The sequence below is a fragment of the Coregonus lavaretus genome, assembly GCF_964263955.1.
Source record: "Coregonus lavaretus genome assembly, chromosome: 5".
Lineage (NCBI taxonomy): Eukaryota > Metazoa > Chordata > Actinopteri > Salmoniformes > Salmonidae > Coregonus > Coregonus lavaretus.
Window position 1 is genome coordinate 70408285 of NC_139992.1, and position 72089 is coordinate 70480373.

General features: G+C 42.6%; 2 protein-coding genes and 1 pseudogene across 4 annotated transcripts in view; all 3 read left to right on the top strand.

Annotated features, from left to right (window-relative positions):
* Positions 1-2426: 2426 nt before the first annotated feature.
* On the top strand, positions 2427-32331 carry LOC311129809 (interferon alpha/beta receptor 1a-like). Its single transcript, XM_084162263.1, has 7 exons — positions 2427-2658; positions 20758-20884; positions 21242-21426; positions 21711-21871; positions 29177-29330; positions 29520-29665; positions 30627-32331. The coding sequence occupies exons 1-7, from the start codon at positions 2607-2609 to the stop codon at positions 30969-30971; spliced, it is 1170 nt and encodes a 389-aa protein (XP_084018389.1). The 5' UTR covers positions 2427-2606; the 3' UTR covers positions 30972-32331.
* A 12965-nt stretch (positions 32332-45296) lies between these two features.
* Positions 45297-50044, top strand: LOC311129810 (interferon alpha/beta receptor 1a-like). 2 transcript variants are annotated; one of them, XM_084162265.1, is made up of 6 exons: positions 45297-45517; positions 46085-46211; positions 46366-46547; positions 46951-47111; positions 47916-48060; positions 48178-50038. In XM_084162265.1, the coding sequence occupies exons 1-6, from the start codon at positions 45469-45471 to the stop codon at positions 48615-48617; spliced, it is 1104 nt and encodes a 367-aa protein (XP_084018391.1). In that variant the 5' UTR covers positions 45297-45468; the 3' UTR covers positions 48618-50038. The 2 variants fall into 2 exon arrangements, with proteins under 2 accessions (XP_084018391.1, XP_084018390.1); XM_084162264.1 differs by having other exon boundaries at positions 45309-45517; positions 47916-48066; positions 48178-50044.
* A 21386-nt stretch (positions 50045-71430) lies between these two features.
* Positions 71431-72089, top strand: part of LOC311129331 — a 2000-nt pseudogene continuing 1341 nt past the window's right edge. The window contains exons 1-3 of the transcript in view: positions 71431-71501; positions 71732-71824; positions 71971-72089. The exon at positions 71971-72089 is cut by the window's right edge and continues 36 nt beyond it. The product of the transcript in view is annotated as an uncharacterized misc_RNA (transcript). The remainder of the gene's footprint in view (positions 71502-71731; positions 71825-71970) is intronic.

Below are 72089 nucleotides of genomic sequence, written 5' to 3' on the forward strand. Positions count from 1 at the left end.
GTCAATCCAGCATGACTTCTGCCGCGTTCAAAACAACTGGAAACTCAGAACTCGGAAATCTCAGACTTCAGTGAGTTCAACACAACTGGGAACTTGAAAAAAAACTAGCTCCGTATTGGAAAATATATTTTGAACGGGTCAACCAACTCGGAAACTCGGGCCTCTTTCTAGAGCTCTGACATCATGATTCAACCTTGTTTTTTTTCTAAGTTCCCAGTTGTCTTGAAAGCACCATAAATCCAGAGAATGCCAGACTTTTTACATTTAGGTCATTTAGCAGACGCTCTTATCCAGAGCGACTTACAGTTAGCATACTTTTTTTTCTCATACTGGCACCCCGTGGGAATCGAACCCACAACCCTGGCGTTGCAAGCGCCATGCTCTACCAACTGAGCTACACAGGGCCTTTGACAAAGTTTGATGACAAAATTTGCCCATGAAGGACCACCGTGCCACCTTCCTGTTCAAGTGAGCACAGCACAACAAGGTGAGTCCAAAAATGTATTGTATGCTGCTGCATAAATGATGTAATATGCCAGGGAGATAATGTATACTGTAGCTAAGAAAGTAATACTAAGTGTATGTTGTGTAGTTAGCTCTTGGTGGTGCACATGTAGCCTATAGCCTGTTTTAGAGAAATGTCATCATCGAATATTGTAAGAGCTTTCATTGTCTGCTTACATGCCCCCTTTAATTATCCTACGGTTCTGACTTGGTGTACAGGGAGAATACTGTAAGAACGGCCCATGTTCTGAATTCTGTCGCTGTACATTTCAAAAGTGCTGAGCAAATTGTTATATTGACTATGTCTGTCCTAATCGAAATTGTCTTAATCTAAATGATGTCTTAATCGAAACTACAGATTGCCTCTTATCCACTCTTCGTCCCCTTATGCCATAGTTTGCACATCTCATTTGTAAGTAGAAACCACATTTGTTTAAGCAAGTCGGCCATATCAGCTATGTTTTTAAAAAAGGCAGTAAATGAGGCTAAATTAACGGTTTCTCTGCCAGACAAGGCTCCGCTGATAGCCAGATGTAGCAGTGGTAAGGTTTCACTCTGTGGTGAAAAGAAAGCTCTGCTGTTGGGACAGATTTATGTAGGCCCTAAAAGTTGGTGGGCACCGTTTGTCACTGTTATACTGCTATTAATGTATTGTTTAGTGTTGTGTTGTGTTGTGTACTGGGTCAACCTACAAGGACATGGGGTGTCTCATCCTGCGAAAGGGATTTTACAGGCATGCTGGGAACATGAGCGAAGACCGAACACGAGCTTTGGGTGGGTGGGTAATACCCAGGCGAAGGAGATGGGACTGTATGGAAGGGAGTTTAGTCCAACGGTAGTTATTCCTGTAAATCCACCATGGCTACTCCCGTTTCCAGTAGTTGATCTAGAAGTATTGGAGAGACTACAGAAAGATAGGGAGGGTGTTGATCCAGCTGATTTCTTGAAGAGACGTCTGGAAACTGTGTATCAGGATTTTGTGGCCATTTACACAGATGGTTCAAAAGATCCAAGGACAGGACGTACTGGGTCAGCATTTGTAGTGCAGGAATGTGGGGTGGAAGCCAGGAAACGTATTACAGATTATCTGGCTGTATAAACGGCGGAGCAGATGGCCATACTGTTGGCCTTGCAGTGGGTGGAGGAAGTTAAGCCAGACAGAGTAGTTATTTGCTCTGATTCATATGCAGTGTTAATGAGTCTCCAGTCCTTTAGCTCACGTAGCAGACAAGACCTGCTTTACGAGGTGCTACAAACCCATGGCAGGATTAAACAGATGGGTATTCAGATAAGATTTACTTGGGTTCCAGCCCATGTGGGGGTGGAGGGGAACGAGGCGGTAGATGAACAGGCTAAACAAGCACTTAATAGTCGGGATGTTGAAGTGTCAATGAGCAAGGCAGAGGCAAAAATAATGATATATACAGTGATGGTGCAGAGATGGCAGGGTCAGTGGAATATAAATAATAAGGGAAGGCATTTATTTCAAGTACAGAGGAAAGTCGGGGAGGGGTGGACGGCAGGAAGGGACAGAAGAGAGGAGGCTATTTTTACAAAATTAAGGGTGGGACATAGCCAGTTGAATAAGACATTAAACGTGATAGGAGAGCATCCATCAGGAAAGTGTGATTATTGTCAGGAAATAAAGACTGTGGAGCATGTATTGCTACAGTGTGGGCAGTATCAGAGGGAAAGAGAGAGGATTAGATTTAGTATGAGGGAGAAGGGGATACAGGAAATTAGTTTAAAGAGTATATTGAGTAGAGCGTCATTAGATGTAGTCTCAAATATTTTGTTATCTTTTTTAAGAGAAACGGGGTTGGCAGGTAGGATTTAGTTTATCCCTGTCTCTGGCCCACACTCCAGTACGGTAGGTGGCGGTAATGCACCATAACGTTGGATGCCAACCGCCGATAAACCCCACAGAAGAAGATGAAGAAGAAGAAGAAGAAGAAGAACGGTAATGTAGCTCTAGACTAGAGCCTCTAGCTCGCAATCACAACAACTGGCAGCAGCAACTGGTGAAATGGAAATGAACGATTTGTGAAGGCAGCTTGAGCAAACGTACGGTTGGATTCCTTGCTAAATAATAAATATTCATCATGACCGTGGGCTTTGCTCTCGTTCTCCTTTGGTCTCTCCCAATAACCAATGGTAAGTAGCTAGCTAACGCTTGCTCTATATTGTCGTGTCTTGCTTTGTAATAGGTAACGTTAACTTAACGTTAGCTAGCTAGCAAAACATATTCCATTTTGGTGATGGCATGTACTATTATATAGTGGAAACCAAGACCGTTCATAGGGCAGTCATGGACAATTTTAGCAAATCCTTTAACTAACCTTAACCTAATTCTCTTAACATTCCACGTTCATTCTCTTAACCTGCTACGAAAAGTAACTTCTGCTAGTCAAAACCGATTGACCTGCCCTGAGAGCAGTGGAAGTATCCACTAATGTGATACAGCACTAGCTAGGCTCATAATGGTTGTGTTCCCCTGCTCAGACGTTGCATGCATCAACCAATGGTTGCGTGCCTTGTCATCAACTGTGTCGTCGACTGACAGACTGCTATAACATATACAAATAAAAAAATATGCCATTTAGCAGACGCTTTTATCCAAAGCGACTTACAGTCATGCGTGCATACATTTTTTGTGTATGGGTGGTCCCGGGGATCGAACCCACTACCTTGGCGTTACAAGCGCCGTGATCTACCAGCTGAGCTACAGAGGACCACACAGATGTGGTTAGCTGATACATAAAATATCTATCCAGGCGTTGTAAGATCTGGCATGAGTCAACAACACCTGGGCAGAGGAATGCCCTCATTGTTTATTGATCGGAGTAGCTAGCCTCATAAGCTGCCTGATCCCGCAAGCTTACGTGATATTCGTTCGGCGAACATTCATGTAAGTTCGTGGGATCAGGCCGCTTGCGAGGCTTTGGAGTTGCAAACCAATTTAGTGATGGAGGTCACGTTCCCCTGCTCAGACGTTGCATGCATTAACCAATGGTTGCGTGCCACGTCATCGACTGTGTCATCGACTGACAGATCTCCTATATGATATGAGGTTAGCTGATAGGTAAAATACTTAACCAGGTGTTGTAACATCTGGCAGGCATCAGTTGCCTGGGAAGTGGAACGCGCCCATTATAACTGACGAGTGCATCATACATCTTTCAAGGCTCCAAGTTTTACAGTTGATTATCACGAACATTAATCCAGGGCTAGTTGACCACTACAAACATTTTACATTCCTACCCCAGTCTTAATGCAAAAAAATCACATAACGTTACTAGATTAGACTAAAATCCACATGTTGGGCTGATTTTTGTTGACACATCAACCAGGATCTAGGGGCAGGGCAATTTGTGTTGGAGTGGGGAGTGGTTTCACCTCTCCTAGGCAATTAGCCATTAGTACAGGTAGGTGTGCTCTCCACCTCTGCTAGGCAATTAGTGTTTGTTCTTCAGTCTCCCCTGGTTTCTCAGCGGCAGTTGTAAGCAGCGGTCGTGACAGTGGCGGTTTTGTCGCAAATCTAAGACCGTCGCCGAAACAAAGACGGTTCTGCCTAGTTGTTCTGCAGAGTTATTTGAGGAAGGAAAGAGAGGAGGGCTTCACACCACTCTCTGACTTGAGGATCTTACCTAGTTATTTACAGATTATCATTTTGCTCTTTTGTAGCTTTGTCAACTGTGTGTGTGTGTTTTCTATACCTGTTCGCACCTCTCCCTGTATGCTTTACAGACGCTCCCCACCCCTTGGCTGCAACCTGTCTAATTTAGTGTACCCTGCGCGCACAACCCATGTGGAATTCTGGGTCTCTGGCAGCGTTTGGAACTGCCAATCTGCGGTCAAGAACGCAGAGTTCATCTCAGCCTATGCTGCCCTTCAGTCCCTTGACTTTTTGGCCCTGACTGAGACCTGGATCACCCCAGAGAACACTGCTACTCCAGCTGATCTTTCCTCATCTGACTATGTTTTCTCTCATAGTCCGAGAGCATCTGGTCGTCGCAGTGGTGGCACAGGTCTACTCATTTCTCCTAAGTGGAGATTTTCTACCTCTCTCACCTGTCCATCTCCTCATTTAAATTCCATACGGTCACTTGTCCACTCATTTACATTTACGTCATTTAGCAGACGCTCTTATCCAGAGCGACTTACAAATTGGTGCATTCACCTTATAGCCAACTCAAGCTTAACATTATTGCCATCTATCACCCACCAGGTGCCCTTGGATGAGCTTGACACCTCCCTCCTCTCTACCTTCCCTTGTATCCGCTGCTGAAGCCACTTTCTACCACTCTAAATTTCAAGCTTCTGCCTCTAACCCAAAAACTATTTTCCACCTTCTCCTTAATCATCCACCTCCTCCATCTCTGCGGACGATTTTGTCAACCACTTTGAAAAAAAGGTTGACGAGATCGCTACTCATTCACTCAGCCTATTGAGTCCACTGGTCTCACTCACATAGAAGTACCATACGCCTTGACCTCTTTCTCCCCTCTCGCTCCAGATGACATTCTGCGACTAGTGAGGTCTGGCCGCCCAACAACCTACCCGCTCGACCCCATTCCCTCCTCCCTTCTCCAGACCATCTCTGGAGACCTTCTCCCATTCCTCACTTCCCTCATCAACCCATCCCTGACCACTGGCTGCGTCCCCTCTGACTTCAAAATGGCCCGAGTTGCTCCCCTCCTCAAGAAACCAACACTAGACTCATCTGATGTCAAAAACTATAGACCTGTATCCCTTTTTTGTTTTCTTTCTCGGTTGAGCGTGCTGTCTCTGGTCAACTCTCTGAGAATGATCTTATTGACTTTAACGATTCAGTCTTCAAGACGGGTCACTCAACCGAGACTGCTCTTCTCTGTGTGACAGAGGCTCTCCGCACTGCCAAAGTTGACTCTCTCTCCTCTGTTCTCATCCTCCTAGATCTATCCACTGCCTTCGACACTGTGAACCATCAGATCCTCCTTTCCACCCTCTCAGGGCTTGGCGTCTCAGGCTATGCACACTCTTGGATTGCATCCTACCTGGCATGCCGCTCCTACCAGGTGATGTGAAGAGGATCTGTGTCTGCACCACATACTCTCATTACTGATGTCCCCCAGTACTCGGTTCCAGGCCCTCTCCTCTTCTCTCGATACGCCAATCCGTCATATCCTCACATGGTCTCTCCTATCATTGCTATGCAGAGAACACTCAACTACTTTTCTTCCCCCCCCTTCTGACACCCAGGTGGCGACACATCTCTGCGTGCCTGGCAGATATTTCAACTTGGATGTCGGCCCACCACCTCAAGCTCAACCTCGACAAGACGGAACTGCTCTTCCTCCTGAGGAAGGCCTGCCCGATCAAAGACCTCTCCATCATGGTTGACAACTCGACAGTGTTGCCCTCCCAGAGTGCAAAAAAACTTGGCGTGACTCTGGACAACACCCTGTCGTTCTCTGCGAACATCAAAGCAGTGACCTGCTCTACAACACCCGTAGAGTATGACCCTACCTCACACAGGAAGCGGCGCAGGTCCTAATCCAGGCACTTGTCCTCTCTCGTCTGGACTACTGCAACTCGCTGTTGGTTGGGCTCCCCGCTTGTGCCATCAAACCCCTGCAACTTGTCCAGAATGCAGCAGCCCGCCTGGTTTTCAACCTTCCCAGGTTCTGTCATGTCTCCCCGCTCCTCCGCACACTCCACTGGCTTCCAGTCGATGCTCGCATCCACTACAAGACCATGGTGCTTACCTACAGAACAGCAAGAGGAACTGCCCCTCCCTACCTTCAGGCTATGCTCAAACCCTACACCCCAACCCGAGCACTCTGTTCTGTCACCTCATGGCCATCCCACCCCTTCGGGAGGGCAGCTTCCGCTCAGCCCAGTCCAAGCTCTTCTCTGTCCTGGCACCCCAATGGTGGAACCAGTTTTCCCCTGAAGCTAGGACAGCAGAGTCCTTCATCCTATGTAATGTATTCTCAGGGAATTTTTGTATTTATTTTTTTTCGTTAAGAGAAATTAGTAATTGATGTTGTTAGGTTTATGTCCCATCCTACATCCTGATATTACCAGGTTCTTACCACTAGATGGTGCTGTTCCTGCTATTAGTGTTTTTTTAATTACCCTCCTCCATGAAGTAATCCAACAATGTGTAAGCCGGTATCTTGTCTAGTTCAAATCTTATCATTGATCGAGACAGGTGAGTGTCATGCCATACAGCACTTTTAGCTGGACTCCCACCTGTCTCAATCAATGAGAGAAGATGTGAAATAGACACATTGTTGGATTAATTCATGGAGCCCAAAAATGTATTTAATAATGGAGTATTTTCTAAATTCAAACGAATCCCCAGCAACTAGACATGAACGTTTAGAAAACATGTTGTTTTCCAAGTCGGGAATTGAGGAAGTATCGGCAAGTAAAGGTTGGTCAAATTCTGTGCTGTGCTTTACACTAGGCCTACATACTGTGTGTAAAGGCTGTATGGAAGCATTCCCATATTACTGTCATTTCAAAGTAAGTATACACTGCCTTCGGAAAGTATTCAAACCCCTTGACTTTTTCTACATTTTGTTACATTACAGCCTTATTCTAAAATTGATTTAAATAAAAAAAAAGTTCCTCAGCAATCTACACACAATACCCCATAATGACAAAGCGAAAACAGGTTTTTAGACATATTAGCAAATGTATAAAAAAACAGATACCTTATTTATGTAAGTATTCAGACCCTTTGCTATGAGACTCAATTGAGCTCAGGTGCATCCTGTTTCCATTGATCAACCTTGAGATGTTTTTACAACTTGATTGTAGTCCACCTGTGGTAAATTCAATTGATTGGACATGATTTGGAAAGATACACACATGTCTATATAAGGTCCCACAGTTGACGTCAGATCAAAAACCAAGCCATGAGGTCGAAGGAATTGTCCGTAGAGCTCTGAGACAGGATTGTGTCGAGGCACAGATCTGGGGAAGGGTACCAAAACATTTCTGCAGCATTGAAGGTCCCCAAGAACACAGTGGCCTCCATCATTCTTAAATGGAAGAAGTTTGGAACCACCAAGACTCTTCCTAGAGCTGGCTGCCCGGCCAAACTGAGCAATCGGGAGAAGGGCCCGATGGTCACTCTAACAGAGCTCTAGAGGTCCTCTGTGGAGATGAGAGAACCTTCCAGAAGGACAACTATCTCTGCAGCACTCCACCAATCAGGCCTTTATGGTAGAGTGGTCAGACGGAAGCCACTCCTCAGTAAAAGGTACATGACAGCCCGCTTGGAGTTTGCCAAAAGGCACCTAAAGACTCTCAGACCATGAGAAACAAGATTCTCTGGTCTGATGAAACCAAGATTGAACCCTCTGGCCTGAATGCCAAGCATCACGTCTGGAGGAAACCTGGCACCATCCCTACGGTGAAGCATGGTGGTGGAGGCAGCATCATGCTGTAGGGATGTTTTTCAGCGGCAGGAACTGAGAGATTAGTCATGGTCGAGGGAAACATGAACGGAGCAAAGTACAGAGAGATCTTTGATGAAAACCTGCTCCAGAGCGCTCAGGACCTCAGACTGGGGCGAAGGTTCACCTTCCAACAGGACAACGACTCTAAGCACACAGCCAAGACAACGCAGGAGTGGCTTCAGGACAAGTTTCTGAATGTCCTTGAGTGGCCCAACCAGAGCTCAGACTTGAACCCAATCGAACATCTCTGGAGAGACCTGAAAATAGCTGTGCACCAACGCTCCCCATCCAACCTGACAGAGCTTGAGAGGATCTGTAGAGAAGAATACAGTTGTGCCAAGCTTGTACCTTCATACCCAAGAAGACTCGAGGCTGTAATCGCTACCAAAGGTGCTTCAACAAAGTACTACATGTTGGTTAAGGGCTTGTAAGTAAGCATTTCACTGTAAGGTCTACACCTGTTGTATTCTGCGCATGTGACAAATAAGATTTGAGTAAAGGGTCTGAATACTTATGTAAATGTAATATTTCAGTTTTTATTTTTAATAAATTAGCTAAGAATTCTAAACCCGTTTTTGCTTTGTCATTATGGGGTATTGTGTGTGTGGGGGGGGGGACTAACCTAACAATGTGGAAAAAGTCAAGGGGTTTGAATACTTTCCTAGGGCACTTTATTTGATGTGGTTGAAATACTTTCAGCTTTATGACACTTATGATTAATACAGCACCTCTACAGATGCTATCTGAGCATTGCATTCTCTCAAGTTGCAGAAAGCGATAAATACAATTTCTCCACTCCTCCCAAGTCCAAATTTTTCCTTCATTTGGTGTATCATTTTATTGCAAGAAATGCATAATTCTGCAGGAGTTATTATTAAGGCTATGGCCCAATTCGCACGGGACTAGTATTACTAGAGAACGTTGGTTATGTATTTATTCGGACAGGATCCGTTTTTTTTCCAAACTGCCCCCTGTAATTATTTTTTTCTTTCTATAAATTGACAATTGTGACGGAAGCCTAGAGTTTTTCTTTTTCTAGGCGTGAAGATATTTCAACAAGTCCAGGCGATAACAGGATACACAAAGTCGAGCTTGGGTCCCAAGTTTTGAAACCATGCCTAACCATCTTTGGTATAGTGTTGCCATAATATTTAAATTGAGGAAGTGTGATCATAATCATTCGGATATTTTAGCGATCTGTAGTAGAATAGGTCCTAACTTGCACTTGATATGTGTTTTTAGGCTATGGATGAGAAAGTGAACTTGTTACAAACATTTAGCTCAGTTGTATGCTGTTTTGCAATCTATTAACAGCAAGGGTTGCCTTAAATAGGCGCAATATTTTTTTATGATTAATTTGGTGATGTTCAATTCATTCACACAAAACGTATAAACAAAAACATTCACTGTGAAAGTCGATACATGTAGACCCTTCATATATAGGCTATGCGTAGCACTTTGTTCAATTTATCGAATCAGTTACTGTTTTCCTGCTCAAACTGCGAGCAACACTTGTCAAACTCAGACATTTCTCTCAAAACACAGGGATGTCGATTCGCACGGGAGTAGTATTATCAGAGAACTTTGGAGTTTGACTAACCAGAATAACCTTCTGTTTTTTGACAATGTCCAGATTTCAGATTCCATTTAACCCATCTAAACAGTAGGCTACAGTTCCCTTGACATTGGTGCACTGAAGCTTAGCAGGGACACACACACACACACACACACACACACACAGCTGTAAAGGGAACCATTCCCTACTCTAAATTAGACATTTTGTTTCCCAATCTGATAGTTCCTGTTGTGGTATTGCGAGTTCTGAGTCACGCGGCAGGCTGAAACCCCTTTCATCTAGGATTAGTTCTACAGGGTTTTACCTATTCAAAATGGCTGTGTACAATTGGTATAAAAGCGCTGGCTAGCTAGTGAGGTCAGTGTCATCGTGGCTAGCCTATTCTTTCTTTCTCACCACAGTTGTGTTTGCTTCTTTGGTCTTTAGAGATATTTATATTGTAATTTAAAAAAAATTCTGTAGAATGTTTCATATTGTTCATAGGAGATGTGAATTTGTGGTTGGCTGTGAAGTAGCAATGAAATATGTAGCCTAATTTATGGAAATATATAGGCTACTTTAACTTCAATGGATTGCTGCCTAACCTGTTGATTATCCAACTCATGTCTGAGCAAGGGCAATTCCACATAATGAAGTTACGCTGAGACTCAGATTTTTCACTTTAAAATGAATTCAAAACAAAAACCATGGATTTCAAAGTTTAACTAACCATACAACTCTGGACTACTTTGAACAATTTACACACATTTCACAAAAACACATTTATTGGAAGAACTGTGCAGATGCAAAGTTTGGTAACAGAGTTATAGTAATCTGTTTTTTATGCGACCATGTTTTGTAAAAACTCTGAAATATCTGCTCCGAATTACGATTCAAAGATGCCTGCAGAAGGAATGGAGTGTCAGCTATGACATGACACCTTGAGTTTGAAAAAATACATTTTCGTAATTGAACTACAGTAAGTGAAGTGGATTTATACCCGATAACATAACAGAATTACTTAATGGGTCCCTGATCTGTACTAAACAGAAATGCATTAATTATGGATATGAATGTCATTCTCTTCATTGTGCTGTATCCTGAATAGATACAAGGTAGAAATATGCAATATCATCATTTGCATACAGTGCATTTGGAAAGTATTCAGACCCCTTGACCTTTTCCACATTTTGTTACGTTACAGCCTTATTCTAAAATTAATAAAATAATTTTTCCCTAAATCTACACACAATACCCCATAATGACAAAGCAAAAACAGTTTTTTTAGAATTGTTTGCAAATTCATTAAAAAAGAAATATTAAAAAAAGAAAAATATCACATTTACATAAGTATTCAGACCCTTTACTCAGTACTTTGTTGAAGCACATTTGGCTGCGATTACAGCCTCGAGTCTTCCTGGGTATGATGCTACAAGCTTGGCACACCTGTATTTGGGGAGTTTCTCCCGTCCTTCTCTGCAGATCCTCTCAAGCGCTGTCAGGTTGAATGGGGAGCGTTGCTGCACAGCTATTTTCAGGTCTCTACAGAGATGTTCGATTGGGTTCAAGTCCGGGCTCTGGCTGGGCCACTCAAGGACATTCAGAGACTTGTCCAGAAGCCACACCTGCGTTGTATTGGCTGTGTGCTTAGGGTGTTTGTCCTGTTGGAAGGTGAACCTTCTCCCCAGTCTGAGGTCCTGAGCGCTCTGGAGCAGGTTTTCATCAAGGATCTCTCTGTTCTTTGCTCCGGTCATCTTTCCCTCGATCTTGACAGGTCTCCCAGTCCCTGCCGCTGAAAAACATCCCCACAGCACGATGCTGCCACCACCATGCTTCACCATGGTACCAGGTTTCCTCCAGACGTGACGCTTGGCATTCAGGCCAAAGAGTTCAATCTTGGTTTCATCAGACCAGATAATCTTGTTTCTCATGGTCTGAGAGTCCTTTGCCAAAAGGCACCCAAACTCCAAGCGGGCTGTCATGTGCCTTTTATTGAGGAGTGGCTTCTGTCTGGCCACTCTACCATAAAGGCCTGATTGGTGGAGTGCTGCAGAGATGGTTGTCCTTCTGGAAGGTTCTCCAATCCCCACAGAGGAACTCTACAGCTCTGTCAGTGACCATCAGGTTCTTGGTCACCTCCCTGACCAAGGCCCTTCTCCCCCGATTGCTCAGTTTGGCCGGGCAGCCAGCTCTAGGTAGAGTCTTAGTGGTTCCAAACTTCTTCCATTTAAGAATGATGGAGGCCACTGTATTCTTGGGGACCTTCAATGCTGCAGACATTCTTTGGTGCCCTTCCCCAGATCTGTGTCTCGACACAATCCTGTCTTAGAGCTCTACAGACAATTCCTTCGACCATGGCTTGGTTTTTGCTCTGACATGCACTGTCAACTGTGGGACCTCATATAGACAGGTGTGTGCCTTTCCCAAATCATGTCCAATCAATTTAATTGACCACAGGTGGACTCCAAGTTGTAGAAACATCTCAAGGATGATCAATGGAAACAGGCTGCACCTGAGCTCAATTTAGAGTCTCATAGCAAAGGGCCTGAATACTTATGTAAACAGGGTATTTCTGTTTTATTTTTTTTAAATGTTCTAACATTTCTGAACTCGTTTTTGCTTTGTCATGATGGGGTTGTGTGTGTGTGTGTGTGTGTGGGGGGGGGGGGGGGATTGATGAGGAATATTTTTTGTATTTTAGAATAAGGCTGTAACATAACAAAGTGAAAAAGTCAAGGGGTCTGAATACTTTCCGAATGCACTGTATACGGGTATTATTCTACACACTGGCTATTATTCTAGTGATCTCCGCCCCCAAACAAGACCAAATTTGGTTGGACCAGACCAAATCTGAACCATTCGTAGATGTCTATGTTTCACAAGTTTGGGCATCGCAGAACAGCACAGCACATCACAGTAGAGTTCAGTACAGTACTCTTTAGGGTACTGTACTGAACTCTACTGTACTAAACTATGCTGTGCTATATAGGGATGTTAACCGTTAATTGGTTAGCTGCCGAAAATACATTTGACCGGTCATGCTGATCGGTCTATAGGTTAATTTGCATAATGTAGTGGCATTAAATTGCCATCGGTATTTTCCTTAGTCGTGATGTATCTTATCACATGCACACATCATACAGCATACATACAGAGCCTAGTTTGAGGAGTGGAATAGCCTATCACTTGTCAGACCTCCTCGAAAATCAGGTACTGGAGTGAAACATGCTTTTATAAGCCCAGTCCTTGCGGATTATGGAACAAATAACAATTCTAAATGCAATTGCGTGTTAACTATTTTGATGACTAAGATAAAATATTTTTAAAAAAAAAAGCTTTTATTTCTCAATCTCAACTCAAGCATGCCTCCCATTTGCTATTCGAGTGCATAGGCTATAGTCAACGGTAGGCAGGCTATCAGCGTGTAATTCACCACTTTGCAATGTGAGCTTGAGGCAGTATAATTGTATGAAACCTGAACATTTTACTTTACTTCAAACATGTCTTACCTTGCCTCAAAGTAGCCTATCGAAAATCCAACCATCGAAACGTGGAGGCAATTATTTTATAAATAGTTCCTCATGCCGTGAAACAATTTCTCTACTGTTCTATTGGTTTTAATATCAACTTTCTTTCGTTGTCCAGAAACCAAAGTTAACATCATAGTGATATTAGCAATCCATCCTAGTTGTTGCTATTAGATTCCCCATCTTTCTAACGGTACGTTTTGACGAGAACCGGCGCCTCCACTTGCAGCGGTCTAAGGCACTGCATCGCAGCGGTCTAAGGCACTGCATCGCAGTGCTTGAGGCGTCACTACAGACCCCCTGGTTCAATTCCAGGCTGTATCACAACCGGCCGTGATTGGGAGTCCCATAGGGCGGCACACAATTGGCACAGCGTCGTCCAGGTTTGGCCAGTGTAGGCCATCATTGTAAATAAGAATTTGTTCTTAACGGACTTGCCTATTTACATAAAGGTTAAAAAACGCTTCGCTCCAAAATATTGGCCGCTTCGTAGGCGTGGACCTATTAAAGTAAGTAAATACATTTTTAAAAACACTAGCAAAGTTTCCCGTGCCAGTGAGCTCAGAACAGACACAGCTGTAGACTATTTGCGCAAGCGTTAAGAAGCAGTGCTTGACATGGGCAGGAGCTCACCGGAGCTGTGTACCGGCACCTCAAATATTTTACTGCTTGAGCTCCTGTTCCTCTTATAGAATATTAGCTCAAAAGTATTGTGGAGCTCCTGCACCTAAAATGTGGTCGTCTGTAGCTCAATTGGTAGAGCATGGCGCTTGTAACGCCAGGGTAGTGGGTTCGATCCCCGGGACCACCCATATGTAAAAATGTATGCGCACATGACTGTAAGCCGATTTGGATAAAAGCGTCTACTAAATGGCTTATTATTATTATTATTATTATTATTATTATTATTATTATTATTATTATTATTATTTATATATTGAAATATAAAGAGTACCAGCACCGAAAATGAGTACTGGAACCTATTTCAGTCCAAGTCAAGCACTGATAAGAAGCCTATTTTATGATCTTTCCACTGGATCAGAGCATGACATTTCCCCCTTTTCATGCTGAGTGGTTATCAAAAGGGAGTGCGCTGGAAAGATTTTTCAAATACATTGAGGAACTATTGTAGTTCTCAATGGATGTAAAAACAGACTTTGTTTGCTTGCTGTTTGAGGTGAAGAAAACAACATGACTTTGTGAAGCTCCACAGGTCATTAGTGGTGGTGCGTTAAGCCAATCTTTAAGCATCAGTTGTCAGAGCACCTTACTGATCACTGCACCTGTACACAGCCCATCTGTAATTAGCCCACCCAACTACCTCATCCCCATATTGTTATTTATTTTGCTAATTTGCACCCCAGTATCTCTATTTGCACATCATCTCTTGCACATCTATTATTCCAGTGTTAATACTAATTGTAATTATTTTGCACTATAGCCTATTTATTGCCTTACCTCCATAACTTGCTACATTTGCACACACTGTATATATATTTTCTGTTGTATTTTTGACTTTATGTTTTGTTTACCCCATATGTAATTCTGTGTTGTTTTTATCGCTTTGCTTTATCTTGGCCAGGTCGCAGTTGTAAATTAGAACTTGTTCTCAACTGGCTTACCTGGTTAAATAAAGGTGAAATAAAAAATAAAATAAATAAAAATCAGAAATACTATCAGATGGGCACATTTATATGCCTACATTTGCACGTAGGCCAGGTAGTCTATAGGCCTACAGTCCTTCTACGCGTCCTTACTCAACATTGACAGGAGCGCGCCAAACAAGACAATGACTAAATTGACAGAACTCTTAAATGGTTAAAAAAATATATATACTTGTTTCTCACAAGTGTAGCATAGGTTGTGCACTCTGCAAACAATGTGTCCACTCCGACAATGAGAACAGGAAGACTGGAATAATATTGAATGCATTAACAGAAATGTCCGTAACCAAAGTAACTAACGTTGTAGATTAGAAATTATAGGAATTAACGGTAAATGTACTACTGGTGATATATGTAATGGGGAATTGATACACTAACAATCAAACGCAAACAATTCACACAATGAAGTTATGAAACAGTGAATGTGCACAAATTTGCGGGAGAGAGCGCATTCTGGAGAGAGAAGTGCATTGTGCATCTGGGCGCAATGGTCAATCCGACATCTGCATTGGCCATGCAGCATTTGCCTCAGCAGAAGTCAGGGCAAGAATGGCCTCAGCAGAAGTCAGGGCATTCATACTGCTTGTGCTTTGCGGAGCAGTGCAGAACTGTTGTCAAGGAAGTGAGGTTGTGTTTACACAGGACGTACCGCCCCCACCAACCGTCAACCAATCATGTCAATGCGGAGCTATACAGAGCCCTGCATTGTTGCAACATTTGGGAGGCGTTTGGCGATGTGGTACCGAGCTCGATTTGGCCTCTGCATGCCTCCCTGGAGGCTCCGTAATTGCGTCACACCCTCCATACGGAGCCTCCGACCACATTTTCAAATCAAGCATAAATTGGCTTTTTGGATTAGTTCACTGAGATGGGCGCCAACAGCCTAATGACCAAAGGGTCGACTAATTGGGGTCAGCCCTAGAGTGTTCTGTATTTAATCTTCAACAGCTAACATTTCTAAAAACATGTTTTCACTTTCTCATTATAGGTTATTTTGTGTAGATGGGTGAGAATCTATTTAATCCATTTTGAATTCAGGCTGTGTAACAACAAAATGGGGAATAAATCAAGGGGAATTAATACTTTCTGAAGGCACTTTATAGAACAATACAGTTGACAGTCACACATAATGTAGGCTATAAACTTATTACAACTGGAGCAGGCCAATCCTGCTCCTGGAGGTATGCTGGGTGTGCAGTCTTCTGTTCCAGCCCAGCACTAACACACCTGATTCAATTTATGAGTAGATAATAATGTGTATTATTGCTAGGCACGCAGTAGATCAGGGAGTAGCGGAAGGTTGGCCACCTCTGCTTCAGTAATAATATCCTACTTACTAAGATGTCTAACATTTACAAACGAGTTAGCTTATATTTACAATTTGAAATTATATGTTGATTCATTCAATGTTGATTCATTGAAGTGAAATGTTTCAAGATTAATTTGTGTCAATGTTCATTAATCACAGATACAATTCTGCAATAAAAAGGGGTAAAGGGGATCTGTGTTTAATTTGTCTGTGTTGCTTTCTCAAGTGAACATGACCTTTTTTGCCTGATGGCATTACTGGCCTAATGGGCATGTGCAATGTGCCCCTTGTCATTGTACATCTGAAGCAGAGAATAGCTAAACTCACACTTATTGTGCATATTGTTGAGCTAGCTATATGTTCTCAATTTAAAATGATACCAGTAGATAATGTATATGAGGCTAACCATAAGCCAGATGTCCTACATTATTTTTCTGACATTAAATTGTTGAGTGCAACTCCAACCCTTGTATTCTAGGTACGGTAATGTTAATCAAAATAAGGAGCTGACAATTCGTAGGCTAATAAAACATGTCAAAAAGGGAAATAATGGGGTGTGGGGAGCATTGTAATTCTACCTTGTTTATTTGCTGAACATTATTTTATAATACAGAGACAACCAGAAGGTCAATGTCATGGAGGATTGCAGACGTTGGTGTTGGTGATGGGTGAAGAACGATTTGCACAACAATGTTTGCAAGTCAAAGCCACAATTGCCTTTACCCAAAGTACCTATTCATGTGCATTTTATATGTAGCCCTTTGATGATTATAGCTCACTTCCTGTAAAATACAATGTCATGACACAGGTATAATGAAAGAGCCATAAGCTATAATATATGAGAATCATAATGTTAAGATACCATAATCCAATTGGCAGCATATTACATAGCAAATTCATGATGTGTTTCATTTACAATGTTATAATGTGTGTTACAGGTGACTTCTATCCTTTGGTGGGTGAATTTCACAATTTAATTTAGTCAACACATTCACAAATGGTGGCTTTGATCACAGTTTTGAGGTTTAGGTTGAATGTGGTTCATAGCTAGCTAGTAGTGATGGGAAGTTTGGCAATTTTTACTGACTGAGAATTAATTGCTGGAAGACAGCAGGTCAAACGAATGACAAATGAACGAGTCACTGAGAAAAAATAATCCTGACTCTCGAGTCAGTAAAAATAGTTGTTCAGAAAGAATTAATCGTTCACAAACTGTACTTCACTACTAGCTAGCAGCACAAGCAAACATTGTGTACATTTCTCTTCACCCACCATCATCAAAAATCTCTGCAATCCTCCTTTAAGCAATTGGCCTTCTGATTTTGTCTCTGTATTCTAGTTAAGCGACAAAAAAATAAGCTAACATTTAGTGAATAGTTATGCTGTTTTTTAGTCATATTTCTTGTTTGTTTCACAAAAAAATATATTTTGCATCTTCAAAGTGGTAGGCATGTTGTGTAAATCAAATGATACAACCCCCCCAAAATCCATTTTAATTCCAGGTTGTAAGGCAACAAAATAGGAAAAATGCCAAGGGGGGGTGAATACTTTAGCAAGCCACTGTAGATGTCTATGATTGATTTAGATTTGGTCCAGTCACTAATCATGTTTGGTCCAAATCATGGCCAGTCTGGACCGGACCAAAAACCAACGTCTGTAGATGTTGAAATCAAAGCCATGGCGGACTGACCAAATTTCAACTACGATGTCCGATGTTGGTCGGTGCTGGTTACAGTAAATGGAAAGAGGTGGCTCATGGGTAGGTGTCAGTAAGAGCCGGGAGAGGTAACATTAACTGGAGAGAGAGAGAGAAGAGGGAGAGAGGGAGGCGTTGTCCAGACTGTTTTCACACTCTTGCTTTAACCACCAGACGACAGAAAGATAAAGAAAACAGTTATGAACTGAACATAACTGTATGCCAGTGGAAAGGAGGACCGTAGCAGGTAACCCAACTGTGGTTTGTGACTACTATGATTTCCTATTGTAGCCAATTAAAATCATAACGGAAGTACTGTAATTGTTCTGTAATTCTGTTAGCGATTTGGTAACAGAATTACGAGTTTTATTCACTTAATAATTCACAAACAAAAATTGGTATAAGTAAAAACACTAATTGGTAGGTCTACCTTTTACTTGTTACTTCTGGGAACTTTCATTATTCTCCCTCCTCATGAGGGAGAGAAATTAGAGAATATCTGTGTATACAGTGGGGAGAACAAGTATTTGATACACTGCCGATTTTGCAGGTTTTCCTACTTACAAAGCATGTAGAGGTCTGTCATTTTTATCATAGGTACACTTCAACTGTGAGAGACGGAATCTAAAACAAAAATCCAGAAAATCACATTGTATGAATTTAAAGTAATTAATTTGCATTTTATTGCATGACGTAAGTATTTGATACATCAGAAAAGCAGAACTTAATATTTGGTACAGAAATCTTTGTTTGCAATTACAGAGCTCATCATACGTTTCCTGTAGGTCTTGACCAGGTTTGCACACACTGCAGCAGGGATTTTGGCCCACTCCTCCATACAGACCTTCTCCAGATCCTTCAGGTTTCGGGGCTGTCGCTGGGCAATACAGACTTTCAGCTCCCTCCAAAGATTTTCTATTGGGTTCAGGTCTGGAGACTGGCTAGGCCACTCCAGGACCTTGAGATGCTTCTTACGGAGCCACTCCTTAGTTGCCCTGGCTGTGTGTTTCGGGTCGTTGTCATGCTGGAAGACCCAGCCACGACCCATCTTCAATGCTCTTACTGAGGGAAGGAGGTTGTTGGCCAAGATCTCGCGATACATGGCCCCATCCATCCTCCCCTCAATACAGTGCAGTCGTCCTGTCCCCTTTGCAGAAAAGCATCCCCAAAGAATGATGTTTCCACCTCCATGCTTCACGGTTGGGGTGGTGTTCTTGGGGTTGTACTCATCCTTCTTCTTCCTCCAAACACGGCGAGTGGAGTTTAGACCAAAAAGCTAAATTTTTGTCTCATCAGACCACATGACCTTCTCCCATTCCTCCTCTGGATCATCCAGATGGTCATTGGCAAACTTCAGATCGGCCTGGACATGCGCTGGCTTGAGCAGGGGGACCTTGCGTGCGCTGCAGGATTTTAATCCATGACGGTGTAGTGTGTTACTAATGGTTTTCTTTGAGACTGTGATCCCAGCTCTCTTCAGGTCATTCACCAGGTCCTGCCATGTAGTTCTGGGCTGATCCCTCACCTTCCTCATGATCATTGATGCCCCACGAGGTGAGATCTTGCATGGAGCCCCAGACCGAGGGTGATTGACCGTCATCTTGAACTTCTTCCATTTTCTAATAATTGCGCAAACAGTTGTTGCCTTCTCACCAAGCTGCTTGCCTATTGTCCTGTAGCCCATCCCAGCCTTGTGCATGTCTACAATTTTATCCCTGATGTCTTTACACAGCTCTCTGGTCTTGGCCATTGTGGAGAGGTTGGAGTCTGTTTGATTGAGTGTGTGGACAGGTGTCTTTTATACAGGTAACGAGTTCAAACGGGTGCAGTTAATACAGGTAATGAGTGGAGAACAGGAGGGCTTCTTAAAGAAAAACTAACAGGTCTGTGAGAGCCGGAATTCTTACTGGTTGGTAGGTGATCAATTACTTATGTCATGCAATAAAATGCAAATTAATTACTTAAAAATCATACAATGTGATTTTCTGGATTTTTGTTTTAGATTCCGTCTCTCACAGTTGAAGTGTACCTATTATAAAAATTACAGACCTCTACATGCTTTGTAAGTAGGAAAACCTGCAAAATCGGCAGTGTATCAAATACAGTGGGGGAAAAAAGTATTTAGTCAGCCACCAATTGTGCAAGTTCTCCCACTTAAAAAGATGAGAGAGGCCTGTAATTTTCATCATAGGTACACGTCAACTATGACAGACAAATTGAGGAAAAAAAATCCAGAAAATCACATTGTAGGATTTTTAATGAATTTATTTGCAAATTATGGTGGAAAATAAGTATTTGGTCAATAACAAAAGTTTCTCAATACTTTGTTATATACCCTTTGTTGGCAATGACACAGGTCAAACGTTTTCTGTAAGTCTTCACAAGGTTTTCACACACTGTTGCTGGTATTTTGGCCCATTCCTCCATGCAGATCTCCTCTAGAGCAGTGATGTTTTGGGGCTGTCGCTGGGCAACACGGACTTTCAACTCCCTCCAAAGATTTGCACAATTGGTGGCTGACTAAATACTTTTTTTCCCAACTGTACTTGTTCTCCCCACTGTATGTGATGTGGGTTTCTGGTGACAAATTTACAAGGCAATGTTTCTTAAACTTACAGAAGACCAAATAATTTCTCAACATACTAAATGTGTTTATTAGTTGGCAGGGGTCTTTACTCTTTTTATGTATTTCTAATACCTGTTTCAGAATTTGTCTGGTAGATGTTTTCTAAAACCGCTTTTCCATCTGTTTGACCAGAAATCAAAGGTTTACTTATGCCAAATGTGTAAGATGGAAAATGGTTGAAAAATGTATCTATCCTGTCATTTCCTAAAAATATATACTCTTACCTTTCGTTTGGCACCCAATTTGATATTCTCCTATGAACTTCACATGTTGGTGCTCATGGATCCTTTTACATGTAAATGACCCCAATTCACATCCTATAGCATACCATGCATGTACTCAAAACGCCACCAAATGAGGACAATCATGAATAATGAAATCATTCTTAAGCATAACCCTGTGTCTTCTTTTGTGTATTTTAGTGCTTGCAGAGCTGCCTGTACCTCAGAACGTGATTCTGCGCACCCTGAACACACAGTACCTACTGATATGGGACTGGGACCAGACGACCACAGGCAACACTGTTACCTTCACTGCAGAGTACATGGCGTAAGTAACCACACACACTCCCACAATATCACACTCTTAGACACACCCTCCACATGTCACATTATAATGCATCTCACATGATACACCCAAACCGTGGCTGGTCTAATATTTCTTGCACTACAATATGAGTATCATGATCTGGTATTTGGCCAAGACTGCCTCTCATCAGTAGCAGGTAGCCTAGGAGTTAAGAACATTGGGCCAGTAACCAAAAGGTTGCTGGTTCAAATACCTGAGTCGACTAGGTGAAAAATCTGTCGATGCCCTAGAGCAAGGCACTCAACCCTAATGGATAAGAATGTCTGCTAAATGACTAAAATGTCAATGTATATCAGTGACCCTCTCTCGCCCCAATAGGAAGTACAAGATGCAGAGGAAGAAGAAGAACTGGAGCCGTGTGTGCGAGAGGACCACAGATACCCACTGTAACTTCACAGGCTCTGATCTGCACTACTTTGGCATGTATGTGCTCAGGGTCCGAGCCAGTGCAGACGGACTCAACTCAGACTGGGTCCTCAAAGACTTCTGCCCTGATAAAGATGGTGAGAGAGAGGCAAGGGGGAAGACACAGACTTGGGCACCGATTTAAAAACGCAAACGAAAGAGATGTAAATGATAAGATAACAAAATAATAAACACAGTTGCAAAAAGGCAGTCACGTATCTGAGCACAACCACACACCAACATACGTAGATAGACACCCTAACACACAACTAGCACAGGTAGACATCTATCGATCACCAATAATCATTCTCTGGAGTTGGCTCGGCTGTATTCTGACCATTGATGATTATTCATGGTCATATCTGTTCTTCCCCCTGTCTAGCTGTTTTGGGCCCACCGTCCAGGGTGGAGCTGGCTCCTGTGGGGAACCTGCTAGACGTGACCATCTCTGACCCCCTGACCAGCACCCAGGGCTCCATGAAGGAACACGTCCTCTCCCTGTACTACCACATCCTGTACTGGAGCCACTCCGATGACCCTCAGGTACTTTCTTTTCTTACTAGCACTGACTTTTCTGATAGCTACTTTATTGGTGGAAAATGTACTGTGACTGTGATATGTGGTGGCTCACCTAGCTACCTTAAGATGGATGCACTAACTGTAAGTCACTCTGGATAAGAGCATCTACTAAATGACAAAAATGTATATGTTACTTTTTTTGGTTTCTAGCTGAATCTATAATCAGGACAGATTAATTATTATTTGGAACAACTAGACATCCTCAGAGAGAAGTTTAAAATGTACAGACCTTTTAGTTTCTCCAGTTCACACTTCCCTTTTTCTATGGTCCCTTAAGACACCTGGGCCTCCCCTCAGTAACCCTGTGACTGCTATAAAACCCCACACACCAGAAGCCATAACAACATGTAACACTCTAAACCGCAACCTTAAAAAGAACGCACCTGTGTTCTTACTGTGGTTTTCTATGTAACACAATAATGAATAATACCCCTTTCAGAAGTATGGAATGTGGCGCCTTGAATGCTCCTCGGCTACGGCATGTTTGTTTGACTGAAAGGGTACACTACAGCTTTTTAAATGCCGCAACGAAACCTTTTCTGGTGATAGTTTTGAAGCGCCACTGAACAGGCATTTAACTTGTCTGTTAAGGAATGCCGCTTCTGAAGCAGGACTAACATCCATCACTAGGCAACCAGAACTGTCAATCAAATGATCTTGCGCTGCCTGCCTGCTGCATGCGCGCAGACCACTCGCTCCTAACGCCTTGATCACACCGATAGCGTCATTGCGCAAAATAGTACGCAGCATTATCTGGATATGTGTGCAACAAAAATTAAACAATCACCTTCTGCTACCGTTTCTGTCAGGCCGTCTACGCGTACAGTTTGACGCATACGTTAGATAAATCCAAAGTATGCACCACACAGAACGCACTGCAACTGCCTCTGCAACGCAATGCTTCAAGGCAAACGCAGCGTTCCATTGGAAATGAATGTACTTCTGGTGTACCAAAATGCAATGACGCTGTCAGTGTGATCGAGGCATAAGAAAAGTACTTTGAAGTTCATAAAATACAATGACTTACCAATGACTTACCAATAAAAAAACAGCAGAATAACAACACAACAGCACATCAATCTGCAACGTTTATTGTTGTAAGGGAAACAATACCGAACATTCTATGCTGGAGCAGACTTCTACTGTCTGAAAGGTACAGAGGCTTCTGATGCGGCATAAAAAAAAAAAAAATTGTCTGAAAGGTTATCAATTGTCACTATCGACCCGTTACTGTAGCGGCGTCCTATGTAAGGGGTTTAAGTCAAGGGGTATGAATACTTTCTGAATGCACTGTAATTGTGTGACGGTGGGGATGCAGGGTTGTTCCAAATGAAACAACTACAAGTGTGCTTGCTCTAATTCCAGCTAGACAAGCTCAAAAAAGGACCTTATAGTTGAAGCCTCTTCTTTGAATCATAAAAGTGCATTGAAATTGCTTAGGGACTGTGCACTTTGGAGAGGTGTGTGTGTGTGTGGCACTTGGAGACACCAGTTAGACCTCTCACTCAAACCCTTATAATTAGTTTTTCTTATGTTGCACCTACCTCACATGTTCCAGGAATATTCTTATAATGTTACTGAATGTATCCAGAGTATTTTTAGATGTAGTTATCAACAAATGCGGCAAAAATTACAATAAATGTAAAATGCACATAAAATCAAGTGTAATGGGCTCCCGAGTGGCACAGTGGTCTAAGGTACTGCATTGCAGTGCTTGAGGCGTCACTACCGACCCAGGTTCGTTCCCGGGCTGTGTCACAACCGGCCGTGACCGGGAGTCCCATTGGGTGGCGCACAATTGGCCCAGCGTCGTCCGGGTTAGGGGAGGGTTTGGCCGGGGGGGCTTTACTTGGCTCATTGCGCTCTAGCGACTCCTTGTGGCGGGCCGGGCGCCTGCAGGCTGACTTCGATCATCAGTTGAATGGTGTTTCCTCCGACACATTGGTGCGGCTGGCTTCCGGGTTAAGTGGGCGGGTGTTAAGAAGCGCCGTTTGGCGGGTCATGTTTCGGAGGACACATGACTCGACCTTCGCCTCTCCCGAGCCCGTTGGGGAGTTGCAGCGATAAGACAAGATCTCAATTGGATATCACGAAATTGGGGAGAAAAAGGGGGTAAAAAATTATAAATAAATATAAAGTGTAATGTTAGGATTCAGTCTTGTCAGGTGAACTGTTGTGTAACTCACCTTTTGGTCTAATAATAACTGTTCCCTTTAAATGGCTACCATGGTTATGCATACAGTGAGGGAAAAAAGTATTTGTACGTTTGCCCACTGACAAAGAAATTATCAGTCTATAATTTTAATGGTAGGTTTATTTGAACAGTGAGAGGCAGAATAACAACAAAAAAATCCAGAAAAACGCATGTCAAAAATTGATTAGCATTTTAATGAGGGAAATAAGTATTTTACCCCCTCTCAATCAGAAAGATTTCTGGCTCCCAGGTGTCTTTTATACAGGCAACAAGCTGAGATTAGGAGCACAATCTTAAAGGGAGTGCTCCTAATCTCAGCTTGTTACCTGTATAAAAGACACCTGTCCACAGAAGCAATCAATCAGATTCCAAACTCTCCACCATGGCCAAGACCAAAGAGCTTTCCAAGGATGTCAGGGACAAGATTGTAGACCTACACAAGGCAGGAATGGGCTACAAGACCATCGCCAAGCAGCTTGGTGAGAAGGTGACAACAGTTGGTGCGATTATTCGCAAATGGAAGAAACACAAAATAACTGTCAATCTCCCTCGGCCTGGGGCTCCATGCAAGATCTCACCTCGTGGAGTTGCAATGATCATGAGAACGGTGAGGAATCAGCCCAGAACTACACGGGAGGATCTTGTCAATGATCTCAAGGCATCTGGGACCATAGTCACCAAGAAAACAATTGGTAACACACTACGCCGTGAAAGACTGAAATCCTGCAGCGCCCGCAAGGTCCCCCAGCTCAAGAAAGCACATATACAGGGCCGTCTGAAGTTTGCCAATGAACATCTGAATGATTCAGAGGAGAACTGGGTGGAAGTGTTGTGGTCAGATGAGACCAAAATCAAGCTCTTTGGCACCAACTCAACTCGCTATGTTTGGAGGAGGAGGAATGCTGCCTATGACCCCAAGAACACCATCCCCACCGTCAAACATGGAGGTGGAAACATTATGCTTTGGGGGTGTTTTTCTGCTAAGGGGACAGGACAACTTCACCGCATCAAAGGGACGATAGACGGGGCCATGTACCGTCAAATCTTGGGTGAGAACCTCCTTCCCTCAGCCAGGGCATTGAACATGGGTCGTTGATGGGTATTCCAGCATGACAATGACCCAAAACACACGGCCAAGGCAACAAAGGAGTGGCTCAAGAAGAAGCACATTAAGGTCCTGGAGTGGCCTAGCCAGTCTCCAGACCTTAATCCCATAGAAAATCTGTGGAGGGAGCTGAAGGTTCGAGTTGCCAAACGTCAGCCTCGAAACCTTAATGACTTGGAGAAGATCTGCAAAGAGGAGTGGGACAAAATCCCTCCTGAGATGTGTGCAAACCTGGTGGCAAACTACAAGAAACGTCTGACCTCTGTGATTGCCAACAAGGGTTTTGCCACCAAGTACTAAGTCATGTTTTGCAGAGGGGTCAAATACTTATTTCCCTCATTAAAAATCTAATCAATTTATAACATTTTTGACATGTGTTTTTCTGGATTTATTTGTTGTTATTCTGTCTCTTACTGTTTAAATTAACCTACCATTAAAATTATAGACTGATCATGTCTTTGTCAGTGGGCAAACGTACAAAATCAGCAGGGGATCAAATACTTTATTCCCTCACTGTATACTTTTCATATTTTTTACATTTACATCATTTAGCAGACGCTCTTATCCAGAGCGACTTACAAATTGGTGCATTCAACTTATGATAGCCAGTGGAACAACCACTTTTTTTTTTTTTTTATTGGTGTGGGAAGAAGGATTACTTAATACTATTCCAGGTATTCCTTAAAGAGGTAGGGTTTCAAGTGTCTCCGGAAGGTGGTCAGTGACTCCGCTGTCCTGGCGTCGTGGGGGAGCTTGTTCCACCATTGGGGTGCCAGAGCAGCAAATAGCTTTGACTGGGCTGAGCGGGAACTGTGCTTCCGTAGAGGTAGGGGAGCTAGCAGGCCAGAGGTGGATGAACGTAGTGCCCTCGTTTGGGTGAAGGGTCTGATCAGAGCCTGAAGGTAAGGAGGTGCCGTTCCCCTCACAGCTCCGTAGGCAAGCACCATGGTCTTGTAGCAGATGCGAGCCTCAACTGGAAGCCAGTGGAGTGTGCGGAGGAGCAAGGTGACATGATAGAACTTGGGAAGGTCGAACACCAGACGGGCTGCGGCGTTCTGGATAAGTTGTAGGGGTTTAATGGCAGGGAGCCCAGCCAACAGCGAGTTGCAGTAATCCAGACGGGAGATGACAAGTGCCTGGATTAGGACCTGTGCCGCTTTCTGTGTAAGGTAGGGTCGTACCTGCAGGATCGGGTCACCGCTTTGATGTTAGCGGAGAACGACAGGGTGTTGTCCAGGGTCACGCCAAGGTTCTTTGCACTCTGAGAGGAGGACACAATGGAGTTGTCAACCGTGATGGCGAGATCATGGAGCAGGCAGTCCTTCCCCGGGAGGAAGAGCAGCTCCGTCTTGCCGAGGTTCAGCTTGAGGTGGTGATCCGACATCCACACTGATATGTCTGCCAGACATGCAGAGATGCGATTCGCCACCTGGTTATCAGAAGGGGGAAAGGAGAAAATTAATTGTGTGTCGTCTGCGTAGTAATGATAGGAGAGACCATGTGAGGATATCACAGAGCCAAGTGACTTGGTGTATAGAGAGAATAGGAGAGGGCCTAGAACTGAGCCCTGGGGGACACCAGTGGTGAGAGCACGTGGTGCGGAGACAGATTCTCACCACGCCACCTGGTAGGAGCGACCTGTCAGGTAGGACGCAATCCAAGAGTGAGCAGCGCCGGAGATGCCCAACTCGGAGAGGGTGGAGAGGAGGATCTGATGGTGGAGAGGAGGTCTAGCGTATTGCCTGCCTTGTGAGTAGGGGGGGACGGTGAGAGGGTGTCAAAAGTGGAAATGAGTGGAAAGAAGGAGGCAGAGAGAAATTAGTCAAAGGCAGACGTAGGGAGGTTAAAGTCACCCAGAACTGTGAGGGGTGAGCCATCCTCAGGAAAGGAACTTATCAAGGCGTCAAGCTCATTGATGAACTCTCCAAGGGAACCTGGAGGGCGATAAATGACAAGGATGTTAAGCTTGAATGGGCTAGTGACTGTGACAGCATGGAATTCAAATGAGGAGATAGACAGATGGGTCAGGGGAAAAAGAGAGAATGTCCACTTGGGAGAGATGAGGATTCCTGTACCAACGCCGTGCTGACCAGATGCTCTCGGGGTATGCGAGAACACATGGTTAGACGAGGAAAAAACAGTAGGAGTAGCAGTGTTTTCTGTGGTAATCCATGTTTCCGTCAGCGCCAAGAAGTCGAGGGACTGGAGGGTAGCATAGGCTGAGATGAACTCTGCCTTGTTGGCCGCAGAACGCCAGTTCCAGAGGCTGCCAGAGACCTGGAACTCCACGTGGGTCGTGCACGCAGGGACCACCAGATTAGAGTGGCAACAGCCACGTGGTGTGAAGCGTTTGTATGGCCTGTGCAGAGAGGAGAGAACAGGGATAGACAGACACATAGTTGACAGGCTACAGAAAAAGGCTACAATAATGCAAAGGAGATCGGAATGAAATGAACTAAACATCTGGGAAAGCGAGAGAGCGGGGCCTCACTTACGTTTCACTGAAACACTCAAATATAACTCTTCCAACTTCCACTTTAGAAATTATAATTGTTGTAAACTACAGCTGTTCAATGTTTACTAGGAATAGACTCTAACTTAGTTTATTCAGCTAACTTGGTACAGTATTCTTCCGTGAAAACCGTCCAGGGCACCGAATCCTATGACGCCAAAGCCAACTAGCATGCCAGCCTCCAATAAAATGGTTTAGCACCAATACTTGGTTACAACAAACCACCAGTGTGTTAACACGCCAAGCAGATAATTCGTGTCCGTGTCTAACGTTGTGTAAAGTTTTGGGTTAGTTTTGACAGTTTGAGTGAGTACGTCGTCAACTTATTCAGCCAGTTAGTTAGCTAGAATAGTTAGCATACTAGCTAGCCATTGCTCTCTGCCAACGAGCTAACCCCTCCTCCCACGGCGCGAACACACAGAGAGCCAAGCTAACGTTAACTAGTCACCCATGTCCCGAATTCCCTTGAACGACTCTGGTTACCATTATGTAAAAATAAAACAAAAGTATATGTAGGTTATAACTTACCCTTTGTAGCTACTGTTAGCCAGTTAAGTGCAAAGCTAGCCACTGACTCGATTCAGCCACAGTTGCTAATAGTTACCAGTAGCTACCCGCTAGCTAGCTAGCTTTATTGGTCCAGGTAGTGAGTTAGCTAGCCTCGTGCTTCACCGGGATCAGCCGAATACAATACTTACCTACAATAATTACCTACAATAACCTAGATAAACTACCTACAATACATAACTACAATACCTACCTACCTACAATCTAAATACATGGTTTAAGCTTTAGTCGACACCATAGAAGCCAAGCTTACCTCCCGCCAGAGAGAGACAAAACCTCACCTGACCCGACGCTGTCCCATCTATCAGTGGTTCTTCTGTAAGATTTCAATTTAGCCCTATCCATATAGGACAATTCCCACGAGTGTAAAGGGTTAAATAAAAAAAGCGTATTTATTGTAAAAAGTAAAGCCAACACGTTTCGGATTTTGGCCTTCTTCAGGGTTTTTATTCTGAAAGGTTTTGAAGTGTCGGACAGGGCATTCAAATGAGCATCGGATTGAATGCAAAGCTCTTATTACATATTCTCTGTAACTCCCCCAGGACTTCAACATCAATAGTATCTGCTCTTCTGCTATCTGTACCTGTGGAACACCAGAGATATATGATTCCTTTTTAACCCACAGGTTGTTTGCCCTACCTCAGTGTTTCGTAAACCTCTCCTGGAGTACCTCAGCCATTCCACTTACTTGATGTATTCCAGGACTAGCACAGCTGATTCAAGTAAGGAAGGGCTTGGTGATTAGTTCACCAGTGGAATCAACTGTGCTAGTACTGCATTACATCAAGTAAGTGGAATGGCTGGAGGTACTCCAGGAGAGGTTTGGGAAACACAGCCCTATCTTATTTCACTATGCAAAAACCTCTTAACATGTTTTTTTTGTATGACCAGGGTCTGAAGCCAAAAGTGGTGGACTCGAGCAACAACCTGGTGACGCTGCCTGAGCTGGAGGCCTGGACGTGGTACTGTGTCATGGTTCAGTCTCGCTACGACTACTACAACAAGACCAGCAGCTACACAGCACCCCAGTGCATGCAGACAGAAGGTAAAGACTTTGAGAACGGTTTTGAAATAGCATGACGTGAGTGTGTGTGTAACCTACCTGTATCAGTGTGAGTAAGTATACTGTATGAGTGTGTGTGTTTTTGCTTTACAGGAGTATTTACACATTAATATAGGCACTGTAATGTAGTGTGAAGGACACTGTTAAGTGTGATTGTGTCTTCATCCACAGGTGACACCCTGTGCTGGCAGATTTTCCTGGTCTCCCTGGTAGCGTGTATCCTGCTGGTGCTGCTGCCCTACGCCTTCTTTAGGTTCTACAGAGTCCTCAAAAACACCTTGTACCCCTCCATCCAGCTGCCTGCACACATCCAGGAGGTAGGCTATACATGGGCTAGCGCACACACACAACCATTTCAAATCAAATCAAATGTTACTTGTCACATACGCCGAATACAACAGGTGTAGACTTTACCGTGAAATTCTTATTTACAAGCCCTTAACCAACAATGCAGTTTTAAGAAAATAGTTTAAAAAATATTTACTAAATAAAATAAAATAAAAAAAGTAACACAATAAAATAACAATAACGAGGCTATATGCAGGGGGTACCGGTACCAAGTCAATGTGTGGGGGTACAGGTTAGTCAAGGTAATTTAGGTAATTTGTACATGTACAGTGGCTTGCGAAAGTATTCACCCCCCTTGGCATTTTTCCTGTTTTGTTGCCTTACAACCTGAAATTAAAATTGATTATTTGGGGGTTTGTATCATTTGATTTACACAACACGCCTACCACTTTGAAGATGCAAAATACTTTTTATTGTGAAACAAACAAGAAATAAGACAAAAAAAGAGAACTTGAGCGTGCATAACTACTTTATTTAACTAATTATGTGACTTCTGAAGGTAATTGGTTGAACCAGATCTTATTTAGGAGTTTCATAGCAAAGGGGGTGAATACATATGCACGCACATCTTTTCTGTAAATTTTTTTATAGAATTTTTTTTCACTTCACCAATTTGGACTACTTTGTATGTCCATTACATGAAATCCAAATAAAAATCCATTTAAATGACAGGTTGTAATGCAACAAAATTGGAAAAACGTCAAGGGGGTTGAATACTTTTACAAGGCACTGGTGGTAGGGGTAAAGTGACTATGCATAGATAATAAACAGCGAGTAGCAGCAGGCCTCACAGTGGCTAGCATGTACACAACAGTAATATCTAGGTGGTGTAACATCACCCTATCTGTGGGTGGGTGTGTGTCTCAGGGGGTGTTTCAATAAATTGAGTAATCGTATGCTGCGCCCTCTTCCCCCCCCCCCCCCCCCCAGTTTCTCTGTGACTCCTCAACCAGCTCTGAAATGCCCATCCTACTCACTCCTGAGTCGGAGCTGTGCTATAATAATCTGAGCGTGTGCCCTGAGGTGGTGCTGCTGGAGATCCACATCCCTCCTCCCTTCACAGCTCCCCCCTCAGGGCTGGAGCAGGACAGCAGCAGGCATAGCCGCCAGGGCAGTGAAGGTAGTGGGGACTCTGGGGTCTACTCCACAGAGGGAGGCTCCGCCCAGCAGGGTCGTAGTGGTCGGGGTGTGCCAATCAGGAGAGACAAGGAAGTGGACTCCTGGCAGACGCTGGAGCAGGACAAGCTGGAGATGGGGGGAGAGCCCGGAGACTAAGGAGTTCTGGACGAGGGGGTTTTGGACGTGTGCGTCTGAGGAGAGATGGAGAGAGCGAGAAGAGAGCTGGGTGGAAATACCGTAGGTGATGGTTGGAGAATTGTAGTAGGGGAAAGGAGAAGGTTCGCATAGAATGTTCTCCAAAGTCTCTGAGTCTTTCTGCCCCTCCTCAAAAGACACTTTGAAGTTGATGACATCTCGCAGATTAAAGGACACATCTCAAAAGTAAGGGTGTAATGGTAAACATATTCATACCGACTCGTTCGGTATGGGGACCTCTTCTGTCCGCACTGTGAAGCCGAATGAATACAAAAACAAAACAAATGGATATATATATATCTCACTAGGCCTATAGGCTATGCATACGCTGCATTGTATGCCTCTTGGGTAAATCTGAGCAACAACTAAAAAAATCATTTTAGGCTATTCTGTTAAAACAACTATAGCCTACAGTATGTTCACATTGTAATTAAAATGTGAATCTTAATTGCCTGTCCTTTTGTGAGGCGCAGCCAGGAACTAGTTCAGTACGATGGCGAGTGGTGGGGTCAATAAACCAGGAGGATTCTCCATCATCGTTTAAATCTCCAGTTTGGGAACATTTTGGCTTCCCAGTAAGATTATAGCGGGGATGGATAGAGAGAGTATGTCGCCACTGCTAAAAGAGAATCGCCTATGCAGCTGCCAACACCTCAAAAATGTTGACACAGTTACGCCGACATCACCCCAATATTCCTACCACCAGAGCAAGACGGCAACGCAAAAAAACAACACAACTTCGTCTCCCCTCTATATTCAAGCCGCACTTCGCAGCGGACTCTGACCGGGCCAAAATCAATTACAAGAGCGATAGGTATGTTTATAGCCACGGAAATGTGCCCATTCTCGGTGGTTGAGAAGAATCAGGGGTTTTCAGCACTTCATGAAAGTGCTCGAGCCACATTACGAACTTCACCCACTCGCAGCCATTTCAGCAAATGGGTAGTACCCACTCTACAGTGAGGGGGAAAAAGTATTTGATCCCCTGCTGATTTTGTACGTTTACCCACTGACAAAGAAATGATCAGTCTATAATTTTAATGGTAGGTTTATTTGAACAGTGAGAGACAGAATAACCAAAAAAATATCCAGAAAAACGCATGTCAAAAATGTTATAAATTGATTCGCATTTTAATGAGGGAAATAAGTATTTGACGCCCTCGCAATCAGAAAGATTTCTGGCCCCCAGGTGTCTTTTATACAGGTAACGAGCTGAGATTAGGAGCACACTCTTAACCCTTGTGCTTTGCTGGAAAAAAATGACATCCATTATGTTACGGGTCAAATTGACCCGCACAGTTTAAACACACTCAAGACAGTCAAAGAATTAAGTAAAAACAGAAAAAACTTTATTTTGTCTTATCAGACATTTCAGAAAGAAGAAATACAATACTTTTTATTTTTTTTAAACAATATTTAAGAACTATTTGTTAAACATATTTCCTTTCTCACAAACAAGATTTTTCAGTTTCCCCAAGTAGGTTTTTTCCCCCCCTATTGGTCCATATTATCCCTTCAGTCTTTCTCTCTACATGTTGAACACAATGTGTGTGTGTGCTTTCTGCAGATGTATTTATTGCATTCTACACAAGTGGTGCTTGTTTTACTGTCTTGTCGAGGGGGGCAGAGCTGGCATCTTTTCCGTTTCTTGCCACTGCCTGTATCCACTGGATCCATTTCTGGTTGATTGGAGGCATGTGTTGATGGTCCAGCTTGAATTTTCTGGACGGCAGATGCAGCTGCTGTCGACCGAGGAGGCCGGACTCTCCTCTGGATCTTGGGAGTGATGAGAGCTTTGCCGAGCTCCTCTAGGAAAAGCCGGCGTCGGTACAATTTGCCACCATTCCATTGCTGGTTGATTTCAGTCCACAGGACATAGGCATTGTAAGCAGACACATCCACAATGTTGTAGAAAATCACCAAAGGCCAGCGGGCAGTCATGCGCTGACAACTATATGTTGCTGTGACTTTATCCAAATTGTCAACTCCTCCTTTGGTGGAATTGTAGTCCAGTATTATTTGTGGCTTGATGTCCTCTCTTGCACTCAGCGATGCATCTTTGTGCATTGTGCTCATTACAAGAACATTCTTGTTCTTCTTTGGGCAGTATGAAACAACAGTTGCATTTTCAGAGAAAGCAAATTTAGAGGAATGCACAGTTCTGCCCTGCATTTTCAGAAGCTCACTGGGAAGTTCAGGTTTGTTTTTTCTGATTGTTCCAACCATGGTCAGCTTTCTCTTCTGTAGTTCAACACCAAGGCGGTAGGATGTGAAGAAGTTGTCACACGTGATGTTATGACCTTGCAGCCCTTCACTCATGTCCAGCACCACCCGCATCCCCTGGTTTTTCTCAGGCACTCCGCCGGGTGGCTTCCCAGTGTAAACTTGCATATTCCATGCATAGCTTGATGTGGCATCACATGCTGCCCATATTTTGATGCCATATTTTGCAGGCTTGTTTGGCATATACTGTCTGAAGGGACAACGTCCTCTGAATGGAACAAGGCGTTCATCAACTGTAACATGAGGACTGGGATTGTACAGTAACGGTAGAATTTCCACCCATTTATCCCATACATCTCTGATTGCAGCTAGTTTGTCTCTTTCACGTCGACCCGGTCTGGTATCACGGTTATCAAAGCGAATCACCCGAGAAATTATGTGGAATTCTTGTAGAGACATTGTTGCCCGAAATATTGGCCTTCCATTCTCTTCATTCCACAGGCTGGCCGTTGCTTCTCCGTTTGACCGGTAGACTCCAGCTAATATGAGCAATCCAATGTATGCATGCAAGTCAATCCGATCCAGTGGCTTCCAGTTCTCTTGAAACACACGGCTCCCCTCCAAGTTGGTCATGTCCAGAACAATCTTCTCTATTGCTTGGGGTAAAAAGAGCTCAAAAGCTGATTGTATGTCATGGACTCGAGTGACAGCAAATCGTGTAGGTCCTGGAACCATTTTTATTACATTGGAAGCTGAGAGTCTACCTTGACCTCGTTGTGGTGACGGTGACCATTCAATATGACCATCTTTAGACTTCCATGTCTTCTCTTCTCTTGATGATGCTTGTTGCATGCTCTGTCTCTCATCTGATGTAGGGGATGGTACGGCAGACTCCTCCTCTGAATCCTCTTCAATGAAGACAAAATCTGGATCATCAACAGCATTGTCCTCTATCTCTGAAATATCCTCTGTCTCTGAAACCTCTTCTTCTTTTTCACTGTCACAGTCCAGAATTTGTGATAAGACTTCATTGATTGAAAATCTTTTGGAGCTCATTTTTGAGTGTCTGTGTCAGGGACCTGCTGCTCTCACACTGAGGAGAAGCTTGGGAAAGCCCTTTTTAACCCAAACACAATTCTAAAAGTGCAACCAGGACCAGTCAAAACAAAATACATCAAAGACACTTTTTTGTTTTGCACCTGTGCAAATATATATACACATGAAAGCCTCCGGGTCAAAATGACCCACAACATCATGTTTGTATACAAAATGTACACAGACATTCCACAACACATCAGTGTGTCCACATTTTGCAGTTAGGTTCATGACCCTAAATGAGGAAAAGTCATGTAATTTCATGGCGAAAAAGAGTGGTTAACTAGTATTTTAGACAACGCAAAAGTGGAAACGGGTCAAATTGACCCACAACATAACAGGAGGGTTAAAGGGAGTGCTCCTAATCTCAGTTTGTTACCTGTATAAAAGACACCTGTCCACAGAAGCAATCAATCAATCAGATTCCAAACTCTCCACCATGACCAAGACCAAAGAGCTCTCCAAGGATGTCAGGGACAAGATTGTAGACAAGGCTGGAATGGGCTACAGGACCATCGCCAAGCAGCTTGGTGAGAAGGTGTGATTATTCGCAAATTAAAGAAACACAAAAGACTGTCAATCTTCCTCAGCCTGGGGCTCCATGCAAGATCTCACCTCGTGGAGTTGCAATGATCATGAGAACGGTGAGGAATCAGCCCAGAACTACACGGGAGGATCTTGTCAATGATCTCAAGGCAGCTGGGACCATAGTCACCAAGAAAACAATTGGTAACACACTACGCTGTGAAGGACTGAAATCCTGCAGCGCCCACAAGGTCCCCCTGCTCAAGAAAGCACATATACAGGCCCGTATGAAGTTTGCTAATGAACATCTGATTGATTCAGAAGAGAACTGGGTGAAAGTGTTGTGGTCAGATGAGACCAAAATTGAGCTCTTTGGCATCAACTCAACTCGCCGTGTTTGGAGGAGGAGGAATGCTGTCTATGACCCCAAGAACACCATCCCCACCGTCAAACATGGAGGTGGAAACATTATGCTTTGGGGGTGTTTTTCTGCTAAGGGGACAGGACAACTTCACCGCATCAAAGGAACGATGGACAGGGCCATGTACCGTCAAATCTTGGGTGAGAACCTCCTTCCCTCAGCCAGGGCATTGAAAATGGGTCGTGGATGGGTATTCCAGCATGACAATGACCCAAAACACACGGCCAAGGCAACAAAGGAGTGGCTCAAGAAGAAGCACATTAAGGTCTTGGAGTGAACTAGCCAGTCTCCAGACCTTGATCCCATAGAAAATCTGTGGAGAGAACTGAAAGTTTGAGTTGCCAAACGTCAGCCTCGAAACCTTAATGACTTGGAGAAGATATGCAAAGAGGAGTGGGACAAAATCCCTCCTGAGATGTGTGCAAACCTGGTGGCCAACTACAAGAAACGTCTGACCTCTGTGATTGCCAACAAGGGTTTTGCCACCAAGTACTAAGTCATGTTTTGCAGAGGGGTCAAATACTTATTTCCCTTATTAAAATGCAAATCAATTTATAACATTTTTGACAAGCGTTTTTCTGGAGTTTTTTGTTGTTATTCTGTCTCTCACTGTTCAAATAAACCTACCATTAAAATTATAGACTGATCATGTCTTTGTCAGTGGGCAAACGTACAAAATCAGCAGGGGATCAAATACTTTTTTCCCTCAAGCTAAAACCAAAGTTGTCAATACCTTTTTTATTTTTTGGGGGGTTAGATCAGCTTAATATTGCAGATAGATTGTAACTTCCATCAATGTAATTGTCTGCATCACTTCCAATCTCCTGTCACTGTTAAGTAGCTCTCTGTAGCCCTGCAGGTCCATCCATCTGTAGTAAGCACAACACAGGGTTTATTGGCCAATTTATTGACAACTTGTATGTATGTATATATGTATGTATGTATTACATTACCCTGAACTGGGAAATGAAAAGTACCATGCTACAGACACGCCCCCTTTATGAGAGTCACACAAGTACTCATATTTTTCTCTTTGTAAGAAAACATTATAGCATAGGCTTATACGATGTCTGAGCCATGTTTACATATTGATTTCACATGCATATTGCACTTTATTTTAGTGTTGTTGATGAGTAATCATGTGTTTTCATTTTAAGAAAATACAAGGTGTTGGTATTCCTGATTGTGCTCTCATCAGGCATTATATTACTCATGACCATATATGGAATCAGGAATACGAACACTTTGTATTTTCTTAAATAAAATAAACTACAGTAAACTGTTGACATTTCATTTTCCCTCTGTACTGAACCGTACGTAACGTGACCCCAAAACCGGGTTTTGTGAACCGTTACACCCCTAGTCAAGGTGCCATCCATTGCCACCAGTCACCTTGTGACAGGATGGCATGTTATTAATGTGATTCTGATCTGTCTTTATTCTACCTGTTCACCGTCACAGAGACGGATGTGAATTTGTGCCTGGGTTGTTCTGGGAATCCCATGTTGCTGGGTGTTTAAGGGCGTAGAAACAATATTAAAGGTGGGAGAGGAAGGGGGAGCAACTATCAGATTTTGACTTTAAGAATATCAAAAAGACCCCAGCCCACCTTTCTTTTCTATGGCCATGATGGAAGTGTAATGACTGACATGGTGTAGTGTAGTTTGGAACACGCCCATCTCATCTCATCTCAGACAGTTCTGGTCACTGCCAATGGCATGCCTTCTTTTTCCAGCATATTCTGTGACAGTTGGTCCATTGGCATGTATGAAGACTGACTGCTGCCGTTGCAAGATAGTGTGTGTGTTCCCCTATACTGTAACTAAAGAAGTAATCGCCAATAAAAATAAATTAAGGAATCCATGGGGGAACAGGGTAGCTAGTCAGTTTAAAGAGGTTATAATTTGAACATTTTCAATCACAATAATATGGTACAGATAATCAACCTCCAGATTTTCCAGTCAAGACATCTCCAAAACGAATACCGTCGTGCATGTTGGTTTTTATGTAAATGTTAAATGCATTAGTTTGTCCTTTTTAGGATTCTTATAGAATCTGAAATCAAGAATCGTGTTTTCTCTCTGAGACCTTCTCATTATTTGACTTCCTCTTTGTCATAAAAGGTGCTTTGGTCCAACTGTTGCTGGTTGGACTTGAGTCTTAAAGAAGAACTGAATCTCCTTGTGTACAATTTATTTGAAGGTCTATGTTTATTTTGATGCATTTGTTCTCGGAAATGATCAGCATCGTCACTTAAATGGATAAAAGTGACATAAATCTATCCAACAAATAGCCATAACGTGCATCTGCTCAAGCCTCAAAACTACAGCTCAAACCTCAAAACCACAGGCAATACAAATGAGAATTGCCTATGCTTTATTATAACCAGCTACATACAGCTCTTTGTATTACATGCCTGTATGTTTTACTCTGGTGTCTGCTGGAGCATTATAATTAAGTTACCTACTGTAAGTGAAAAGTAGTCAGTGGCAACGCGTCATTCAGGGCCACCTGAGCACTACCTGTTTTTTTTGTGCCTGTTTTGCATGTTAATTTGGCAATAATACGTGTCACATATCAGTTTGTAAAAAAATATATATATTGAGTTAATAAAGCCGCATACAAATATGGTCTCTTTTTTGCTTCCTTGAGTAAGGCAGTTCCAAAATGCAGGTGTTTCAGCCTAGATCAGTGCTTTCTGTGGTGGTGGGGCAGCCAGTGGAAATACAGAGCGTAAGGGTTGGTAATGTTCTCTAGTTGCACCGTGATTGGCTCCGTGTTCTGTCACTCATGGGGACACTACGTCACTGCAGAATCTACGGGGAGCGCTCAAAAATTCAAGCCCCTTGGGTGCTGCCATAGAGTTAAATAGAAGTGCCCATCCAAGAAGGCTCAAGGTCATTGGCCACAGATAAAATGACGTTATATCTACAGTAGCTTTGATTGGACTGATCATGTCAACATCATACTTTCATAATCTTAGCTAGCAAGCTAGCAGTCATCATCATGAATCGACAATCTACTGGCAAATCCTTGTCATATGAAGAGAAATTAGAGATTAAATGTCTCGATTCTCATCGGCCATTGGACAGAAACATTACACAACAACTCGGAAATTGCAAATTCAACAATGAGAGGTTTGGAAGGAAGCAGTGGCTAACTGCAAGCATCTCAAAGCAATCACTATTTTGCTTCCCCTGCCTGCTATTCAGTGGAGAGGGTGTGTGGTCCATGTCTGGGTTTAAGGATTTAAAATGTGTCTCAAAACATGAGAATTGTGCATCACATATAGACAACGCTGTTAAACTCGGATTACTGGGGAAATCAAACGTTGTGGCTCAGCTAGACACCGCATATAGACGAGCCATCGACCTTCACAGCCAACAAACAGAGGAGAATAGGTACTTGCTTGCCAGAATTATATCATGCATTAAATTGTGTGGCAATTGTGAGACAGCACTGCTGGGCCATGACGAGTCGGCCGACTCCATGAAACCAGGCGTTTTCAGGTGTATTTTTGAGACCAGGTGTGAAGGAGATTACAGGCTACAAAGGCATTATGACGACCAACCAATTTTTAAGGGTACATCAAGCAGGATCCAAAACGAACTTAAGGTGGTGTCAGAGACTCCTTTTCCGTCTGTACAGGCAGACGAGACCACTGACGTCTCCTGTAAATCACAGATGTTAATAGTGCTGCGCTACATGTTACCAGACAACAGTGTGTGTGAGAGGTTTTTGTAGAGGTGAAGGACAAAACGTGTTTACCTCTCCAACACCATCAAAGTCCTAGTGCCACTGAATCTAAAGGAGAAGCTGGTTGCACAAACCTACGACAGGGCAGCGGTGGTAATGCACGTGGTGTCCAAATGCTACTGAAGTGTGCAACCAGGAGAAGTTGAAAAGGAAGCTGTTCACTGCCTACCGGCATCCTGAGCTGCACACTGGAAAGACAGCACTTTCTTTATTGAAATCACTCTACGAGAACAACCTGCAGGAGGCCTTGTCTGAGACGGTCTATCTTCTCAAAATCATCATCACCACTCTGATGACAACTGCCGAGTCAGAGAGAAACTTTTCCGCCCTTAAAAGGATAAAATACCTTCATACGCAACTCCATGGGCCAGAGAGGGTTAAATACATTGGCCATGCTGTCAATCCAGCATGACTTCATCCAGAGAATGCCAGACTTTGATGACAAAGTAATTGAGAAGTTTGCCCACAAGAAGGACCGCTGTGCCAACTTCCTGTTCAAGTGAGCACAGCACAACAATGGTGAGTCCATAAATATGTCTAGTATGCTGCTACTTAAGTGATGTAATATGCCGGGGAGATGTATACTGTAGCTAAGAAAGTAATACTAAGTGTATGTTGCGTAGTAAGCAGTTAGTAGCCCATGTGGATCACCCTAAGAATGTGGTCCCTTTCCCCCCTTAGAACTTAGCCTACTTTTCAGACTTGGTGGTGCACATGTAGCCTATAGCCAGTTTTAGAGAAATGTCATCATCGAATATTGTAACAGCTTTCATTGCCTGCTTACCTGCCCCATTGTAAGAGCTTTCATTGTCTGCTTATGTGCCCCTGTTAATTTATCCTACTGTTCAGACTTGGTGTACCGGGAGAATACTGTAAGAACGGCCCATGTTCTGAACTATGTCGCTGTCCATTTCAAAAGTGCTGAACAAATAGGCGGCATATAGGCTACATCCGTCTCAGCTCGCTCATGTCTTAATCGGAATTATGGCTTGCTTCTTAACCGCCTATTGTCATATATGCCATAGTTTGAACATCTGCATTGTTATATTGCTTATATAGGCATATCTCATTAGTATCTTATTAATAATTTTAGGCAATGTTAGAATTATGCATTTAAATATTTGTCTTACTTTGTGTGTTATAATTAGCTCTGGTGCTTTTCTCCATGAGGAGGGTGGTAAGTTACAGACCCAACAACATTATATTATAGTATCCCCTCCTCTTAACCATGTTTGCCAGTGACGGTCTCTTCCAATTCAAATATTTTTGTTCATCAAAAAGTTCATTAATAGAACCATGTAATTCCAGTTCATATTGTGAGGGTTGTTTGGTTTGCACAATGCTGTCAGTGCGTCTGTATATTGTCTACAGTGGCGATTTTAGCATGTACAGTGGGGAGAACAAGTATTTGATACACTGCCGATTTTGCAGGTTTTCCTACTTACAAAAATCCAGAAAATCACATTGTATGATTTTTAAGTAATTAATTTGCATTTTATTGCATGACATGAGTATTTGATCACCTACCAACCAGTAAGAATTCCGGCTCTCACAGACCTGTTAGTTTTTCTTTAAGAAGCCCTCCTGTTCTCCACTCATTACCTGTATTAACTGCACCTGTTTGAACTCGTTACCTGTATAAAAGACACCTGTCCACACACTCAAACAGACTCCAACCTCTCCACAATGGCCAAGACCAGAGAGCTGTGTAAGGACATCAGGGACACAATTGTCGACCTGCACAAGGCTGGGATGGGCTACAGGACAATAGGCAAGCAGCTTGGTGAGAAGGCAACAACTGTTGGTGCGATTATTAGAAAATGGAAGAAGTTCAAGATGACGGTCAATCACCCTCGGTCTGGGGCTCCATGCAAGATCTCACCTCGTGGGGCATCAATGATCATGAGGAAGGTGAGGGATCAGCCCAGAACTACACGGCAGGACCTGGTGAATGACCTGAAGAGAGCTGGGACCACAGTCTCAAAGAAAACCATTAGTAACACACTACGCCGTCATGGATTAAAATCCTGCAGCGCACGCAAGGTCCCCCTGCTCAAGCCAGCGCATGTCCAGGCCCGTCTGAAGTTTGCCAATGACCATCTGGATGATCCAGAGGAGGAATGGGAGAAGGTCATGTGGTCTGATGAGACAAAAATAGAGCTTTTTGGTCTAAACTCCACTCGCCGTGTTTGGAGGAAGAAGAAGGATGAGTACAACCCCAAGAACACCATCCCAACCGTGAAGCATGGAGGTGGAAACATCATTCTTTGGGGATGCTTTTCTGCAAAGGGGACAGGACGACTGCACCGTATTGAGGGGAGGATGGATGGGGCCATGTATCGCGAGATCTTGGCCAACAACCTCCTTCCCTCAGTAAGAGCATTGAAGATGGGTCGTGGCTGGGTCTTCCAGCATGACAACGACCCGAAACACACAGTCAGGGCAACTAAGGAGTGGCTCCGTAAGAAGCATCTCAAGGTCCTGGAGTGGCCTAGCCAGTCTCCAGACCTGAACCCAATAGAAAATCTTTGGAGGGAGCTGAAAGTCCGTATTGCCCAGCGACAGCCCCGAAACCTGAAGGATCTGGAGAAGGTCTGTATGGAGGAGTGGGCCAAAATCCCTGCTGCAGTGTGTGCAAACCTGTTCAAGACCTACAGGAAACGTATGATCTCTGTAATTGCAAACAAAGGTTTCTGTACCAAATATTAAGTTCTGCTTTTCTGATGTATCAAATACTTATGTCATGCAATAAAATTCAAATTAATTACTTAAAAATTATACAATGTGATTTTCTGGATTTTTGTTTTAGATTCCGTCTCTCACAATTGAAGTGTACATATGATAAAAATTACAGACCTCTACATGCTTTGTAAGTAGTAAAACCTGCAAAATCGGCAGTGTATCAAATACTTGTTCTCCCCACTGTAAATCTTGGTGGGGCAAAAATAATAATAGATGTGGGATGCATGCCAGCAAAGCCACTACACAACACAACACTAAACAATACATTAATTGCACTATAACGGTGACAAACGGTGCCCACAAACTGCTAGGGCCTACATAAAGCTGTCCCAACAGCAGTCTCAACACCTTACCACTGCTACACCTGGCTATCAGCGGAGCCTTGTCTCGCAGTGAAACAGTTCATTCAGCCTCATTTACTGCCTTTTAAAAAAACATAGCTGATATGACTGACTTGCTTAAACAAATGTGGTTTCTACTGACAATTGAGATGTACAAACTATGGCATAAGGGGACGACAAGCGGATAAGAGGCAATCTGTAATTTCGATTAAGACATTAATGAGCGCACTAGGACGGACGTAGTCAATATACACTTTAGAAATGTACAGCGACAGAATTCAGAAAATGGGCTGTTCTTACTGTGTTCTCCCTGTAACCAAGTCAGAACCGTAGCATAAATAAAGGGGGCATATAAGCAGACAATGAAAGCTCTTACAATATTCAATGATTACATTTCTCTAAAACAGGTTATAGGCTACATGTGTACCACCAAGTCAGAACAGAAGCCGAAATGAAGAGGGGAAAATAGACCAAATTATTAGGGTGAGGCACATGGGCTACTAACAGCTTCCTACACAACATACGTGTATTACTTTCTTAGCTACAGTATACATATCTCCCTGGCATATTACATAATTTATGTAACAGCATACAATACATTTTTGGACTCACCTTGAATAGGAAGGTGGTGTGGCAGTCCTTCATGGGCAAATTTTGTCATCAAACTTTGTCATCAAAGTCTGGCATTCTCTGGATTTATGGTGCTTTCAAGACTACTGGGAACTCTGAAAAAACAAGGTCAAATTATGATGAGTCCGTGATCTTCAGGTCGGAGTTCTAGAAAGAGGCCCGAGTTCCCGATTTTACAATTCAGAGTTGGATGACCGTTCAAAACGTGTTTTCCCAGTCTGAGCTTGTTTTTTCCCCAAGTTCCAAGTTGTCTTAAACTCACTGAAGTCAGATTTCCCAGTTCACAAATGGGAACAAATCATGCTTCATTGGCAGCATGGCCAATGTTGAATGTTTATCATTTTAAGCTTGGAAAAGAGTCCCTTAATCCCAGACTCGGGACCACACAGCCACTTCACTGAATAGCAGGTTAGTGATTGCTTTGCAATGCTTGCAGTTAGCCACTGATTCCTTCCAAACCACTCATTATTGAATTTGCGATTTCCAACTTGTTGTGTAATGTTTATGTCCAATGGCTGATGAGCACCGATACGTTTTCTCTATAATTTCTCTTCGTTATTGCTCTTCATATGACAAGGATTAAAAAGGATTTGCCAGTAGATTGTCGACTTGATTCATGATGATGACTGCTAGCTAAGATTTTGAAAGGATGATGTTGACATGATCAGTCCAATCAAAGCTACTGTAGATATAACGTGATTTGACGTCATTTTATCTGTGGCCAATGACCTTGAGCCTTCTTACATTTACATTTTAGTCATTTAGCAGACGCTCTTATCCAGAGCGACTTACAGTTAGTGAGTGCATACATTTTTCATACTGGCCCCCCGTGGGAAACGAACCCACAACCCTGGCGTTGCAAGCACCATGCTCTACCAACTGAGCTACAGGGGACTTGGATGGGCACTTCTAATGTAACTATGGCAACACCCAAGGGGCTTGAATTTTCGAGCTCTACCCTTAGACTTGGCGGTGATTTAGTGTCCCCATGAGTGACAGAACACTGAGCCAATCACGGCGCAACTAGAGAACATTACCAACCCCTATGCTCTGTATTTTCCGCTGGCTGCCCCACTACCACCACAGAAGCACTGATCTAGGCTGAAACACCTGCATTTTGGAGCTGCCTTACTCAAGGAAGCAAAAAGGAGACCATGTTTGAATGCCGCTTTATTAACTCATTGATACAAAACAATGTTTACATTGTTTGAAAACTGATATGTGACACGTATTAATGCCAAAATAACATGTAAAACAGGCAAGGCCCCCCCCCCCCCCCCCCCAAATGTTTTTTTTATAAAATATTTTATTTTAGCTAAAAATGTGGGGCTCAAAACAGCTGCCCTGAATGAGGGGTCGCCACTGACGGTGACAAACGGTGCCCACGAACGGTTAGGGTCTACATAAAGCTGTCCCGAGAGTGGAGCGTATGGCTGACTTGCTTAAATAAATATGGTTTCTACTTACTCCTTGTGGATTTGTGTAACTGGATAAGAACCTCATTCTCCTTCAATAACATGAGTTTGACTTTTGAACCATACATTATTACATTTATGTTCAGTAAATTCACAATGTTTGTTCATATATAATTAACACTTAGCTCTTAAGAATATGCAAGTGCGTGCAAGCAAACGAGCTGCGATGAGGTAGGCCTATTTTTTTCAGCAATTTCGAAATGGACAGCGACAGAAATTCAGATAGATATTAGTTCAGATAAATTCAGCATGATGTTGAGGCCTTAACTTTACTCTTCTTTAAGTCACCACAGAGAGAGCAAGAGAGACCCAGACAGCGGTTAGCCTACCATTTGAAGTATTGTAACGACCCTGTATTGTGTTCTGTGTTCATGGGTGTGTTATCGTCCTCATGGGTGCTAGCAGGGGTTAAATATGCCAGGACAGATGGAAAGGTTGGGGGGGTATGATGGGTAATCCCGCGGGGTTTTGGAATGCTTAAATAGGGGTTACGGTCTCATCTCTCTCTCTTCTGTTCGGGACCCTTGATTTGACATGTTATATTTGTGTATGTTCGAGGTTTAGCGGCGTGGGCTGTGGCCTGAACAATAGCCCATTCAGGAATAAACCTGTGTTCTGCCTGTACACCTGGTGCCCGTCTCTCTTTTACTTTATGACCCAGCTGGGTCATTACAGTATTTTATTAGGCCTATTTGGTCTAAAAAGGAAGGACAATACAATCACGAGGATCCAAGTAGTCCTGGTGAATAGTGTGCACAAAACAAACAATGGTTGTCTTCATTTATATCTTTGGTCATACTGTACAATACTGAACATGCTGTATTATTGCATCCAAATGGAGTTTCATTCATATTAAAGTAATTATCTGTCACCTCATACGCCTTGCCTAAGTGTTTAATTGCATACTGATTAATTGATGTTGCATGCTGTGAACTTGACCTCTGTTACATTTGTGATTAACTTTTTTAAATATATATGAGTAACGGCCACTTGTGGCTTTGCGAGTGCGTGCTGCTGCTTCCAGACAGTGACTACCTTTTGATTTCCTGTGTGTGTGTGGTTAGTTTCTTCTAGAATTATACTGAGGAAGGAGTTCGATCGTGAACACACGCTTCCGTGTGCGTAGGGTATGATGAGAATGAGAACAGCAACACAATTCCGCGCATTTTTTAGACGTCTTTTTGTCGCGGAGACTGAAGGGTCGATGTGGAAATAGAGCGGAGGGAGGCAATCAAGATCAGGGATTAAATATGCTATTACGCCTATTTCCTTGGCCAGTTTTCCTCCTTGCATACTCCGGTAAGTATTTTAATTCAAAATGAAAACGAAACGATAGACTGCTTTATGAGGCTTCTTTTACAATGATTGAGCGGTGAATAGACGTTTGTTTAAAATAAATCACACCTCTACAAGGGTTACAGGTTAATCTAAAAGTTTGCAATATTGATCGTGTATAGTCATTGTGTATTCTCTGTACTGTACGGATCTTTGCAGATTTAGGATGAGTAGGCTATCAAAATCTATTGCCTTTTTTCATTTAAACAATATTGTTTGCAGTCTACTTTTCATTTAGAAAGCTAACAGCCACACGGGTTTAAAAATGATGTACAGAACAAGACATCTTCAGCCTGCTGTGATTTCCTTTTCTTTCTCAACATCCTGTGCTACATGTCAGTAAACTGTCTGGTCTAGGCAAAGGTGTGTGCTGAAAGTGATTTAATATATCCTGTCTCAGCAGGCCTAGATGTTGGTGTAATGGCTTTGTTGTCCTCCACCTCTGCTAAAACTTCGCTATAACATCAACATTGCTGTGATACTAAAGAACATCTGAATTCTGACATGATTCTGGTGTTGTGTTTCCCTCAGAGTTCACTGTGCTGCCTAGTCCTCATAACGTGAAGATGGATGCAGTGAACACTCAATACATAATGAGATGGGACTGGAATCACTCCCTGGCCAATCACAACGTCACGTTCACCGCACAATACACATTGTGAGTACCAAGAGCCTTTCTTACTCCAGGACAATAAAGGGTACATTTTTATTTCAGTAAAAAAGACATTCACTCTCCTTCAAGCATGCTGTCTGGTACTTGAACGGACCCCACCAACAAGCTAGCCTTTTGTCCTCTCTGTCTCTCCTCATAGTTCTAATCAACGGTTTGACGAGGGATCCTACTCAGGGAAATGTATCAGGATAACTGAGGAGAGGTGTGACTTCTCTAGGGAGCTGGACCTCTACGTTGGGTCATACATACTGAGAGTGAGGGCCGAGGGCAGGGGTCAGATGTCAAACTGGTCCTGTCTGAAGTTCGTTCCTGATGAAGATGGTGAGGCCAACAACATCCGTATCTGGACACTGTGTGGCTGTGTGCAAGCTTTTGTTTCAGCCCAGCTCCAACACATTTTAGTAGACACTCTTATCCAGGCAAACTTATAGTAGTAGGTGCATACATTTTCAGACTTTTTTCAGACTTGTCCAATGTGGGAATCAAACCCACAACCCTGGCGTTGCAAGTGCCATGCTCTACCAACTGAGCTACACGCGATTCATAAAACACACCTGATTCAAATAACTGTGGTCTAAAATAGTTTGTTGATGATTTTAATCATGTCTGTAAGTGGAACATTGCTAGCCTACAGACTAAAAACAGCATGCGCTCAAGTGCCATAGGTTGTTGTAGTGAAGGCTGGGATGTAGCCATGACAGCAATGTGTGTTCCTGTGTTACAGCGGCCCTAGGCCCCCCGTCCCATGTGGCGTTAGATCCAGGGGACGCCATGGTAACAGTGAGCTTCAGGAAGCCAATGAAGGAGCAGGACCACACAATGAGGTCCATGTTGGACTCCATGTCCTTCAGTCTGCAGTATTGGGAGAAACATCCACCCAGCAAGGTCAGGACTCACTTCAACAGCTAGGCTTTTATGGATAAATAGTAGTGATGATTCACAAATAGAGTGGTGGTAGGAGTTTGGTTAAGATGGGAATAACGGGCAAACCGCAGTGAACAACTCTTTAGGAAGCATCAGCAGAGGGCCAGACAAATGTCATGTGCACAAGCAAATAACGCCACTCCACTGACCTTTCTCATAACATAAAATCCTCCAAAACAATTATAAAACAAACGGGTGCTGTACTCTCTTTGAAGTCTAGCAGCTGGATATACTGTGATAAGAGACCGGGGGTGGGAGGGGGTTGCCAGATCAAACACGTTTTTGGTGTATTTGAAGCCTGCAAAGATGAAGAAAAGTCATTGAGGTTTCCATTTCTTCTTTGTTCACTCTTCAATGCCTATCCTCAAGTGACTCACTTGTGTTATTGTCCCATGTTGTGTGGTTGGGCCATGTGACCTAGAAAAGAGCGAGAAGAAGAAGGGCAGGAAACAGGATGTATAAAGTGAAGGAGCTGGTGGTTTTCTCTCTTAACCCCTCTGTTACATACATACAGTATTTACTCATGATTACCATATAATAAGCTCCTTCATATTTGATGTATGCTTAAGTCTAGGGTCCAACTTGATTTTGATCTTTGGCGTAGAGAAATGTTTTGATGTTTTTTTTGGTTGAGATATCTGAAGAAAGTAGAGCTCACTGCTTTATCAACCAATGTCACACCTTTTGTTTTTTCAAAACCCTCAACTCAAGTACCCACACTATTCATCTGTCTCACTGGTGCCCTTTGTTGTCTCCATCATACAGAAACAAGAGAACGTTTTTGACACCGAAGAGAGAACACTGTTCTTTCTGAAGCCCTGGACAGAGTACTGCATGCAGGTCAGCGCATTCATCAAACTGTCCAATAAGACCAGCCCCTACACACCGCAACAGTGTGTGAGGACCCTGGGTAAAAGTGAGCCATTTACACACCATTACATTTCAATCCACAGTGTCCCTGAAAAAGGGATCTTTCACATTTGCGCTTAACATCTGTATTGACGCCTGCTCTGTTTGTCCCTCTAAGGACACCCTCCGGTGTGGCAGGTGTTGCTGGCTCTGCTGTGCTGTGTCACACTGATGACAGTGCCCATCTGCAGACGCTACAAAAAGAGAAAAAGTATTGTCTCAAAGTACACATTTCCTAGCAGTATACTGCATAACACACAGGATCAAATGTTCCTTCTCCTGCCTCGGGAGGAGAGCTGTGTGGCCACGGCTGTGGTGGCTGTACAGGTAGAGCAGACAAGCCAGGGTCAACAACAACAGGTCAAGGGTCAGAGAGATGTTGAGGCAGAGCAGGACAGTGGCTCCTCCTCCATCCAGAGAGGACAAGGCAGCTCCAGTCATGACTCTGGGATCTACTTAGGAGAAGACAGTGGAAAGAGGAGTGTGGGGTCAACAACAACAAGTCAACCTGAAGACACACTGAGAAAAAATATTGATCCCTTTAGCAAACTGCTGTAGAACAAGTAGTGGAGTTTTGGGGAACAACTTGGATTCACTTTCAAGAGGAGACCTCTTGGGGAAATTCTCTTATGTCAAATGAATTTTTAAGGCTATCTATAAGACTGATGCATTTCTCTAGTTTAGTTTATTGAGTTGCCTGGTAATAACGGCCAATAATGCAGGTTATGGATGCAGGTTATGGAATGTACTGTATCTGTTATAATTTTTATGCTATTCCCATTGAATAGGAGATATGAAATATGTATTGCTCAGAGAATTCACAGGCCAGTTAGAGGTTCAATGTTCATGAAAAGGGCCAAGAGGTTTTCCTGACAATGTCTTCTGACCAGGACCAACTCTGGGATAGTTGTGGTCAGGAAGAACTCCTTACTAAGGATGCAAAGCTACTGATAATTTACCAACGTTACCAGAAACTTCAGTAATTCTGGTAATTAACTGATTCTATGGCAATCTATCGTAACTTTGGTCATTTAAACTTATAACTTTCATAGTATTCATTTATATTTGTCCATGAGTGTCTAGTAGATAAACCATATGGTTCAAGAGAAAATAGCCTAATTAATGAAAAAAAGCCTCTAATCAACAATGCCATTCTTTTCAATTAACTCTGCAACTCTTCCAACTATTGGTTTATATTTAGGATAATGTGTTACAGCTTTTTCATTTTATTTTTCATTTTAAACTCGTATTCAGTTATTTCATATGTTTTACATGTCATAAAGCCACACTGGAGCTGGAGACTATTACAGACACCTGTGATAATCTGAAGTACCCTAAAGGGCCACTAGATGTCTTGTGATAGAATACATAAAATCCTTGAAAGATACCCATATTCTGGTAGTTTACTGGTGAATTTAGAAAGTTTCCAGTAATATACCCTCCCTTAGCAACCCTACTCCTGACTGTCCTAGATGTTAGAATGAATCAAGTGTGGCCTGGTCAGGGTTTCCCAAGCTTTTTCACTCAGGCCCCCCTTCCAGCATTTGGAACATCCAGCTCGTTGATCTGGACAAGTTATACATTGCTCGAAGGTATGCAATGACTGACATGACAAGAGGAAAACTCTACACAATTTTGAAATTGCACCTACTGCCCTTTGACACAACCTCTTTATATTTCCCCACTGTCATCCTCTATCTGTTCATTAAAGTCACAAAATACCTAAAAAATATATATATAATACAAAAAAAAGAATGAATGAAGAGATCCCGGTAGAGGGAGATGGGCTCAGTTCCAACATCCACACTAGCATACCACTGGTGCACCACCTAAACAATTCTACTTTTTACTGTCACGTGTCCTTGGGTATCTTGATAAATGCTTCAAGTTATTATTATGTAATGTAAGTGATATGCTAATGTACTATAAATAGAAATCGCTTAGGCTCCTTTTGGAATGCTGGTCTAGATATTAATAAACCTCTCAAATAAAATACTGTCATCCTTGTCATATGAAGAGAAATAAGGAAGATAAATTATAGATAAAACGTATCGGTCCTCATCGGCCATTGGACATAAACGTTACACAAGTTGGAAATCGCAAATTAAACAGTGAGTGGTTTGGAAGGAATCAGTGGCTAACTGCAATCATTGCAAAGCAATCACTAGCCTGTTATTCAGTGGAGTGGGTGTGTGGTCCAAATCTGGGATTAATGGTCTCTTTTCCAAATGTAAAAGGATAAACATTCAACATTGGCCATGCTGTCAATCCAGCATGACTTCTGCCGCTCTCAAAACAACTGGAAACTCAGACTTCAGTGAGTTCAAGACAACTGGGAACTCTGAAAAACGAGCTCCGACTGGGAAAATACGTTTTGAACGGTCATCCAACTCAGAATTACAAATCGAGAACTAGGAAACTTGCTAACTGGTTGTAGTTATACACGTGCCGTGTTCAACCAGTTAGCAAGTCGGAAATGTCAGAGTTTCCTACAATAGTTCCGACTAGCACATGAATGCGGCATAACGCCCACTGTGTATGTTACCCATGCATCGTCAATGGGCCGTGAGGTGAATTCTGAGCAAGGAGAGCTCTCCTTCAAGGAGTGAACGGTCATCCGAGTCGGAAACTCTGGCATTTTCTAGAGCTCCAACTTTCCGACCTGAAGATCACTAACGTCATGATTTGAGCTTGTTTTTTTAAGAAGGGATTGCTTGACGATTAGTTTAAGAAGGGATTGCTTGACGATTAGTTTAGCAATTGCGTGACGCAGCATGACAACGTGAACATGATTGGTCTGTCATCATCAGTCTGCTGGGTGAGGCGTTATACTTTCCTCCATTCATAGCCCAATGGGATTCTAATCGCCTCCTTTCTCTAATATCTCTGGTAGAGTCACACATTCTGGGATACACTCTTTTCACGCCATTTCGATACAGCTTATTCTTCTTCTTCTTCTTCTTCTTCTTTTTCTTCTTCTGTGGATTTTATATGGCTGTTGGCAACCAACTTTAAGGAGCATTACCGCCACCAACTGGACTGGAGCGTGGACCAGAGACAGGGAAGGTCTAAATCGTACCAATTATTCTCATCTCCCTAATGAAATACTACAGTTGAAGTCGGAAGTTTACATAAACCTTAGCCAAATACATTTAAACTCAGTTTTTCACAATTCCTGACATTTAATCCTAGTACAAATTCCCTGTCTTAGGTCAGTTAGGATCACCACTTTTATTTTAAGAATGTGAAATGTCAGAATAATAGAGATAATTATTTATTTATTTCATCACATTCCCAGTGGGTCAGAAGTTTACACACTCAATTAGTATTTGGTAGCATTGCCTTTAAAAACCTTCCCAAGTTCTCTCACGTCACCCCCCTCCTCCGCACACTCCACTGGCTTCCAGTTGAAGCTCGCATCCGTTACAAGACCATGGTGCTTGCCTATGGAGCAGTGAGGGGAACGGCACCTCCGTACCTTCAGGCTCTGATCAGTCCCTACACCCAAACGAGGGCATTGCGTTCATCCACCTCTGGCCTGCTGGCTCCCCTTCCTCTGCGGAAGCATAGTTCCCGCTCAGCCCAGTCAAAACTGTTCGCTGCTCTGGCACCCCAATGGTGGAACAAGCTCCCTCACGACGCCAGGACAGCGGAGTCACTCACCACCTTCCGGAGACATTTGAAACCCCACCTCTTTAAGGAATACCTGGGATAGGATAAAGTAATCCTTCTACCCCCCCCCCCAAAAAAAAATAACAGATTTTTTTTTTTTTTTTTAAACAAATAAAAATTTAAAAACAAATCAATAATAAATAAATAAAACAATTTGGAAAGTGGTTATCCCACTGGCTATAGGGTGAATGCACCAATTTGTAAGTCGCTCTGGATAAGAGCGTCTGCTAAATGACTAAAATGTAAAATGTAAATGTTTAACTTGGGTCAAATGTTTCGGGTAGCCTTCCACAAGCTTCCCACAATACGTTGGGTGAATTTTGTCCCATTCCACCTGACAGAGCTGGTGTAACTGAGTCAGGTTTGTAGGCCAGGTTTGCTTTTTCAGTTCTGCCCACAAATATTTGTATTACACAAATTGAACTGCTTATTTCTGTTGGCACAAAACTACCTCCATACTTCCATTTGTTTGTATGGGTTACCTTCAGACGAGTCCCGTTAAACCTGTGGGGGTCGTGTTCGTGAGTTTCCCCTTTCCATAGAGTGGTAGTAATATAATAGATTTGTAGGCCAAACCGTTCGGACGCTACAGATGTTTTCGTGAGAAGACCGATTTTTAGGATGTCTCATGGTCTGACAAACACTGTTGTAGCTTGGCCAACTTCCACCGTAGATGCGGAAGGCCGTGGTGGATTGAGATGCAGCCCATGCAAAAAAACAGATCTCTAGCTAAAACTGACGGATTTTGGTGGGTATTTCTTTATGATGTTACTTACAGTACCTTGCAAAAGTATTCATCCCCCTTGGAATTTTTCCTATTTTGTTGCATTACAACCTGTAATTTAATTTGGATTTAATGTAATGGACATACACAAAATAGTGAACTAAACGTTTTACTAAATAACGGAAAAGTGGTGCGTGCATATGTATTCACCCCCTTAGCTATGAAGCTCCTAAATAAATCTGGTGCAACCAATTACCTTCAGAAGTCACAATTAGTTAGATTGCACACAGGTGGACTTTATTTAAGTGTCATATGATCTGTCACATGATCTCAGTTCTGAAATGCTCCAGAGTCTGCAACACCACTAAGCAAGGGGCACCATGAAGACCAAGGAGCTCTCCAAACAGATCATGGACAAAGTTGTGGAGAAGTACAGATCAGGGTTGGGTTATACATTTTTTTTATCAGAAACTTTGAACATCCAAAGGAGCATCATTAAATCCATTATATAAAAAAAAATGGAAAGAATATGGCACCACAAAAAACCAGCCAAGAGGGCCGCCCACCAAAACTAACGGACCAGGCAAGGAGGTGTGGTCCTCTGTAGCTCAGCTGGTAGAGCACGGCGCTTGTAACGCCAAGGTAGTGGGTTCGATCCCCGGGACCACCCATACACAAAAATGTATGCACGCATGACTGTAAGTCGCTTTGGATAAAAGCGTCTGCTAAATGGCATATTATATTATATTACTATATAAGGAGGGCATTAATCAGAGCAGCAACAAAGAGACCAAAGATAACCCTGAAGGAGCTGCAAAGCATTGCATTGCATTTCTTATCCGAATGAGCAGTGGTTTCCAAATGTAACAACGATAAGTTGAATCTCGTTGTCTCTCCCTTTCACTCTCTTTCTATTGACCCCTCCTTCCCCTAACCAAGCAGTCATGCTGTTGTTCAAATCAAATCAAATCAAATAAATTGTATTTGTCACATACACGTGTTTAGCAGATGTTATAGCAGGTGTAGCGAAATGCTTGTGCTTCTAGCTTCGACAGTGCAGTAATATCTAACAATTTCACAACATATACCCAATACACACAAAACTAGTAAGGAATGGGATTTAATAATATATACATATATGGACAAACAATGACAGAGTGGCATGGACTAAGATACAGTAGAATATTATTGAATAGAATGCAGTACAGTGGGGGGAAAAAGTATTTAGTCAGCCACCAATTGTGCAAGTTCTCCCACTTAAAAAGATGAGAGAGGCCTGTAATTTTCATCATAGGTACATGTCAACTATGACAGACAAATTGAGATTTTTTTTCTCCAGAAAATCACATTGTAGGATTTTTAATGAATTTATTTGCAAATTATGGTGGAAAATAAGTATTTGGTCACCTACAAACAAGCAATATTTCTGGCTCTCACAGACCTGTAACTTCTTCTTTAAGAGGCTCCTCTGTCCTCCACTCGTTACCTGAATTAATGGCACCTGTTTGAACTTGTTATCAGTATAAAAGACACCTGTCCACAACCTCAAACAGTCACACTCCAAACTCCACTATGGCCAAGACCAAAGAGCTGTCAAAGGACACCAGAAACAAAATTGTAGACCTGCACCAGGCTGGGAAGACTGAATCTGCAATAGGTAAGCAGCTTGCCAAACATGCCCTCGTAAAACTGACTATCCTACTGATCCTTGACTTCGGCGATGTCATTTACAAAATAGCCTCAAACACTCTACTCAGCAAATTGGATGTAGTCTATCACAGTACCATCCGTTTTGTCTCCAAAGCCCCATATACTACCCACCACTGTGACATGTACGCTCTTGTTGGCTAGTCCTCACAACATATTCGTCGCCAAACCAACTGGCTCCAGGCCATCTATAAATCACTGCTAGGCAAATCCCCGCCTTATCTTAGCTCATTGGTCACCATAGCAACACCCACCCGTAGTATGCGCTCCAGCAGGTATATCTCACTGGTCATCCCCAAAGCCAACACCTCCTTTGGCCGCCATTCCTTCCAGTTCTCTGCTGCCAATGACTGGAACAAATTGCAAAAATCTCTGAAGCTGGAGACACTTATCTCCCTCACTAACTTTAAGCATCAGTTGTCAGAGCACCTTACCGATCACTGCACCTGTACACAGCCCATCTGAAATTAGCCCGCCCAACTACCTCATCCCTATATTGTTATTTATTTTGCTCATTTGTACCCCAGTATCTCTATTTGCACATCATCTCTTGCACATCTATCATTCCAGTGTTAATACTAATTGTAATTATTTTGCACTATAGCCTATTTAGTGCCTTACCTCCATAACTTGCTACATTTGCACACACTGTATATATATTTATTTCTGTTGTATTTTTTACTTTGTTTTGTTTTACCCCATATGTAACTCTGTGTTGTTTTTATCGCACTGCTTTGCTTTATCTTGGCCAGGTCGCAGTTGTAAATGAGAACTTGTTCTCAACTGACTTACCTGGTTAAATAAAGGTTAAATAAATAAAAATAAAAAATTGGTTTGAAGAAATCAACTGTGGGAGCAATTATTAGGAAATGGAAGACATACAAGAACACTGATAATCTCCCTCGATCTGGGGCTCCACGCAAGATCTCACCCTGTGGGGTCAAAATGATCACAAGAACGGTGAGCAAAAATCCCAGAACCACACAGGGGGGACAAAGAATGCTGAGTTGCATCCAAAGAACACCATACCTACTGTGAAGCATGGGGGTGGAAACATCATGCTTTGGGGCTGTTTTCTGCAAAGGGACCAGGACGACTGATCCGTGTAAAGGAAAGAATGAATGGGGCCATGTATCGTGAGATTTTGAGTGAAAACCTCCTTCCATCAGCAAGGGCATTGAAGATGAAACGTGGCTGGGTCTTTCAGCATGACAATGATCCCAAACACACCGCCCGGGCAACGAAGGAGTGGCTTCGTAAGAAGCATTTCAAGGTCCTGGAGTGGCCTAGCCAGTCTCCAGATCTCAACCCCATAGAAAATCTTTGGAGGGAGTTGAAAGTCTGTGTTGCCCAGCGACAGCCCCAAAACATCACTGCTCTAGAGGAGATCTGCATGGAGGAATGGGCCAAAATACCAGCAACAGTGTGTGAAAACCTTGTGAAGACTTACAGAAAACGTTTGACCTGTGTCATTGCCAACAAAGGGTATATAACAAAGTATTGAGAAACTTTTGTTATTGACCAAATACTTATTTTCCACCATCATTTGCAAATAAATTCATAAAAAATCCTACAATGTGATTTTCTGGAGAAAAAAAATCTCATTTTGTCTGTCATAGTTGACGTGTACCTATGATGACAATTACAGGCCTCTCTCATCTTTTTAAGTGGGAGAACTTGCACAATTGGTGGCTGACTAAATACTTTTTTCCCCCACTGTATATACATATGAGATGAGTAGTGCAAGATATGTAAACATTATTAAAGTGACTAGTGTTCCATTTCTTAAAGTGGCCAGTGATTTCAATAGGCAGCAGCAGCCTCTAATGTGCTAGTGATGGCTATTTAACAGTCTGATGGCCTTGAGATATGTATTCTGTGTTATTATTTAGTTAGCTAGTAAATAAATAATAAAGCCAATTTGTGTATTGCTGACTCATAAGTAAGGTTAGGATTCTTGCAGGTTCAAGGATTATGCGACGTTCAGAATGAGACTGATATGAGGTAATGATTTAATAAGTGACTGTTATATATATATATATATATAGATATGTACCAGTCAAAGGTTTGGACACACCTACTCATTCAAGGGTTTTCCTTTATTTTTACTATTTTCTACATTAGTGTATCTTCTAAGAGTTTAATTCGGGAGCTGGTAACTCGTTAAACAACTTATTCCGTGGTGCCCCAAATTGCTAATGAGTTAATTTTTACATTATTAATTGAATCGAGTGACAATTAAACATAGTTAGTTGATTCGATAAATAACAGTCATCAGATTAATGAAAGTCACGTCACGACACCCTAAACCTCTAAACTGAAAATAGCTGTTGTCCTCATGGGGTGTCACGGATTCTGCTGAGACTGCCCTTCCTTCTGGTTCGGGCAGGCTGCGGCGTTCGTCGTCACCGGAATACTAGCTGCTGCCGATTTATGTTTCTATGTTCACCTGGTTGTTGTCTAGTGTTGCGCACCTGTTTCCCATTATTGTATTACGTCCTTCCCTATTTAACCTGTTCGCCCCCACTGTGTGTTGTGAGTGTTTGTTGCTTGTTACGAGTGTCGTTTGTGAGCGGGTTTGCTCCTCCCTGTGTTTGGAGGTTTTGCTTGTTTCTTTACTATTCAGTAGAGTAGATTTTCATTTCATTCTGTGTCCTGCGCTTGACTCTGGCCTACCGCATTCCACAGACATTCATGACATTGGGACATGGGAAATGTCCCCATGAGGGAGAATTTTCCTTGTTTTACTATCCTTGTGAGGAGTTTGGGGGGGTTTTAGGTCCCCACAAGGATAGAAGAACCATATTTATAGCATGCAATGACTTCATCAAGCTTGTGACTCTGCAAATGTGTTGGATGCATTTGCTGTTTGTTTTGGTTGTGTTTCAGGTTATTTTGTGTCGGTTTGGAGTCACTTTTATTGTAAATAAAAATAGAATATGTTTCTAAACCCTTCTACATTCATGTGGATGCTACCATGATTATATATAATCATGAATGAATCGTGAATAATTATGAGTGAGAAAGTTAGACTTACAAATATCTTTTACATTTTAGCAGACACTCTTATCCAGAGCGACTTACAGTTAGTGAGTGCATACATTTTCATACTGGTCCCCCGTGGGAAACGAACCCACAACCCTGGCATTGCAAGCGCCATGCTCTACCAACTGAGCTACAATACTTTTGGAGCTCACTGCACATTATCTTCCCCTACATACTGCTGTTTAAGAGTTTGACTGACAGGGGGATGAAGGAGAAGCTTATATCTGTTCATCTTAAACTGAGGAACCCTGTTGCGTCTGCCTGAGAGGAGAAGCTGAAACTCTGGGTGGAGTACATGGGAGGGGTCTGACATTATTTTCTTGGCCTGTCTCATGATTTATTGTTCATAAACACAGTCTGCAATGACGGATGCTACCTCACACCCATCACCTTCATGGCTTTCTGGGCCAGGTGATTGATTTGTGATTTTAAGGTAACTGACAAGTTCCCAAACCAGGCTGAAATGCCATAGAATAGAATGTGCTCTATGACAGCCTGGTAGAATAGGAGCATGACCTTATGTTTGACTCCAAAAACCCTGAACCTACGCAGAAAATAAAGGTGTTGTTGGATCCTAGAGCATTTGTAAGACTGGACCTGAGTAATGTCCACATTATGGACCACCACAGGTGAGTGGTCACCAACAGATTTGGGGTTTGCTTGACATTTAGGTTGAGGTGGTGTCATCACACCACTGCACATACCTCTGTATCTCTGACCTATAGTCATTGTCTATACATTAGACCCAGAATGGCAGTATCATCAGAAAACTGGACAATGTAGTTATCACGGTGTCTACTTGTACATTCATTTGTAAAAAGTGTGAATAGGATGGGTGAACTCTCAGCCTTTGGGGGCACCTTAATGGCCTTGGGCTCAGACAGGGTCTCGTTCACTCGGCCCTGCCTGGTCCTGTTTGTTCAGAAATGAGCGATACCACCTAATGGTATAGGGGTTGACTGACATCTGTCTGAGCTTACTGAGGAGGGTGTGTGCCTGCAAGATGTTAAATGCTGAACTAAAATCCACAAATAGCAATCGAGCATTGGCCTTGGAGTTCTCCAGATGTTGCAGGATGAGATGCACTATGCTGAGGATTGCTTCAATAGTGCCACGTTTGTATTTGTAAGCAAACTAATACGGGTCCAACAGTGTGTTAAGTCTGACTGAAGCTTGCACATCATTATATTTTCAAGACAACAGGTCTACAGTCTTTGTTTCCTTTGGGAGAAGGCTTTTTGGGAAAAGGGGTGATGATTGCTTTCTTCCACCATGTTAACACACTTGGCAGAGAAGTAATGTCAGTCACACTTTATGTAGAAGTCATTAAGTTCATTCGCCATTGTCTTTTCGTCTGTTGTGTACAGTGGTTTTCTGGTGGGATTCATATTAGTGATGGATATTATTGTTAACCCTTGTCCTTGAATACTCTTCATTCTAAGCTGGTTTGCTGCCCAATTCTACACGATTAATTATATTGAGCCAAACACCATGTTATTGTCATCATCTGATAATAGACAAATAGATGCCATGAGTTATAATAATCAAACATAGATGTATTGGTAAATGAAAAACCGGTAGGCTGTTTGCTGCCCAATTATACAAGAGCAATTATTATTTGTAATAAATGAAAAACTGGTAGACTAATAACTGACATCAAAATTCCTTTTATTTTATTATTTAGGCTATAAGTAAGGTGTTTGTGTGTTTTGTTAACATTCAAATGGCACAGTATGATTCTCTATCAAGAATATAGTGCCTTTTAGCTCTCCAAGGCTTGTCTCACATGGTCGGTGACTGACCAATAAAAATGTGTTAAGAAACTGAAAAAAGACACGTTCAATCAAAACCGTCTAACCAATTACAGAGCGCTGGTGTAACGCCTATGGCTGTTGAGCCTACTACTAATGTTGACAAGCCAACTTTCTGTCACTCCAGTTTGCGTTTACCCATACTTGAAATCTGTCTCTAAACAAAGGACCTTTCCATAGGTTAGGAGAGCATTTCCCCTAACCCTAACTCTCTCTTTTCCTAACATTAACCCCAGTCTCATAACCTGCTACATTAATTATCCTAGCCTACTGCGTACGTTTTCCTAGTTGCGTTTATAGCGTAAGTGATAAATTGCACTAGTAAACTAATACAAATCTAAGAAGCTAGACATCATTGTGAAGGCGGCAAAAGATTTCTGGATCTCCAGGACTTTACAGCCGAAATGTTATACGGGAATACTGAATTAAGAGGTTCCCCCTCCCAGGTTCCTGAGCCTGTGTAGGGATCTGAATAGACATTTAAATCCGACTGAAGGAGTACAGTTTTAGTTTTAGTGTTTTGTTTACATTTGATTATTAGAAGTATATTTTTTCACCTTTCCCTGCTGCGTATTATTTTCTGTTAAAGTTAACCAGTTTTCCCCCCATCCAGTAGCTGGCGGCATGCACCTCTAACGTTGTTTGCGACCGCCATTATACCATAGAAGAAAAAGTAAATTCTGACATGTTCAATCTGTGGTTCTATCCTGCTACGAAAAAGTCACTTCCCGGCAGTGTTGCCATGTTCGCGGTTTTTTAGCCAAATTGGGTTACTTTGAAAACGATGTCGCGGGTGAAAATGTCGCGGGTGGCAGGTTTTTGGCCTACTTCTCAATTGCACCGCGGCCGCCATGGCAAAATGTATAAATATTTAACTGTGCTGCTGCCGACTGTCATGCAGTGAGCAGGTTGTAACTGAGTGAGTGAGTGTTGAGAGTTGAGAGTGCTGCGGCAGAGGCAGCTGAGTCAATGAGACAGAACAGCATGCGCGCACATCGTGACAACTTTTTTGTAGTTGTAAGTCGGCTATTTAGATTGGTCGAGACACCTTTTTCCATAAAACATATTTACGCGCTAGAACTGATATAACGGCGACAAGGCATTGGAAAAGGACTTTAGGCGCACTTTAGATAAATTCGCTCAGAGGTGGTTTAAAGTAAATTGCATTCAAATGTCGACTTTTCTTATGGATAACCGTATCAAGCTAAGGGTTTTACTCATGCTCAGTTCTATGGTCTGGAGCGCCGCGCCAGTGGAAATTTGAAATGGAAGTTATGGAACTCCCTCGCGTGCTTCTGTAATGGGAAAACGTTCACAATGAAAATGACATTACATGTGGAGAATGATAGACTACATTTGCATCTGTTGGCCATCAAGTGGGTTATTAATTTATATGCCATTGTAGGCTACTGTAGCCTACCATTTGATACAATACAATAAATATTTTGTATTGATGATATCACTGGAGTTATTGCAAATCAATTTGTGCCACTTGTGTAGCCTACCTGGAGCTGGCAAACGGATTTAATAAATAGCTTAGAACTCCGTTTTTTGCTGTAGCCTTGTGTTATTATGCATTTGTTAATGGCCATGTTTAGTTAGTTAAATAGGAAGTTATCAATTGTGATCATGGTCACAGCTCTATCGCGAATGTATCATTCTCCACATTTCCACATCAGTTTCATTGTGGACTTTTCCCTGAAATTTGATGTTGGCCTTTCAGTAGCTATAGGCTACTGTTAAGTTGCGTCAATTCAAATCTGGTATTAGGAACAAAAGAAGTCAATACACGTCTTCTAAAATAGACTAGTATTTTAATTAATGCAAACCACTTCAATGGTAAATATGATGTTTCGTATATACGGGTCTACTGAAATACCACGCAGGGCACTCAGAGAACTAAGCCATTGTTCTGAGTTCTTCTTAAAATACTCTGACAGAGATAGTTCCCGCTCCCTGCTGGCCAATCAGAGTAGAGACTGAGCGTGGTTTAGACTTACTCAGCCAATCGTTGGCGCACAGGCTGGTCCCAGTCCCTTGGCGCTCCACTGTTGCACACTGTTGCCAGGCATAAGTTTGTTATCATCACAACCTGTAGAGTCCTCACCCATAGACACTGTTCCCCTGTACCTATGTCCTTGGACGGTTCACAGATCACAAAGAGGCAGTGTTCGTGTCTGTGAGAAATACAAGTCTTATCTCATCCTACCCCCTAATGTTCCTCACATGAATCACAGCTTGTTATGTGAAACAATTTATATCAGTACAGTACAAACCTTTTATGTTTAATCATTAATGCATTCTTTCTAAGCTAGTCATCACATCTAGATCCCCACAATCCCCCTTTTCACACCCACTGGGTGTGAACCCAAAATAAGAAAACACAGGGTGTCACTCATTAAAATATAATACAAACAAAAAGAATCACACTTTTATTAATAGGCAATAATGATAATAAAAAGGCCTTCAGTCCTTCCATCTACACCCAACTGGTACTAGGTTGGCTACCAGCCACCCAGGAACTTCAAACCTTCACATAAGGAAAGACAAACATTCACAATGGTTAACTTGATTAATAAAGCATAAAACACAGGATTAATAGAACACAAAACACAAGATTATTAAAACATAAAACACAAACAGGGAAGTACATTTTGGCCCCCTTTAGACACCCTCTAGGGTGTCACTCCACCACCTTTGGATCCACAAAGAACAAGTATACCCATAGAAGCTATAACTTCACCCAGAATAGTTACAACAATAGTTTTCCATTTACCAAATATGTTATCAAACCAACCGTTTAGGAAGCTATCAATACCAGAGTTCTCAGCCAGTTCATTCGCCAGCGTGGTGAGTCCCTGAAGCGCTTTGGTCATGGACCCGTCCGGTGCTGTATTGTTGGAGATGAAAGTACAGCACATAGATCCAAACAGAACACAAACTCCGCCCCGCTCAGCCAAAAGCATATCTAAAGCTATTCTATTCTGCCATGCCATTAAGCTAGTTGCCGCTGTCTGCTCAGCCAATACCTTTATTGCATCACGAGTGTGGTTTATAAATCTTTGCTGGTTATAGTAAATATAATTTATCCAATCTACGTTTTTATTAATTGTTGACCACCAGAAAATACTTGATTCAAACCCAGCTGCGATCTGATTCCTAGCTTTGAATTCTTCTGGAACCCCTCAAGGTACTCCTATCCCATCAATATACAGTGGGGGGAAAAAAGTATTTAGTCAGCCACCAATTGTGCAAGTTCTCCCACTTAAAAAGATGAGAGAGGCCTGTAATTTTCATCATAGGTACACGTCAACTATGACAGACAAAATGAGATTTTTTTTTCTCCAAAAAATCACATTGTAGGATTTTTAATGAATTTATTTGCAAATTATGGTGGAAAATAAGTATATGGTCAATAACAAAAGTTTCTCAATACTTTGTTATATACCCTTTGTTGGCAATGACACAGGTCAAACGTTTTCTGTAAGTCTTCACAAGGTTTTCACACACTGTTGCTGGTATTTTGGCCCATTCCTCCATGCAGATCTCCTCTAGAGCAGTGATGTTTTGGGGCTGTCGCTGAGCAACAGACTTTCAACTCCCTCCAAAGATTTTCTATGGGGTTGAGATCTGGAGACTGGCTAGGCCACTCCAGGACCTTGAAATGCTTCTTACGAACCCACTCCTTTGTTGCCCGGGCAGTGTGTTTGGGATCATTGTCATGCTGAAAGACCCAGCCACGTTTCATCTTCAATGCCCTTGCTGATGGAAGGAGGTTTTCACTCAAAATCTCACGATACATGGCCCCATTCATTCTTTCCTTTACACGGATCAGTCGTCCTGGTCCCTTTGCAGAAAAACAGCCCCAAAGCATGATGTTTCCACCCCCATGCTTCACAGTAGGTATGGTGTTCTTTGGATGCAACTCAGCATTCTTTGTCCTCCAAACACTACGAGTTGAATTTTTACCAAAAAGTTCTATTTTGGTTTCATCTGACCATATGACATTCTCCCAATCCTCTTCTGGATCATCCAAATGCACTCTAGCAAACTTCAGACGGGCCTGGACATGTACTGGCTTAAGCAGGGGGACACGTCTGGCACTGCAGGATTTGAGTCCCTGGCGGCGTAGTGTGTTACTGATGGTAGGCTTTGTTACTTTGGTCCCAGCTCTCTGCAGGTCATTCACTAGGTCCCCCCGTGTGGTTCTGGGATTTTTGCTCACCGTTCTTGTGATCATTTTGACCCCACAGGGTGAGATCTTGCGTGGAGCCCCAGATCGAGGGAGATTATCAGTGTTCTTGTATGTCTTCCATTTCCTAATAATTGCTCCCACAGTTGATTTCTTCAAACCAAGCTGCTTACCTATTGCAGATTCAGTCTTCCCAGCCTGGTGCAGGTCTACAATTTTGTTTCTGGTGTCCTTTGACAGCTCTTTGGTCTTGGCCATACTGGAGTTTGGAGTGTGACTGTTTGAGGTTGTGGACAGGTGTCTTTTATACTGATAACAAGTTCAAACAGGTGCCATTAATACAGGTAATGAGTGGAGGACAGAGGAGAATCTTAAAGAATAAGTTACAGGTCTGTGAGAGCCAGAAATCTTGCTTGTTTGTAGGTGACCAAATACTTATTTTCCACCATAATTAAAAAAATGAATACATAAAAAATCCTACAATGTGATTTTCTGGAAAAAAAATTCTCAAATTGTCTGTCATAGTTGACGTGTACCTATGATGAAAATTACAGGCCTCTCTCATCTTTTTAAGTGGGAGAACTTGCACAATTGGTGGCTGACTAAATACTTTCTTTCCCCACTGTATATCCTTTCATCAAAGGATCCCGGGAGGAGGTCCCACTTTCTATGTGACAACTCACCAGTCTCTGACACGTTTGATTGTTTGCGTATGTAGGTGAGTTCACAATCTGTTATCACCACACAACCATCATATGTCAGCACGGGCCTGGTTTTGGCTCCTAAAATCCTCTTACTGCAACAAAGAGGAGAGATTAGTCATGGTCTCTTTAGTTGTGACATTCTCTGTGTGGGAGCAGGAGCTAAGATGCCCTACCCTGTATCCTATGTTATTAGTCCTAGAAAAACAATAATAAGAATCCCCTGAGACTTCAAACGGAGGCAACCTAGGTCGGGGTGACTTTGTTATCGGGGGGATACAGATAGTGCAAGTTACTACAAGACTTCTTCACCACATTCCCAGGCGGCTTGAACAATGTAATCATGGAGGATAAACCTGACAGAGAGTTAAAGCCTGTCAAGGGGAACGGAGTAATTGTTAACCTTGGTTTGGCTGTCCCACAGGCATAACAGTCCTCTTTAGACATAGTTCTTGCCGTATACTGAATCCATTCCAACCACAGGTTAAGATCTCTATACCCCGTCTCCACCTGTACTACTTCCTTCAGGTCTATAGTTTGCACTATCTTCTCCACAGCCCCGGTCTCACTACCTCCCTCAGAGAGGTTTACTCTATAGGGTGCCCCAGTTGAAGAGGATATCTCACTTGTCAGGTCTGTAACCTGTTTTAGCGTAATTCAGACTTTCAGACAGTACCTACCCTTATATTGGTCGCACTGCCATTTCTGGTAATTCCCTACTTTCACAATACTACACCTGTCCTTAAACTGTGTATGGAGATTGACATATCTCCCCCCCCCCCCCCCCCCCCCCCCCCCACACACTTGGTATGAGCAACTACATAGTCCCAGGATGTACATGGTGACATACATATGGTGATGTCCTTCCCTACAGTCCCTAGTACTTCCCCTTTCCCTACATCTAGCTGTCTCCTATGCCTTCGTAGACTGTGCTCAGGTATTATTTTATCAACTTGTGTTAGGTTAACTACTACTTCTGGCGGATCAGGAGGGTTTGAGTGTGTTAGGAATATGGCCCCCACAATCAGACAGCTACCTACCGTCGGGAGACCTGTGAATCCCCACCCTTGCCCTGAGAACATGTCAGACGCCGGAGGCCAACCCATTGCTTTACCTTCTATCGAACTCACACAGGGATGATCAGACAGGGTAAGGGAATCTTCGTTAAGGAGCCAACCCCCGAGCCCTAGTGGTGATCGGTTCTTTCTCCTAACTCTGTGTAAGTTCGTCAGGTGTAGCTGGGTTTACCTTTTTGCAGTGTGTGACATGCACCCAGGTGCATCTCTCAGCTATTCCAATGGCAAAGGCAGTGACCAATAGGACTTGGTAGGGCCCTTCCCAACAGGCCTGCTTCTAGTTTTTCTTCTTTAGGGACTGGATGCTCACCAGTCTCCTGGTTAGATAGAGTGGGTCACCTTCTCCTTTAGTTCACCTGTGGGGCACAAAACCTCTGACATACGGGTGTGGTTAATAAACTATCTTCACACATACATGTTCAGCTCTCAATTTCTATTCTTGTTGGTTTTTTTAAAGTATTTTGTCCTCTCCTTCGTATATATTTATTATTTAATCCTACCATCCCCCTTTTGACACATGATTTGCCCATGTGTCAATATTACCACCTACCTAAACAATCACTTAGGTAATATTGGTAATTCATTATCCAATTGCCATCCCTCCACTCTCTCTTCTGTTATTTTATGGTTCAAATCATATATATTATTACCAAATTATAATGTTCTTCACACTTTTCACAGTATTATAAATTACCCTCAACTTAGTAAAATAAACTATCTTAAAGTCCTCCTCTCATGCCTTTAGAATTTACTAGTGTGGATGATTCATTAACACCAGAATATTAAAACAGAGTTCAGAGGCAATTGAAATTATTCAACGAACTGTTCCATCCCATAGTATACCAAACATTACCATTATTCTAAATATTTCATAAATGTTACTTATCCCAAGTGTTCATTAAGTCCTCATGACATTCATTCTCATAAGAGATCATATATACCCCAAACTCAGCCAAAACCTAAAAAACTCCATAAAATTCACTGTGCGTGCTCCTCTAAGACCTATCACCCTTGACCTGCTGAAAACCCCCCAAAATTGAAACAACAAGGCTTTATAAACATCATACTAGGTGTGTTGTTTTTTGTTTGAAAAACCCAATTAGAAAAACAACAACCACAAATAGCCAGGCCTCACTTAATTTGGTAGCTCACTTTTATGACCTAAATACTGCCTAACTTCACTACTGCTCCCCCTAGCCCTGGGCAACATTCCAATGAGATGAGCTAATCTCTTTCTCCTGGTTATAATCTAAAGATGGTAGTACACACAAAACATGATACAGATATCCCCAGTCCTAACCCATCAATAATTGTTTGTATCAATCTAATTCCTCATAACTAATCCATAAAACCACTCAAAAGTACTCGAGTATACAATGATTATTTAATTGATTACCCTAACTCTGCTACATGTGATCTCATCTCAAATGATCCATTATCAATTATTTGATCAACCCCCTAGGAAAATATGTCTCCCCTTCTATTGTTCCTGTCCCCCCTGTAAATGTCATATTTCAGTTTTTAACCAATACAATCACGGTTACATCAAAAGTAACACCACTGGTGTCAAGCAACCCATCGAATAAAGTAATAACAATTATAATGTATCAAAGCACTGCCTTCCAGTCAAGCATTCAGACCTCCACTTGAAATCCCACAGCTCAACCCAACTCGCTTGACTGTCTCTATTATAATTTTTTGCTCCCGCTAACCAGAGCCATAAATTACTCTCCTTTGTCCTCAACTCAATTTTCACAGCTCTATCGCCATTTCAGTTCGCTATTCAATTTCTTTAACTGTCTCTGATTAGGCCCTAATTAATAAAACAAATACTTGTTATCGTTGATAAGCATACATTTAATGATATTCCTAACATTTGAACTATCTCTCACCCCTCCCCTTGCTCCTTTCTATCCAATGGGGAAGGGGCGGGGACCTAGTAACACATTTTCATAGACCTTTCTAGAATACTTCTACTTAAGCTATCTAATTCAACCTTTCACATTTCTCAATCCACATAGTAATCTAGGTCTATAGCCCCAATGCGAAAGCTTTACCCACTGTCCCTACCTGTGTTCGAACCAGGGACCCTCTCCATACATCGCCAGTCACTCCACACATTCCGAGATGCTTTCAAAGTACGCCAAACAACAACTTCCATGTCGCACAACCAGCCACGTCATCACTCCCGACTAGCCAGCCCTCTCATCTCAAACACCCTAGTAGCAAAAATAAAACACACTCTAACAGCGTTCTTAACGTAACAACATTAACCATCCTCTATTGCTGTAGTAATGTCTTGTTTGGTTCAGTTTATTTATTACGGAGTGTCCATAATACTATAATAATACATAATCAAATTCCCCTCATACATACAGATTTCACCTCATGCCATTGAAATGCCAAATAAACCATAATAGTTCAATGGAGCCCCCTATTGGCTCTCCACTATTTATACATTACTTCCATAACCACATTAGTTATGGTCCGATTACCCATTAAACCTTATCACATGATCAAACAACGGCACAACCTTAAACTCATATGGGGCGGCAGGCAGCTTAGTGACCAATAGCGCCGTGCAACAACCGAGAGGTCGCCGGTTCCAATCCCTGAGCCGACCAGGCGAAAAATCTGCCGATATGCCCTCGAACAAGGCACCCAACCACAATTGCTCCTGCAAGTCGCTCTGGACAAGAGCGTCTGCTAAATTACAAAAAAAAATTATATTCTCTACTTTCTCACCCATGATGTACGTCTACGTTCAGGTGAGCAAGTTCATACGTATATATCGTCAGAAACCCACAGGCACCTCTCAAACAATCGCCCTGTGGTGTTCCCAGTCTTTCCTGACTCCAAAAGCCACACTCTCGCTGTCTCCAGCCCCTCCCCTCGCGGCTCTCCCTTCTGTGTCCAGTGGGAACAGGCTTTGTCTGTTTTTCGTTTTAGCGTTTCCAATATTCTGCCGTTATTTAAAGTACTTTAGTCTATTTATTTAAATCAAATTATTCCCACCTAATTAGTTAGTCGGTGCATATTTATATTTCAACGATAAACCAAATTATTTCAGTCTAATTGTTTAACCAGTATTTTGCTGGGTCAAACATCAAACGTTAAATCAAATACTAAACCAAATTGCTTCAACATAATTATTTAAAACCAGTATTATGCTATGTCAAACATCAAACGTTACAGTTCAGTTATATCAGTTCAAACGTTTCAGTTTAGTCATACTAGTTATTCATTATTTTACCTTTATGTTCCCAATTGTTATTAACGGGTTATACGGTTTAAGCAACCACAAACCCAATAGTTATTCACAAATTATACAGTTTGGACAGCCACAGATGTCTTTAATTCCTAATTAGTTTTCTATCAAGGTATACAGGTTTATTAATTTTAGTAACCCGCATTCACTCTTTTATTTTGTCTGCAAACACTATTACACTGGGATCATTCACACGCTCATGCATACGACACCCTATACTTTAAAGTGCTCCTCCGATCTGGGCGGTACCCCCAAGTACAGCTCCCTGCCGAAGCGCAACACTATAGTGTACTTTAAAGTGCTCCTATGATCATAGCCGTACTAGTTACGGACCTTGCCATAGCGCAACACTATCTAAAATGTAAGTGTCCCTTATGATCCTAGCCGTATCTAGCCTTCTGATACGTGTCAATAGCGCAACACTTTTAAGCCAATAATTCCCTGTACCCCCAGTTCCCACCCCTGGTGGTCCTAGCCTGGGGATTTCAGTATCATTCCCGATCCTAGCCGTACCTAGCCCTCTGGTACGTGCCGGTGAACAATACTCTATAATACCATGGTTTTAACACTCACATTCACCAAAGGTTTGCATGTCACAATATTGTGCTTATCTACTCATAATAGTTTCATAATTTAGTTCACTTACATCAGACAGGTGTTTCACAAAATTAATTTGGATAAAGCCAATGTGCAGAACTTTAGTTATATAACAATAGGTGTCTGCTTACCTGTTTTTAGTAGTCTGGACTCTTTGTGAAACACACCGTTCAATGACAGAGATGTCCAATGGGCCGGACAATACCCAGCGAAGTGCCTTCTACCAGATCACAGTCGGTGGTCACCAATTGTTAAGTTGCGTCAATTCAAATCTGGTATTAGGAACAAAAGAGGTCAATACACGTCTTCTAAAATAGACTAGTATTTTAATTAATGCAAACCACTTCAATGGTAAATATGATGTTCGTATATACGGGTCCACTGAAATACCACGCAGGGCACTCAGAGAACTAAGCCATTGTTCTGAGTTCTTCTTAAAATACTCTGACAGAGATAGTTCCCGCTCCCTGCTGGCCAATCAAAGTAGAGACTGAGCGTGGTTTAGACTTACTCAGCCAATCGTTGGTGCACAGGCTGGTCCCAGTCCCTTGGCGCTTCACTGTTGTCAGGCATAAGTTTGTTATCATCACAACCTGTAGTCATCACCCATAGACACTGTTCCCCTGTACCTACGTCCTTGGACGGTTCACAGATCACAAAGAGGCAGTGTTCGTGTCTGTGAGAAATACAAGTCTTATCTCATCCTACCCCCTAACGTTCCTCACATGAATCACAGCTTGTTATGTGAAACAATTTATATCAGTACAGTACAAACCTTTTATGTTTAATCCTTAATGCATTCTTTCTAAGCTAGTCATCACATCTAGATCCCCACACTACCTAAATCTAGCTCAGCAAACCATGGCAAAGTTTAATTGCAATTATAAACCCAGATTTTAGTCAGTAGCCTATGTCTATTGAAATAACAAGTCAATCTCGCAAATAGGCCATTTATTATGGTTTGTAGTCTTAACATCTGGCACATAATGAAGGCACAACTGCCAGAAAAGAGCCTAACATTCGTTTTTTGAAGTTCGTCCAAGTGTTTCTTGCACAGAAATTGAGATCATCTGTCCAACTTTCATCACTCAAACTCTCCTGTTGGATTTATCTATAGTTATGCACATGCACAAACAGGATTTATATACAATTATAAACTGGGTGGTTTGAGCCCTGAATGCTGATTAGTTGAAAGCCATGGTATATCCGACTGTGTACCATGGGAATCACTTTTTACTATTCTAATTACATTGTTAACCAGTTTATAATAGCAATAAGGCTCCACAGGGGTTTGTGGTATATGGCCAATATACCACGGCTAAGGGCTAAGAACAGCCCTTAGCCATGGTATATTGCTGTATACCACACCTCCTAGGGCCTTATTGTTTAATCATAGCAGTAAAAACAAGTTAAATCGACATCCATTGATGGAAAATTATCTGGAGAGTTTAATAAGGGCGATTTATCTTTTCTCTTGCAACATATTCTTAAACTTGCAAGAATTATTATTTTGATGGAAAACCGAATTTTGCTTCTTAGCCTATGTCGTTAAAAATGAAGTAGATATTCCTCTTAATTCGCTCGATAACGTTATGGAAAAAGGGTTTCATTAATACATGTGGAAATTCCTCACTTGCGACAAAACCTTTTGGGGGATCGTTTTCAGGCCTTGTGGGCTGGTTTTCAGAGTTTATTGGGCTATAATATTAACTTGACCTGGCAACACTGCTTCCCGGTGCTAGCAGTGTTGAAGTGGCATGAAAATAGTGTTTCTCAATTGCACGTAGGTTTCGCTATGACGCTAGTCACAATGTAGTGATCTATAAAATTATGTTGCCGTCGCATACAACTCATTGATTGAGTAAAATGTTGTCTGAAATGCGTTCTCGTTTTGGACTCTGTCAAGTCATCAGACAAGGTAAACTATTTCTTCCCCCTGTGATTATTCCCCACTTTATTTTCGATTGGAAACGTTCTGCCACTCCTCCCAGTCACTGCTGTGGATTAAAGAGAAGGCTCATAAGAAGAGAAATCAACACATCTATAGTTAGGGGGCCAGGAGTTTTTCCTGATCATGTGACCTGAGACACTGATACAGACATTGATGAACCTAGGCCTGTGGGTCTATCAAACAACAATGAAGAACCCATATAGTACATTGTCATCTGAGTGACAATAAGCAATATATTATATGTAACTAAGTAAGTGCTTAATCTTTTGTGTGTATGTAGCATGGTCTGAGCTGTCACCTCCACGAAACGTGAGTGTTGACTGTGCATTGGAAACCCCTCCACAGACGTGAGTGAGTAGGCCAGTACCTTGTAGTTGTCTGCTGCTGTAGTATATGGGTTCTTCATTGTTGTTTGATAGACCCACAGGCCTATGGTCATCGGTGCCTGTATCAGTGTCTCAGGTCACATGATCAGGAAAAACTCCTGGCCCCCTAAATATAGATGTGTTGATTTCTCTTCTTATGAGCCTTCTCTTTAATCCACAGCAGTGACAGGGAGGAGTGGCAGAATGTTCCGGGATGTGTTCAGACTGAGCACACCACCTGTAATACACAGTCCTTGCTAAGATGTGTGATGGTGCATGTCTGGGTTCAGGAAGGGAACTGCACCTCTGGAGCTGTCCAAGCCTGTTGCCATGGTAACAGATCAGTTCACTTTACTCCTGATAAACTTGATACAATTGGAGCTGACCTGCTTTATTTCATGTCCAAGGCTTACTCTGCTACATCAGTAGGCCAGCACACTGGAATAATTGTTTTTTGGTTAGAAAGCTTGACCAACTGTATTTAAAATCACATTTTCACCACCCCTCTCTCTCTGGCCCACCCATCTGATTCCTGCAGCCCTGTAGTCCAGATAAAACCCCAGGCAGGGGGGGTACTGTGTACAGGTCTACTATGTCTGTTACCACAACCCCTTTGGAACCCCTAGCCCCCTACAGTGTGTCCATCCCAGAGTCAGGTGAGGCTCAACCAGTTTTTCTTTGTACGAGTTGACTTGCTGTTACCATAATCTTATCCTCTAATGTTAACACTTCACCTAGTAACTAATCATGCCACCTTTCTTTCTCTCTCTCCCTCTTGTGCTTTCTTTATCTTCCTGTACAGAAAGGACAAGGCATACCAGGATTGTGGCGATCCGTGTGACCCTTACCATCCTGTTGGGTGTCTTGGTAATGGGCCTTGCGTTCATCTACAGGCACCATGAGAAAATTAAACAGTTCCTT

Bases quoted from the DNA above. Each gene is read 5' to 3' on its own strand.
- LOC311129809 (XM_084162263.1), top strand. From the start codon at position 2,607: ATGACCGTGGGCTTTGCTCTCGTTCTCCTTTGGTCTCTCCCAATAACC. The intron at 2,659-20,757 runs GTAAGTAGCTAG...TGTGTATTTTAG, and splicing joins GTCTCTCCCAATAACCAATG to TGCTTGCAGAGCTGCCTGTA. The intron at 29,331-29,519 runs GTAAAGACTTTG...CTTCATCCACAG, and splicing joins CCAGTGCATGCAGACAGAAG to GTGACACCCTGTGCTGGCAG.
- LOC311129810 (XM_084162264.1), top strand. From the start codon at position 45,469: ATGCTATTACGCCTATTTCCTTGGCCAGTTTTCCTCCTTGCATACTCC. The intron at 47,112-47,915 runs GTCAGGACTCAC...TCCATCATACAG, and splicing joins AGAAACATCCACCCAGCAAG to AAACAAGAGAACGTTTTTGA. The intron at 48,067-48,177 runs GTGAGCCATTTA...TGTCCCTCTAAG, and splicing joins TGTGAGGACCCTGGGTAAAA to GACACCCTCCGGTGTGGCAG.